General features: G+C 39.0%; 4 protein-coding genes across 4 annotated transcripts; 3 read left to right on the top strand and 1 right to left on the bottom strand.

Moving 5' to 3' along the window:
* The first annotated feature begins 11431 nt into the window (after window positions 1-11431).
* Window positions 11432-27763, top strand: LOC139744931 (probable ATP-dependent RNA helicase DHX35). Its single transcript, XM_071655346.1, has 17 exons — window positions 11432-11465; window positions 12126-12262; window positions 13132-13302; window positions 14355-14459; window positions 15217-15278; window positions 16838-17011; window positions 17828-17896; window positions 18413-18541; window positions 18989-19167; window positions 20631-20832; window positions 21494-21720; window positions 22503-22597; window positions 23482-23559; window positions 24605-24653; window positions 25534-25768; window positions 26439-26550; window positions 27664-27763. The coding sequence occupies exons 1-17, from the start codon at window positions 11432-11434 to the stop codon at window positions 27703-27705; spliced, it is 2100 nt and encodes a 699-aa protein (XP_071511447.1). The 3' UTR covers window positions 27706-27763.
* Window positions 27764-32451: 4688 nt separating this feature from the next.
* LOC139744930 (AFG2-interacting ribosome maturation factor-like) lies at window positions 32452-34867 on the bottom strand. Its single transcript, XM_071655345.1, has 4 exons — window positions 34581-34867; window positions 33784-33963; window positions 33150-33265; window positions 32452-32549 (listed from the first exon to the last, which is right to left on the bottom strand). Exons 1-4 carry the CDS (start codon window positions 34865-34867, stop codon window positions 32509-32511), a joined length of 624 nt encoding a protein of 207 aa, XP_071511446.1. The 3' UTR covers window positions 32452-32508.
* Window positions 34868-34897: 30 nt separating this feature from the next.
* LOC139744913 (uncharacterized) lies at window positions 34898-48302 on the top strand. Its single transcript, XM_071655329.1, has 9 exons — window positions 34898-35155; window positions 40312-40478; window positions 40959-41087; window positions 41678-41886; window positions 42942-42997; window positions 44142-44195; window positions 45582-45665; window positions 46360-46492; window positions 47948-48302. Exons 2-9 carry the CDS (start codon window positions 40343-40345, stop codon window positions 48047-48049), a joined length of 903 nt encoding a protein of 300 aa, XP_071511430.1. The 5' UTR covers window positions 34898-35155; window positions 40312-40342; the 3' UTR covers window positions 48050-48302.
* A 5345-nt stretch (window positions 48303-53647) lies between these two features.
* LOC139744912 (uncharacterized) lies at window positions 53648-70725 on the top strand. The gene is made up of 13 exons (XM_071655328.1): window positions 53648-53719; window positions 55521-55571; window positions 56172-56254; window positions 57663-57814; window positions 58810-58969; window positions 61476-61675; window positions 62825-62916; window positions 64051-64204; window positions 66464-67445; window positions 67829-67942; window positions 69025-69201; window positions 69632-69745; window positions 70619-70725. Exons 1-13 carry the CDS (start codon window positions 53689-53691, stop codon window positions 70709-70711), a joined length of 2403 nt encoding a protein of 800 aa, XP_071511429.1. The 5' UTR covers window positions 53648-53688; the 3' UTR covers window positions 70712-70725.
* The last annotated feature ends 1364 nt before the right edge of the window (window positions 70726-72089 follow it).

Raw genomic sequence — 72089 nt, 5'->3', positions numbered from 1 at the left:
TCGTGTGGTACTGTCCTGTGGTGCTATCCTGTGGTACTGTCCTGTGGTACTGCCCTGTGGTACATCCAAAAATACCACAGGACAAGTCGTGTGGTACTGTCCTGTGGTACTATCCTCTGGTACTTTCATGTGGTACTGTCCTGTGGTACTGTCCTGTGGCACTGCCCTGTGGTACTGTCCTGTGGTATGTCCCAAAATACCACAGGACAAGTCGTGTGGTACTGTCCTGTGGTACTATCCTGTGGTACTGTCCTGTGGTACGGCCCTGTGGTACTGTCCTGTGGTACGTCCCAAAATACCGCAGGACAAGTCGTGTGGTACTGTCCTGTGGTACTATCCTGTGGTACTTTCCTGTGGTACTGTCCTGTGGTACTGCCCTGTGGTACGTCCCAAAATACCACAGGACAAGTCGTGTGGTACTGTCCTGTGGTACTGCCCTGTGGTACGTCCCAAAATACCACAGGACAAGTCGTGTGGTACTGTCCTGTGGTACTATTCTGTGGTACTTTCCTGTGGTACTGTCCTGTGGTACTGCTCTGTGGTACTGTCCTGTGGTACTGTCCTGTGGTATGTCCCAAAATACCACAGGACAAGTCGTGAGGTACTGTCCTGTGGTACAATCCTGTGGTACTGTCCTGTGGTACTGTCCTGTGGTATGTCCCAAAATACCACAGGACAATTCCTGTGGTATTGTCCTGTGGTACTATCCTGTGATACTGTCCTGTGGAAGTGCCCTGTGGTACTGTCCTGTGGTTGGTCCTAAAATACCACAGAACAAGTCGTGTGGTACTGTCCTGTGGTACTATCCTGTGGTACTTTCCTGTTGTACTCTCCTGTGGTACGTCCCAAAATACCACAGGACAATTCATGCAGTACTGTCCTGTGGTACTGTCGTGTGGTATACGTCCTAAAATACCACAGGACAATTTGTGTGTATACTGTCTTGTGGTACTGTCCTGTGGTACTTTCCTGTGGTAATGTCCTGTGGTACTGCCCTGTGGTACATCCCAGAGTACTACACGAGCCTGTGACACAGTACCACACAGTTCCTGTGTTAACATATATTTGTGTGGTACATTGTGTGGTACCAAAAGTACCAACCAGTATCACAGGGAGTACCACATGAGCCTGTAAAACAGTACCACACAGTTCCTGTGGTAACATTTATTTATGTGGTACATTGTGTGGTACTGACAAGTACTACAGGGAGTACCCTACAAGCCTGTGGTACAGTACCACACAGTTCCTGTGGTAACATTACAAGTGTGTGGTACATTGTGTGGTACCGACAAGTACCACAGGGAGTACCACAGGACTTTTTTGTTAGGGAGCAACATAAGGTGAATGGCATAACAATAAAATGCGAGCGAGCGAAGCGAGTGAGCTTGAAAATTTTGATATTCTACAGTTCCAAAACTGGAGTTTTAATTGTAGCTATACTATTTCGCTTTGGAAATAAATGGGGGCGCATCGGACGCAACTGCTGGCAATTATTGCCAGCAACATTAGGAGAATGGCATAAATTAAGATTCAATGCGAGCAAGCGAAGCGAGCAAGCTTGAAAATTTTGACATTCTACAGTCCCAAAACTGGGGTTTGTAGCTATATCTTTCACTTTGGAAATTAATGGGGCGGTGCATCGGGCGCAACTGCTGGCAATTAGTGGCAGCAACATTAGGAGAATGGCATGAGGATTCAATGCGAGCGAGCAAAGCGAGCGAGCTTGAGAATGTTGACATTTTACAGTCCCAAAACTCCCGTTTGTAGCTATATCTTTCGCTTTGGAAATTAAGGGGGGGGGGGGGGGGGCATCGGGCGCAACTGCTGGCAATTACTGGCAGCAACGTTAGGAGAGCGGCATAACGATTCAATGCGAGGGAGCGAAGCGAGCGAGCTTAAAAATTTTGACATGTGACAGTCCCCAAAACTCCCGTTTGTAGCTATATTTATCTTTCGCTTTGGAAATTAAGGGGTGGGGGCATCGGGCGCAACTACTGGCAATTACTGTCAGCAACATTAGGAGAATGGCAAAGCGATTCAATGCGAGCGAGCGAAGCGAGCGAGCTTGAAAATTTTGACATTCTAAAGTCCAACAACTGCCGTCGTAGCTATGTTTTTCGCTTTAGAAATTAAGGGGGAGGCGCACCGGCTCAACTGCTGGATGCGAGCGAGCGAAGCGAGCGAGCTTGAAAATTTTGACATTTTACAGTCCAAAAGCTGCCGTGTGTAGCCATATTTTTTCTCTTTTATTCATATATATACATATTTATTTTATTTTCTTTGTTTATTCATTTATTTTTATAATTATTATTTTTTTTTTTGGAGGGGGGGGGGGGCTTTTTTGGGGGGCAAAAATGCGTTTTGCCCCCCCCACTTTTTGGATTGGGGGGCGGCCGCCCTCCCCCCACTTCCGGCGCCTATGAATTATCAACATTCAATAATAATAATAATCATTATAAAAGCTGACCTAGATGAAGAGAAGAAAATAGAACAAACAGAATGGCGAATCTTTCAATAAAATCCAGCCTTAAATAGAATGTAGACTTTTAAAGTTTCAAATGTTTTCACAAAACAAATTGTATTTGTAGAAACCATACAGAATTAGGCCTACTGTGATATTGTTACTAGCGTCTTCGTGATATTAATGTATGGGCCCACAAGTTTCCATTCAGTACAATTTACCCTTTTTGTGTGTGTCATGCTCTAAGAAAAAATAAAAAAGAATTTGTAGTTTCTTAAATTATTATCGCTATGTTCACGGGCGGATCCAGGAATTCCGTAAAGAGGGGGCACCTTTACTATATTAAAGGGGGGAGCGCATCCTACGCACCCCTCCCCCATTTTTTCTTATTTCTTTTGTTTCAACAAAAATAAGGGGGGGGGGGGGCATGCCTGGTGCGCTCCCACTGGATCCACCACTGATGTTGACATTACTTAGAAAAGATGATGACTTTCAGGGTGAAAAAAGGGTTTTCTATGATGAATTGGGCTATTTACCTTAGTCCCAATTTTGTAAACACTGAAAATGATGATGTTGTTTTGTTTTTCACCTGTGTTTTTCATGCATTTTAGAGACTATAGGTGGCGGAGTTAGTTGCATATTGATGGCATTACCTCCAGAAATCTTGTAATGTTTAACTCCTCCATAAAGAGCATGTTCACAGTTACCGCACATGGAATTGCATTTTGACTCATCCAATTTTATTGACATCTTACCTTTCAAATTCTAGAGATCATATAGGCCTACTGCTGATCTTATCAAAACTGGCATCCTTTCTCATACTAATACATATTCAACTCTTCCATTTTTACTGGTTAGCCGAAGCATTTTCATTCATTTGTGGTATTTTTGTTCTCATTTAGGTCTATTAGTACAAACTTCCATTATGTTTATCAAAAGGGCATTATGAATTTCACTGGATGGTTTAGTGATTTTCTTCAGTCAAAACTCATTAAGAGAAAACTACTAATAACGTTGGATTAACTGGGTAATTATTATTATTATTATTTTTTTTTTTGTCAGCCAGTGCAGTTATAGTCGCCATTGTCATTCTCACTTCAGGCTGACAATGTCTAAAAAGTGTCTGAATTTAGAAGACTATAGAGTTTGGTCAGTCACACAAACTAGCGCAAGCAACACTGCACTCAACGTGCTCCGTCGCCTTTGTGCTGTTCATATTACTGCTGTGTTGTAAAGCAGCTGTCGAGCCGCGGACAGCGGGCCCGCGCCGCCCCGGCGGCGCTGCGCTCCATGGCTAGTATAGTTGTACCGGTGGTGCACGGTGTGGGAGAGAGAGCCGACAGGTTATTCTGGCAGGTATTGTCTATTGAATTACAATAATTCTCAATGATTATACTCTCTTCTTCGATGGCACTTATTACAGTACGAAGGAAAAATCGCGTATTTATAAAAATTTCTAATTTCCCCTTTTTAATGTTCAAAAAGTAATCATGAATTGAAGTAATTAGTAATTTAAATTTAGTAAACATTGACTTATTACAGTCAAACCTGATCCTTAGTCCCATGTACTATAAAGAATGGGTGGAAACGACAGCAGCGCGATCGCCGGCCAGTATTACCTGACCCGCACCTCGTCATAGTTGATGTTTGTACATATTTGAATCACATTTCATCACTGAAATTCTATGAAATCCCACTCACATACAGGAAAAATGCTGAAGATTCCAATGGAATCACAAGTTCACAGTGTCACTGCACTGATCGATATCGAAAATTTGCAGCTATCGAGTATCGTCGTCAAACGTGAACGATGCGGAATGAATTTAATTAAATTACATTGATTACTGTAAAAGTGGGCGCATTTCGCGCAACCAGAAACTAGCGCGAAAATAATAGCACGCGAATATTTTTGCTTGCCATGTGTTCCTTTGCGTGACGTCTTGATTGCGCCAAATTAAAAACACGCGAAACTCTTCTGACCCGGCCAAGCGCGAAAAATTAGTCGTGCAAAAATATCCACTTTTACAGTAGTAGCCGATGACGATGCCAAATTAGTTACATTGATTAGTAGCAGTCATCACTGCAATAAAGACGAAGCATCAGGTTGACATACAGTGGAAACTTGCTGAAAGTGGGAGGGCATTACAAGACTACTGACTGTCTGTCCAGAAGCCCGACAAGACAGGTGAATACAGGTGAATAGTTGTGCACTAAGGCCCCCATCTCAGGCCCGTAGCCGGGGGGGGGGGGGGGGGGGGGGGGGGGTGCGTCGGGTGCGTACGCACCCCCCCAAATTCTGAAAGGTCCACTTTTTCATAATAACGGTTTTTAGCAATTCTCAAGATAACAATCCAAATAAATATAAAGACACATTATATGCTACGTAAATGTGGAAGAGTACGTTTAACAATGTTAAAAATTGTACGAAACCCTTTTGTTGTATGAACCATCGGATCGTCCCCATGCACACAAACACAAATGTTATGTATCAATTTGTGCGAGCTATTATTATATTGGCACTGCATGCCATGGCCCTTGGCGCGTGTGACCGGTTTTTTTTTCCACTGGCCGCCCGAGTACGTGCGATTCGTGGATGACATTGAGGTTGACACTTGCATTTTTTCACAGGAACAGAGGTAAGTGGATGAAAATCTAATAGCCTCAAGTTTACATATATGATAAAAATTAAAGAAATTTCCTCGAAATTACTATAATCGAAAACCTCAGACATTTTATATCTACGTCTCACAAAGATATAGTACATGTATATATAAGTACATGTTGGCATGATAATGCCTGGGGATAGATTATTATATTAAATGGGTTAGTCAAATACCGGTTAGTGATTGGCTAAACAGAGTCACGTGATGGAGGTACATTCGTTATGTTCGCCCATGGGCGAACATTCTGGTAATATTCTCCCATGGGAGAACATTTTCAAATGCAAATGACGAAGGCCTAGGACCGGCCACCCACGTGCGCACAGTGAATTTGGCTCTGCGCGAGCGAGCGAGCGAGTGCGTTGTGCTAGCTCTGCATGCATGCTGGTGGTTGCAAAGATCGTACGCTGTATTATTCTCACTTATAATTTCCAAAGAGTATTATGCAGGCACGCAAACTCATTTTAGTTGTATTTCATTTAAATGTAATGGGTAAAAAGTTTGTCAGATAGTATTACAAAAGCCTGAATATTGCAAGAGCTCCGGAGTAAAAACAGTCAGTGAAAAACCCTATGTATGATAGCATTGTGAGAGCGTTAGACTGCATTGTGACGCATCGTTATTTAATTTACATTCTTTATTGATATATTTTCATAAATATCTCAGGTAATGAGTCGGATTGGATTACAATTCTCACTTACAGCTTTGTAGAAGTCTGAGTCAACAGTATCACACAGTACTTCAAGACGTATTATAGTACAAACGATTTTCTTGAGCCTGCACCGTTCAGGCTCTGTTCTGGATACGGCGGTAGAAACTCATTCTTTTTTGTTGTTTATTTTATCATTATTTACTAATCTCTTTTCTAACTTACAGGTAGGGGATTTCTTTGCAGGCCAAATTCGGAAATGTAGTGTTGATTATTACTTATACATTTTCTCATGTTGTGACAGTTCTATTGGTTCTCATTTTAAAAGTGAGCCAAAACCTAAGAACATTTTCACTTATAATTTCCAAAGAGTATTATGCAGGCACGCAAACTCATTTTAGTTGTATTTCATTTAAATGTAATGGGTAAGAGGGTATGAGAGAGAATGGAAAGTGCTGAGCTATGAAGTAAAATGGTAAAGTAAAAAGTTTGTCAGATAGTATTACAAAAGAAACTCATTCTTTTTTGTTTGTTTATTTTATCATTATTTACTTATCTCTCTTCTAACTTAAAGGTAGTGGATCTCTTTGCAGCCCAAATTCAAAAATGCCTCGAGACAGCTAGTAACCAAATATGCTAAGAAATAACCATTCCAGTATGCATCTTAGTGTGCACAGTAAGACAGATCAAATCAAATAGGAAAACATCTGAGCACTAAGCCTGAGGTCTGAATTTGCACTCAACTTCTTCCAATGGCTAACGGATGTTTAATTTTTGAATTTCACTGACCTCCAAATTTCACAAAGAAAACCTTCTTAGCATGATGGTTAATATGACATTTGACTGATATTGGAGATGTTTGCGAATCGGATCTACTACCTTTAATATCATTAAATCTAAAATGATTATTTGAAAGTTCGGAAATGCTGGAAATATCCTACCACAAGGAGGCAAAATATAAATGGTTCACATTTACAATTCATTTTGTTTTAAATTTTCTTATTTATTTTCGTTTTTGACAAACTCGCATACCAACGGCTGATATACCGTATAGTAAAGTGAATGTTTCATCTTCCAAACAGCATCCAATGGGATGGAAAACTCCAACTGAAAGGTGACACCGTGACCATACTCGCTAAAGAAAACGCGTTAATAGGGGTCATTTTTTCTCACGGATTAGATGGAAAGTGTGATGTACGAGCGTATATAATCAAAGGGTATCAAAAAGGCCGAAATTTGGGAAAATGGTATATTGTTCAATCATGATGAAGTACTTCTTTAGGGTGCAGGAAACATTTAAGGAATACTTGTTTTTAAGGCCCGAAAAAATCATATGATCATTACTCGTTTAGGGGCCATTTTGAAAGTCCATGTATGAGCATGGTGTCCACCTTTTAATTGTCGCTACCCCTCCCGGGACAGTATCAAAGGACCGTTTTGTTAATTAACGCAATCCCCCCTTCCTTTAAAAAATCCTGGCTTCAGGCCTGCTAACGCGGGTATACAATAGAAAAAAATAAAAGTTAAAACAACACCAGGAAAATCACTATTCTCAATTTTGCGGCGCGCTACGCGCGCAGAGTCTCGAACACAATTAAACTTTGCAACTTCCTGGCAAAATGAGTTTTTACTATTTCCTAGATGAAATACCGTAACGCGATTGTATGCAACAGACAAAAGTACAAATTTCCTCGAGACTTTAAAACGTCATTAAAACAGTCAAAATTCACAATTTGCGGCGCGCTTCACGCGCAAATTCTTATACAACTTTTGTAGTTCGGTCGTCCAAAGAATATCAACTTTTGTAGTTCGGTCGTCCAAAGAATATATATATATATATATATATATATATAAGTGTGTGTGTGTGTGTGTGTGTGTGTGTGTGTCATCATTGGTATTGGTACCGAAGGTCCGTTTTTTTAGTGACCGCACCCCCCCCCCCCCCCCCCCCCCCCTTGAAAAATCCTGGCTACGGGCCTGCATCTCGCTAACTACACGCAGCCGCTGTCGCGAAGCGCAGCACAGCGGTCTGGTCAGGCTACCATCTCACCAATCACTAGGAGGGCGACTATGGCAACCATGGCGGATGACCATTTAACAAATCGTGGCGCTATCGCCGTCCGTCTCCATTTTTGGCCTCTGAGGCGATTACACTATGGTTTCTCTACGCTCAAACTTCGCTGTAGGCAATAGTGCCACGATAATGCTACGACGCTGCCACGTTTTTGCCGCATTTCTAAGCCGACAAGACGCGCTGCTTCTGCGATCAAAGCGATTGTATTGCGATATTCGTTTGCTTAAGACCTTGCTACAACAACAACAGTGATACTATCGCAGCAACAATGATACGTTTACACCAGGCTCATGCTACGATCTCAAGCGATCGGGATATAGGTTTCATGATTGAATTTCTTCAGGCAGATGGTCAGTGTCAAACCAACATGGATATGCAGAATATGGTTTTACCGGTGCCCTTACATCTTAGCAATTTAGAACACACCAGTTGCAGCTAGAACCTGATGAAATTACACTACTGTAAAACATGATATATTCGCGGCATGAAATTTTCGCGAATTGGAGCCGGACAGCCTTTTTCGTGGCATGAAATTTTCGCGAATTGCCACTGGCGTTCAATGCATGTAGTGTAGACAAAAACTTTCGCGTGCATTTTAATTTCGCGAATTTTGGCGCTCGCGAAATTCGCAAAATTAAAATGCACGCGAAAATTCCTCGTTTACAGTATTAAGTCATCCATTCAATTAGAAGGTAAAATGTGTATGTATTACGAAACTACAATCATATCCTACAATGAGACAATTCATGAAGATATTTGAAAAGATTACAACTTAATTTACTTTCACTGACTTGCAATGGTTTATATGACAAACAAACAATTTAATAAACAGAGTGGATTTGTACTGAGTGTACATGGAAAAAATGAATTTTATACGCTTTTCTCCATGTCCACTTTTCTGGGCTTGTGCATCACTTTATTTTCATTCATGGTTGGTTCCTGTTACGTAACACTGTAAAAGTGGTAATTTTCATGGGCGATGGGGGCCACTTTTGATGTGCTTGAGTTACGCCTAACGCGTTGCTACCCCGTCAGAGTTATGAATGTGACGCTTTTACTGCGCTCGTGAGACTATTGTGATACGCTCTTAAACAACGGCGACCTCGCTACGGAAGTTTTGGACATGTTCAAAACTTTCGTAGCGAGGTCGCCAACCATGGCGATTTTGACGACCCTCTGCACTTCTGAACCGCTCAAGATACGATGGAGAAGATTTAAAGCGATCAAGCCACGATCCACCGCGCTTTGTTGATTTTTTATGAATCGTCGTCTAGTGAGATGGGGGTATGAGGAAGCGGCCCGCAGCTCGCCACCCGCGCTCCCATAGACAAAGCACGGAAAAGACGTGTGCGGGTGACCGTGATGCTCCCATAGACATACACGTAAAAGATGCATGTAGGTGACCGAGATGATACTTATAACACGTATTCCTTATGTAAATTTCAGATTTTTGCAAAAAACTGTTCGGTTTTCACCACAATTTGCTTGGTTGTGGTAGCCCTGTCAAGTTTGAAGCATACTGAACACAGTCCCAGGCATAAATTTTTGTTTAGCGCGCTTGTAACACTAAAAATTTTAAGTGGGATGACAGTATTCGGGCCCCTAATGAGGTGTGGGCAACTCACTATATAGTTTAATACTGTCAGTAGCGCGTAGCATAGCTAACGCCGTTTTTTAAAGATATTAGGGAGCTTTAGATTTTCGCGACGGGGACGTTCAGAGGAAAAAAACATGTTCTAAACATGCGCAGCGTCAAGTCAATCTATTTAGCTTGCGTCGGCTGAGTTTTTCACTGCGCGTTTATGTTCTTTGGTATTTTTACGTCGGCACAATTTGCGATATAGAGAACTACTTCATGCACCAATCGTATGGGAGCGCCATTTTATTTTTTATACGTTGCGTCCCCGGCATAATTTAAAGCTATTTTTTAGCACGACGCAGGGGAGGGGAGAACGTCCAGCTCAAGAGTGGTCTCAAATGTCCGCGCGTCAAAATCTAAAGCTCTGCCTATTGTATCACCGGCAACCACTTTTTTTACAGCGACTTGGTTGTGTTTAGTTAAGGCGAATTCAAAACGTAATGGTTACAGTGCCCCTGGTTAGATATCGGTTAGATTGTAGCTGCTTTTGGGCAATGCTGCATTTATGCTTTTCCCCGGGTGCATTGCCTGGCATCAGCTGACATAATTTGACTTGCACAATGTTCTAGTTACTTCTACATACATATCTCTGCAGACATGCATTTGAAAGAACAAAAAGATCGCGCAGAAACTGAAAAAAGTAGATCAATCCACAAATTGACTGCCCGACTGATCAACAGACTGATCAGCCGCCCCAAACTGTTTAGTCGGGCTTTTGATGAATCACAGAAAATAAAGAAAAATATTGTCACTTTAGAATGAAATTTTGTTCGGCAGTTCATATCCAGAGCCCAGAGGGTGTTTGGGTAAACTTGGGTCTTTGTTCTGTAGTTACTAGTAATTGTTTGGTGCTAGCTACCTTTTGCAGGCAAAATGTGTTTGCAGATAGACCCCTATAGAATCTATGAAAAATGCTAACCAAAAGTAAAAATAAACAAATTTAAATATTATTTATTACCTGAATTAGAATTGTATCGCCCGAGCCTTGAGTCTTCGACGTGGGCAATACCAATTTCTAGTGACAACCAAAAGTAGCCACATCCTTAAATATCCTTAATCCTACATCTTTAATATTGCTACAAAAATCAGACATCTAGAGCAAACTAGACGTATTGACAATTAATGTGCCAGTAATCACATCTTGGAATGAATTGGGCTACATTTCGGGGGGGGGGGCGAACCAAATAGACTGTAGGGCAGAACAACTTAATCAGCATTTCCTGCTTGCACTATGCACTAGTAGCAAGAGTTTGAGCGCTTGCAGCAAGAGTCTGACACATGGCAAATGTTCACACAGCAGACAAGACAGAATACTGTAAAAGTGGATATTTTCGCGCGACTAATTTTTCACGTTTGGCCGGGTCAGAAGAGTTTCGCGTGTTTTTAATTCCGCGGAATCAAGACGTCATGCACAGGAACATATGGCAAGCAGAAATATTTGCGGGCTTTTATTTTCGCACTAGTTTCTGGTTGCGCGAAATGCGCGAAAATTTCAACACCGCGAAAATTTCCACTGTTAACAGTAGTCCAATTTATTGCCCATTGACTTAGATTGTCAGCATGGGCAATATAAAAACAATTTTTCCCCCACAGTTTTATACTTGTCAAAGTGAGGCAATAATGCAAAAATACATTAATCAGATCACTTGGTCCAGGGGGGCAGGATCACCTCATATATTCCTATAGCACAGTACAAGCTAGATCCATATGTTTTTGTATAGATTAGGACAAGATTTATTGTGAAGTGTAGACAAGTCGTACTCTATCCTATTTCTATGATTATAACTTCTAATTTCTAGAATGAACAAAAACTGTAAAATGCCACTTTATTTCCTTTGTGTTAATATGTCATTTCACAATGACTTGGTGCTTTTATTTTTTGTATATCTTTTCTCTTTGTACAAATAGCATCATTTCATCATTCTTCCAAACTGTGGAGTCAGATAAGATGGCACTACCAACTCCTAAGTTTTGGAAACCAGGTAACCTAATTGCTCCATTACCATGGAATCATGCACACGTCTTCTTCATTCAGTTTAGGCAAAAATGCGGTGTCTGTTTTCTCTTTTTTCCACTGCATGAATGTCTTGAGATCTGATTTCATACAACTCTGTTAACATAAAGAAGTAGCTCTCATTTGTGCATAGATATATCCCAAATTCCTATGAAATGTCCTTAAACTTGGCATTACCATAAAAGTGTATGCATTGAGTACTAGTATCACACAAAACTGTCTGTCATAAGATTATAGATTTTTTTTCAAAGGATTAGAGGATCTTCAAATTATGCTTTAAAAAATCCACTAAGTTATGCGATATTATCACATTCTAATAATACTAATTCCAATTATGTAGCATGTGCCCTAATGCATTCTTTTCATTATCCTTATGTTAGCCAATATTCTTTGGAATATATGCTCCAAATGCTAGATGATGTTATAACTTTGTTTAAAAAAAAAAAAGGAGGAATTGCTGCTACTAACTCTCCATGCATATGATGAAGCATTATCATATTTACATGAAAATGATCCGGTGGAGGGGGGTGGCAGAAGGATATGACGGTCATTGCATTCTATCCAAAGGAAGATTGATGTGTGAGCATGCATGATATGTTTTTTGTTTCTGCCTATTATCTGTCATGAGGAACCGCTGCTCCTGGTGAGGGGCTGAAGGAGGAGAGGACCGGTGGGGAAAGCCAGGGGGAATCCCAGGGTGTGGTCTTCAATCCAAATGTCTCCCTCTCCATTGAGCAGCAGAGGCAGAGGTTACCAGTATTCAAGGTTGGTGTGACACTCTGTGGGGTGTACGTGTACATATTCCACCTTTCGTTTCTTAGTAACTGTACCCATGGCATCTCATTTGAAACTGGAACTCTCACTGGACAAAGTCATGAAATGGTTACATTAATTTCACATTTACTCTGTGATCAAATTACACAAATTATGTTTGAAGAAATGTTGAAATTGATGTTCATCCTCACCAAAATGGATATATATTCATAAAGATCTTCTTCATTTATAGTACTGCACTCTCAATGCTTACAATGAAGGTGTGTTGCCATTTACAACTTGAAGTACTGTTCCAGCATTTGATAGGGATTGTGGTCTTTCCTTCTGCTGTCTCATGATGTATTTCTAGTGGGAATTTTGTTGCTTTATGCTGGAAAATGCATTTATTTTGTTCAGCTGCTGGTGAAAGAGTAAATCATTTGTTTTACAAGACTATACATCACAAAGTCTGATCACACTTGAACCAATGAGAAGGGTATGAAATCACTTTGAAGTTTGTGTAGGGTAATGCATTGTGTGTGTCTAGAATGATAATCAGTGACTGTATCACAACCACACATGTACATTTGACTTCAAAGATGTTGCAGGAAGATAACGATGCTTAACATTGAAGACTAGTCCCATGTATACCTTTGTAAGTGTGCATGGGAAACGTGCGTTTGAGCAAAATCAGTTTATTCTCAACAGGTTAAGAGGAAAAACATGGTCTAACCCAGTATGTAAATTCCAAGGATACCAAGGATGCAGGGATGATGATGATAAGTTAGTAGTGTATGGTTTATGTGAGGCCTCATTAAGCTAACTGTGTTGAATGTCATCATTGCTAGATATTAGTTTTTACCTTTTTATCCCCCCTACAGCACCGCAACCACATTTTGTACCTGTTAGAGAAGTACCGGACACTAGTCGTCGTTGGAGAAACAGGCAGTGGGAAGAGCACACAGCTTCCACAGTATCTTACTGAGGCGGGCTGGGCAGTGGAGGGTCGCGTCATCGGGGTGACGCAACCAAGAAGAGTCGCTGCTGTCACGGTGAGGTGGCCGAGGATCGGAATAGATTCCACTCAATGAAGCTAACAATCCCTCTGTATCAGACTCTTCTGATTCAACAGAGCAAAATAAAAAACTTTGAAATTTGATGGGTTTTCATGACCATTCGAAAGACAAAAACAAAAGCTTATCTTGCATTGTGCTGGAAAGGTAACTGAAATACAGTGCACTCCCGTTACAACGAACACGGTTATAACGAAGTAAATCTTCTGGTCCCAAAATTATCGCCATTAAAGTCTATGATACAAAATTCGCTTAAAACGAACACGGTTATAGCGAAATTTCCGTTACAACGAAGTCTTTTCCGAGCGCCACAGACAAAGAAAAACAAAAGAAATGTGCTCCATTATAACGAAATGCGAATTGCTTTCGAAAAAACGTAGCGCAACAAGCATTTGTAGCGTCTCTGCATAGGCGAACGCTTCACACCACCGTGTGTTCGCTCCTTGTGTCACGCACAGTTTCTGAGGGGAGCTTGCGTTTATTATTGTAATGCAGATATCCCATCACATTTCACATAGCTTTCCAGTGTATGAGGAGTATTCAGCAAAGAGATTAATATGATATATATATACGTGGTTCCTTGTTTTCGTTATATATTGTATTTGTTCGGTTATAACGAAATTTCGTTATAACGAAAGAAAACTGCCGGTCCCGAGCATTTCGTTATAACGGGAGTGCACTGTATTTTTTTTTTCTTATTTGCTCTTGTGCCAAGAGAGATTAAAAAAAAAAGAAAAAAGTGTTTTCTTGATTTTGCAGCAAAGAATCACCTACCTTTTTGGGTTTTTTGTTGTTATGTACTTATAAATGTGTGTGGGTGTTTGTGTGTATCTTCTATGTCTGTTGTATGGTATGTGCACAACATTCTGGCTTTTAGTATGTGAAATGAGTTTTGATGCATTGCTTGATTTCTTTTTGGTGGAGTTTCATTCATAGTGACATGCACGTTCAGAAACTTCCAGCAGTGTTGAAATGTTCCATTTTATATCAACACTCACAAATCATTTCATTGTGGGTAAATGTCAGTGCAGGTTGCACAAAGAGTGGCAGAAGAGAGAGGTGCTCTCCTGGGTCACGAGGTTGGCTATGCCATTCGATTTGAAGACTGCACAGACCCAGAGGCTACAAAGATCAAGGTAATCCATGCATTGCACTTTATGGAAATGAAATCTGTTGTGAGGTTATTATGTGAGTGAGAGCAGGTGACACTGGGCAACTGTGATAAAATGTCTCAGTTTGAATTTAGCATGAATGTACAGGAAAAAATAGGAGCCAGTTAAAAATGACAGTCACTGAGCACCAAACAAACACAAAACACTCAATTGAATTGTTTGACGAAAATATAATCTAGAATCATAGTCTCTCCAAACTTATTGCCAATGCATTGTTTATTTTAGAGTTATTGCTTTTTGATGTAGAGAGGTTTTGAAAGGCTTGATACTCTATTCAAAGATTTGAAAGTTGATTGCAAGATCCAGTGAAGTTGGATATTTTAATGTTTTCAAAATATAAATTTGGCATCAGAGATACAAGCTACCTGTGCCCTATCCCCGTATTATGAACTCCTCCCACCACTTCCAAGCACCAGTACTTAAAAGTTAATGAGTCAAATATTAGATCATTGTTCATGCTCACCCTTGCAGTTGCATCAGATTTGCTGTCATTTTCTGCTCTTTGGAATAGTAACAAGAAACTTGATGTCTCAAGCATTGTTGTTCTGAATGCATATGCTGACATTTTAGGCAGTTAGTGCAAGCACAAGATTAGACAGTTATGTTCTTTTTTCCCTTTAGTGTAGCACTGTAACAAACTGAGTTATGTGGTAATTATTAAAAAAAAAAATTGTGTGTATTTTTTTTCATTTGCGTGATTTTCATATCTGTCTTCTTACAGTTCATGACAGATGGCTTTCTATTACGAGAAATGATGAGGGATCCCCTCCTGTCAAGATACAGGTAATATAATCCAAACTAGAGTTTCTACCCTTTTGAATGTGGCAGGTCTAATTTGCAGAAGAATCACAGATTAAAGTATTTCTGACAGAGATGGGTCACGTGGAATGTTGGTTAAGTAGTACAGCACATCAATATCTATTGTAGTGAAATGGGTGTGGTAGGCTAGGTGCTCATCAATATCTTGTGATAACGGGGGTGTTTTTATTGTCGATGTTGCTATCATTTGTCTGTTGTTGTTGTTGTTTTGTTTTGTTTTTTGGGGGGAGGGAAAGAACTTCCCATTTCAAATTGTCAGACCAAATGCTAGTCTCATCTTACATTCAATAAATGGCAACTGTATGACAAGTCATGTATACAGGTCATACTCCTAGTGGACATAGAGTGTTTTTATCAGTAAAGGCTCAAATAATCAAGTTTTCTGTAGATGGTGAAAGTTTGTGATCTATTCTTCCAAATGAGACCATTTCCATTATTTCAGTTTTGTCTCTACTGCATAGAGAAAGCGGACATACACCTAGGTGTCACTTTTCCATTGGCCTCATCGCTGGCATCCTTAACAATTTGGTGTGCTGTCAATTACTTTCCACAGCTTTGAGTTATAACCATGAAATAGCTACCGAGGTTGTATTACTTAAAGATGATAGTCGAGTGTGAATACGGGTCAGGTCTGACAGTGTCAAGGTCACAAGGTCAGTGAGCTTACTTTGAAAGTCACTATACTCACAATATTTTGGGGTGTACTCATAATAAATTTTGTCAAGTTACTAAACCATATACAAGTGGTGATATGTAGGGCAAGACATTACTTAGTGCATGCCTCTTTTTTTTCTTTTTTTTATTCGTTGTAGGTGGGCATTGCCTAAAGAGAGAGAGAAAATTTTCTCATTGCACATTGCTCCAAGAAGGCTGTGTAGAGGAAATCGAAAGTTTTGCCCCTTTTCAGAGAAATTGGCCATAAACAATGGCAGGAGTTGATTATAACAGACCTCCTCACAGCCAATCAACTTCAGTATTCTAGTAGGAATTTTCCGGGTGTTGTGACTTGTTAAAGTCAGTAAATGCTGGAAGACAACTTACAGCTTTGAGGCAAACAAAACTAGTAAGCCTCACACACTCAAAATAAAACTTTAATTCCTTGAATGAGGAATGTGTTGATCTCGGATGTGGAAATGGAACAATAGGTAATGGCCAACCAGTCATATAGGACAACCTTACTGCAACTTCCTGATGTTTTCAACAACTGTAAAGGAGTGCTGTTTGCCTTATGATTCCAGTAATAATGCCTTAAAAAAAACAAGTACAGTATACTCCACTTATAACGAACATTGTTATAACGAAATTCCGGTTGCAACAAAGTAAAAATTCAGGCGCAACATTATTATCCACTCTATGTATTTCTATTGTTTATTTGTGCAGTTATAACAAAATTTCGATATAACAAAAGAAAACTGCCAGTCGTTATAACATCGTTATAACGGGAGTCCACTGTATATGTAATGTGGCATGTTTGTTTAGCTTGGTGGGAATGTAATTCATTCCTGTGACAATTTTATCCTCAGTGTCCTGATGCTGGATGAAGCTCATGAACGAACACTCTTCACCGACATCATCGTTGGCCTCCTCAAGAAGATACAGAGAAAGAGACCAGAGCTGAGGATCATCGTTGCCTCGGCAACGCTGGATGCGGAATCCTTCAGGGACTTCTTCAATCAGAACAAGAGCAAAGATCCAAAGTTAGTCTGAAAACGATGAAATCAATGACTGAATTAAAGTTATTCACAATAGTGTACTGGAAAGTTTGCTCAGCCAATAGATTCTTCTGAATTCTTCAGAATCTTCAGGAACCTGGTGTGCACTCAGACAGTTGACGAAGGCCCGTCCCCACTGTTGTTTGATCCCCTACACATGCCACAATTGGCCATTGCTAATTGATCGTTGAATATTCACTTTTGTCTATCACAATCTGCGCCACTGTTGAAATTGTGGTCTGAATTGTGCAGTAATCATAGTGATCATATCAGGTCTTATCACATCTTATCTCATCATGAGGTCAGCTGTGGCAATCGTGTTGTCCGTAGACAATTTTTGCACCAGCTGACCTCAAGATGTCATAAGATCTGATAAGATCTGATACGATTACAATGTTAGCTCTATGATTCAGGCCACTATGTCAATTGTGGCACAAATCCTGATACAAATAGACAAAACGTATATGATTGGCTGCTAATGGCCCAATCGTTGCATGTGTAGCTGATAACATGACAGTAGGAACAAACCACGAGAATGATAAGTGTGCGGATGTTGGCAAATTATCTACTTTGAGCTGCTGCACCATCAGCTGGTTATGTGTAGTGATTGCTGTTTCTCTAGCATGGAATTCCAATTTGATTTTGTTTTGTTGTTGTTGAAATCATGTGGATGAGGTATGGATTCCACAAGCATTTGCAATACTATATGCATGTAGTTATGTAGGTTGATGATTATCCTTTGATAATTGAAAGGTACTTATGTATGGAACTTCTTACATTTGCTCCTCAAAATTGATGCAGAAATGACACAGCTGCCATTCTTACCGTGGAGGGAAGGACATACCCAGTGGATATTTTCTATTCAGCCAGGTATGCATTGATGAGAAGATTTCCTATGGTGTTTCGTCTAGACTTACGACAGATGTATCTGAAGGTATTTATTACTTGACGAGAGTAACATGCTGCAAGAAAGTTCGCTGACGCTGAAGCTTTCTGTGTAATCATGACTCATTCAAAGTCTTTGATATGAAGCTGAAATGTAGTAGGTCAGAGGAGTTGAATGTATGTACAGTTACATCAAAGGTATGAGCAGACAAATTTTAACACACACACACACACATACATACATACATACATAAATACATACATATATTTGATACAAACATACATACATATATTTTATACATACATACATACATACAGACAGACAGATAGACAGACAAGCAGACACACTTGTCCCTTCACAACACATGTCACATATGGTGCTAGCATGCATTTTAGTTCTGTGGGTGGTTAGCAACATTCTATATACGTCTTCCATGCTGAGAGAAATGGTTACCGGTGTTTATATTTATTTTCCTCACTGTTATCACCACTATCACCCAGTCCAGTGCCAGACTACTTGAAATCTATGGTAGAGACCATCATGAAGATCCACAAGACTGAGCCATCTGGAGACATTCTGGCCTTTCTGCCTGGACAGGAAGAAGTGGAACGTGTCCTGAGAATGGTCATGTAAGTCTCCTTTCTCACATACAATCTCTCACACACACACAAACATACCTGGTATGCATATACTTGAAAAAATAATTCTTTTGCTTCATTATAACTTTATCTCCCTCTCTCTTTTGTTACCTCTAGTGAGATGTACATTGTACGTGCTTCAGATTATGACTTGAAAAGAGAAACTATGCTCAACTGTGTGAATGTTTCATCGAAAAAAAAACACCAATAAGTTTATAATGCTTAACCTATGTTACAAGATTACCAATACTTTACAAACACAAAGAAAAGATAAAACAGATTATATTGGCATCTGTAAACACAGAACTCAAGGAAAAAATATGGCATCAGTGCCCTTGGTCACTGCTTTTGCTCCAGTTGACTATGTATGGTAAGGAAAAATGTTAATGGATGAAGAGGTGAGTAGATAAAAGTGATTGTGCTATCCTATCTCTGTAGAGATCAGATCAGGGCCCTCCAGGACAGTTCCATGAAGATGCTAGCCTTGCCGATGTACGGCAGCCTTCCCGCTCAGGATCAGATGAGAGTTTTCGACAGGGTGGGGAAGAACACCAGGAAGGTTGTCATAGCAACCAACATTGCAGAGACTTCTATCACCATCAATGGAATCGTGTATGGTGAGTCTCATACCATTCTGTCTTTGTAGAGTGTTTTTGTCCCCGCCGAACGAGTTCGAGCAGGGGACTATGAAACGGGCTCTGTACGTGTGTGTGTCCGTGTGTGTGTCCGTCCGTGTGTCCGTGTGTGCATCCGTGTGTGATCAAAATGTTCAATTTGCTACTTCTCTGTCATTTATGAGCCGATTTTGATTCTGTTTGCTTTATATGAGAGCACTACATGGGAGCTTTGAAACTTCTACACAGAATTTCAGTTGTGACCTTTGACCTTGACCTTTGACCTATATTGTACATTTTGCTACAAAATGCTTCTCCTTCGCCATTTCTAACCCGATTTCGATTCCATTTGCTTTTATGTGATGGCACTAGTTGAGGGCTTCAAAACTTCTACACAGAATTTTGACCTTTGACTTCTTTGACCTTTGACCTTGATTTTTTGACCTGTATTGTACATTTTGCTACAAAATGCTACTCCTTCGCCATTTCTAACCCGATTTCGATTCCGTTTACTTTATGTGATGGCACTAGGTGAGGGCTTCAAAACTTCTTCACAGAATTTTGACATTTGACTTCTTTGACCTTTGACCTTGATTTTTGACCTATATTGTACATTGCATGGCTACAAAATGCTACTCCTTCGCCATTTCTAACCCGATTTCGATTCCGTTTGCTTTATGTGATGGCACTAGGTGAGGGCTTCAAAACTTGTACACAGAATTTTGACCTTTGACTTCTTTGACCTTTGACCTTGATTTTTGACCTGTATTGTACATTTTGCTACAAAATGCTACTCCTTCGCCATTTCTAACCTGATTTCGATTCCGTTTGCTTTATGTATGGCACTAGGTGAGGGCTTCAAAACTTCTACACAGAATTTTGACCTTTGACTTCTTTGAACTTTGACCTTGATTTTTGACCTATATTGTACGTTGCATGGCTACAAAATGCTACTCCTTCGCCATTTCTAACCCGATTTCGATTCCGTTTGCTTTATGTGATGGCACTAGGTGAGGGCTTCAAAACCTGTACACAGAATTTTGACCTTTGGCCTTGATTTTTGACCTGTATTGTACATTTTGCTACAAAATGCTACTTCCGGCGGGGACATATATTACGCACCGCGTAATTTCTACTTTTCCTTGTTTTTTTGGCTGCGGACGAGTGGCTGCTAGATTTATGGCTACTATTCTTTTTCAGTTAAAGCTGGGAGACATAACTCTGAAAGTATGCTTTACACATGCTATTGTTCCCATTTTAACCGATGTCTTATTGTTGCCTTCAAAATAATTCTTTTATTCTTCTTTTACTGAGTATGAGTGTGTTTTTTGATCTGCAGATCAGCCCTGATAATGTAATTTGAGTTCATGTGTAGAGCGTGATCATTGATTTCTGCAGAGCTCTCAATGTAGGGTGAAACATATATTCATGTTTTTTTTTTCCCTTTCATATAACTACCCACATAGTTATTGATGGTGGTTTTGTGAGAATCAAGGCCTTCAACTCCAAGACTGGAATTGAGGGGCTCGTAACTGTTCCGGTCTCGCAGGCATCAGCCCAGCAGAGGTCTGGTAGAGCAGGGCGTGTCCGGTCCGGCAAGGCATACAGGTTGTACACAGAGGAGGCTTTCAGGAAGCTACCAAAGACAACTGTACCGGAGATGCAGAGGTAATGTAATCTGAGCAAGAGTTTCATCTTGGGGTAATGTCAACATTTTAATAGGAAGTCTTAAGATAAAGCATAGTTCTTAGCAGGGCTTAAACTTCATCACAAGAAAATTTGATTAGCCTTTTTGCGTGGTAGTGATACATTTGAATAGAATCAATTAGTTTCTTGTGTTTATCTTACATTCAGTTAGAGCTTTAGAATTAATATTTCATAAGCAGTTGTTTCCCTCTTTACATGGCAATGTATTGCTTGAGAATTTTAAGTCGCCAGATATGGCCTTGTTATAAACTTAATGAAAAGAAAAAAAAAGATGCTCTGACTTTATTCTAAAATTTTAAAAATGCAGCTCAATCTGTGATTCTGAATATTAGATTCAGATGATTGTTTACTAAAAGCAATAACTTTTCAAAATTACTTATGTGTCTTTGTTGAGTATTGGATAATACCAGTTCATTGTTACGCTTGGTGAACAAATGGTAAGTGTAATGTCACAGGACCAAGAGCTTGTACAGTACTCAAACTAACTAAAGTTTTAACAAGATGTTTTTGAAAAGAAGTACAAATGAAATATGTTTTATAAGTAAACTGACCACCAGTGGTGTATTCTCTTGAAATGGTTCACCTGTTGTGTTCATGGTTTAATTTCTTCGTTGAACTCCAGGAGTGATCTAGGGACACCCATCTTGCAGCTGAAATGCCTGGGCATTGACAACGTCCTCCGTTTCCCGTTCCTCTCGCCGCCTTCTTCCAAGGCCATGGTTCGAGGACTGGAGCTACTCTACGCCCTGGGTGCTCTCAATGACCACGCCCGTCTGGCAGAACCACTGGGGGTCCGCATGGCCGAGCTGCCCCTGAGGCCCATGCTGGCCAAGATGCTGCTTGTATCAGGTAACAACATAACTATACCACAGATTTCGGGATATTGTACATCATCAAATAATTGAAATGATGTCATTGAAGCATATAAAAGACTTAGCTGCATCTATTTGGACGAGTTAAAGCAAAGCGATGACAATGACCCTTTTTACACGATGTAACATATTCCTGCATACATTTAAAAAAAAAAAAAAAAATGGTTACTTGCCAAGTAAATGTCCACAAATTTTCTCTTCTAAATGTGCAGGACAGGGTTATAAATAGTCTGTTTAAGTATACAGTAAACAAGTTCAACAAGGACATTGTGTCATATCAACAATGTGTCCAAATTCCAGTGGATTAGGTCAAGATTAAGGTCTTTGTCTTTACAACTCAAGGGATGTGGGTCAGGAATCTAGGTCGTGTGAAAATTATGATAATAATTAAGATAAACAACACTTGTAAGCACTTAATGAATAACACCTATATACCCATGGCTTTACTGTTTGCAGTTTCTGATCAATGTAACAATGTTCAGTCAAACCATAGCCAGAAAAATGAAAAATATGACTTGTCTGATCTGATGTTTTCCATCTTAAATGCCATAGGTGAAAGTTTAGTGGAAGCACTTGGCAGAATTTGCAGTGCTTAGCCATTTGGTAGGTGGATTTAATTGTCAGTGAGGCATTCCATTTGCAACCTCGAAGAATCAAAGTTTGAATTTTTATAAAATAGTTACTGTATTTTGTATGTTCCATGAAATCTTATACACGACACATATTTACACTTTGACCTTATCTCTATATGACTGGCAGGAGACTACAATTGCTCTGAAGAAATCCTAACTATAGCTGCTATGCTTCAGGTCCAGAATGTCTTCCTGAGCCCGTCAAACCAGAAAAATGCAGCGGTGAGTGCCTTGCCTCCTACTTCTCTTCCTGCACTTTCTGTACGAAGTCAAGTGATGCTCTTTCCCCTTCGATGAGAGACCTACGCTACTCTTGCATATTACTCCCAGAAAACTAATTAAGGCATTTCATGATTGTTAAGATTTTTGTCATTGCATTCATCTTGTATTTTGCTGTTTGAATTGCAACTGTCTTCAACCTTTCATACTGTGTTACCAAAAAAGGTAAGAAAGTGTTACTAGTGTGCAAACATAAACTTTTTGCTTCTCTCACCACTTTTTACGTTATCTTATCATATTTTACAATATTATACATTTTGATGCACAAAAATAAGCTTATGCATACTTGTCTTTGATTGTGTCATGTAAAAGAAACCAAAACCATAAATCCTTCAGACTGATGTCACTCTCTGTCTTCCACCCTTCTCATATTGGGGTATGATGATGAAGTACAGTATTAAAGGGACTGTACAGTACTGGTTGAGGTAGGGATTCATATTTTGAACATTCCTAAGTGAGATAATGAAAAGCCTCTTATGAAATATGAAAGAGCATGTAATTTTAGGAAGGATTCAACATTTATTTGATGAAAATTGGTTTTCAAATGGCTGAGATATCCAAAAAGTGCTAATAATAAAAGGCGACATGCCCCAACTTTATTAGGATCTCTTTGTTTCACCTTGTTTTTGGATATCTCAGCCATTTCAAAACCGATTTTCATCGAATAAACTTTTGATACCCCTTAGAACTGCATGCTCTTTGACATCTTATAGAGTGGTTTCTGAATATCTCGCAAAATTTTAAAAGCTAAATCGACACCTCCACCAGAACTGTACACACCCTCTAAATGAAAAATCATCACCCTCCTTGCTGTCTGGTGTACACAGGAGAGAGCCAAGAGGAGATTTGGTGTCAAGGAAGGAGATCACCTGACGCTGCTCAACGTCCATGATGCTTTCCTGAAGGTAAGGACCAATGTAGCTTAGTGGTCTGGCAAATGTGCACACTGCTTTGGTACAATCATACCACAGTCATGGATGACCCAGGTATCAGTGTACACCATTAGGCTAAACACATGTCTATAAATATGCTCCTCGAAGCGGTCAATATTTGTATTGATATACCTTCATGTCAAGAACTATGTGGTTGCAGGAGGCAGTGATAGAAGAAAGGATTATTAAAGTAGGGTCAAGTTTCCATCAAATGTGTTCTATGTGTACACACATGTACTTGTACACATTTGAAAGTACTTTGGTATTATCATTACTGGTTATAAATCAAGTTTAACCCTCACGTTAGGAGTGTATGGCTTTCAACTGCAACAACCTTGGGTCCATTTCAAATAGGGGTCTATGATGGTTGAATATGGCTGTGATTGCAGTTACCATGGTAATGACTGAAATACTGACATATGATTGGTTCATACATGACTGCTGCCATAGTAACTGCAAATTGCTTCACCTTACCTGTGTTGACAAGAGCTTCATGAAGGGGCATCCAAGAGTATAATAATAATAACAATAACATAATATGAATAATATGAATTTATATTGCACAAAATCCACTCTGTAAGAGTGCTTAAAGTGCATACATATTATTATTTCCCTGGTCTCTGGATACATTTTCTCCAACCAGCACTGACATTGCTCACTCTCCACTCCCTGGGGAGCATTCCAGCCAGTCCCTGTTTTACCGGCGTGCACATGCTGATCAACCAACATAAACATTCTCATCTTACCAAGTACCCATTAATACTCCTGGTTGGAGAGCAGCAATAATGTGGATAAAGTACCTTGCTGAAGGGCAAACGTGTCTGACTTTGTGGGGCTCGGACCCACGAACCTAAATCACGCTCATGCGATTCAGAAATGTGTACTCTTATTCACTCAGCCATGACACCACCTCTCTCTTGATCTTTTTTATATACCCGTACCACACATGCCACCGACTATTTTTTCCGATTATGTATGCTCATTGCAATAACAAAACTATTTGTTTGCTTTCAAACAGTACAAAAAGAATTCAAGATGGTGCTGGGAGAACTTTCTCAATTATAAAGGTATGATCAACTCTGCACTCCTGGAAGTATTTATGACTGCTCACTTACATTAATCGTACACACATGTACCTTGTGGCGATGTTTGTTATATATTGTTGTTGTTGGGTTTTTTTTTCTTCTTCTTCTTAAAGATGACTATAGTGTATTACAAAATGTTTACTGGTACCCTATTGTACTCACTGCCCTGCCAAGCAAGTGTCCAAGCATTAGATTTGTCCAACAATTAAGACAGAGTTAATTGTCTCGAGTTATCTGGATTCAACTTTGTAGGTCTTGTGAGTCCAAACTTCATTTGAATTGGAGCTCTCAATGGTGCTATAACAAGTGGAATCAACTGATTAGTAAAATGGGTGGGGGGATGGGGGGGGGGGGAGGGCAGTGTTGTTTTTTAGCAAAACTTTCATCAGGTATTCACATTGTGTATCTTGGCAAATCAATGTACAGCTAGGTAAATAGATTTACATAAATGCCACTTTTGAAAGACATTTAATAGTAGAGATGTTTATCAGTACAATCAGTGCAGTTCTTTCTGATACCCAGTTAAGATTTTCTCTCTTTTTTTCTTTTGTCTGTCAATAAAGAATTTCAGACATTGATGCACACTTCCATGGATCTGCAAGTTCTGTAGTGATTAAGTACCGTGTATTTGAGCTATGTGGGAGATTAATATAGTGTAGAATTCACACAGAATTTACAAGTGCAGCGGCATACCTCAGCAAGGGAATGAGTTATGTTCTTCGTGTGTTAAGTTTGATTACCACATCATCATTGATTATCATATACAGATGAACATGGAATATTTTACAAAGTGCAGCTATCTTTTGATAAAATGCATGTACAGTATGTTGTACCAACACTCTGAAATGTTTAATCCATGCAGGTCTTTGCAGAGCTGTAACCGTCCGAGAGCAACTCAAGAAAATACTCAAGAAGTTCAAGGTGAAGATGACATCAAGTGAGGGGGATGCTGACACCGTTCTTAGGTGCATTGTCTCTGGATTCTTCCCCAACGCAGCCCACTACCATCCCAGCGGCGAGTATCGGACAATCAGAGACAACTACCCCCTCCACATTCACCCCTCATCGGTTCTCTACACGGAACGGCCACCCAAGTGGTTAGTCCACTCGTCTTATCATTCACAAACGGAGACGAGTCGCAGCTTCCTCATTTGCATCAGTTTTCATTGTCTTTTTGGAGTGATGCGGTCTGTAATATTGCGTCTTTCAAACTCATCTTTGTGATGATGGTTATCTATTTTGTTCCTTATTCAGGCTACACAGTTTTAGAGCAAACGATGTATCATCTGACAACTACAGTTCATGATTATATGTTAAACTTTTGTTTTCATGTGATAAATTTTGTCAGTGATTGTAGTTAATGCCTCACAGAAGTTTTGGCCCAAGATATAATGTGAACAAAGAATTCAATCAGTTCATCTTTTCATCAAGTCACCCATCAACTAATAAGTGAATCCATCAATCTACCCAATATCAGATAATGTACTCTAATCGCTAGCTTCTTGGTAGCACACTATATCTGAGGAATTTAATATGCTGTAGTATAGTACAGAAAAAAGTCAAACATAGGTAAAGTCTGCTGTTTATAGGATATTTTGTGTATCTTTGTGAACGTATAGCGAAAAATTAGTTTGTTCTATCGTCGGGTCTTCATGCATATCTGTGAAAAGCTTTTTTTTCGTGTTTTCTGTACCCAATTCACTGAAAGAAGAGACAAAGATTGGATAGTCAGTACTATACTGTACTCTAACTTACGATTCTTTGCAGGGTTGTGTACAACGAGGTGCTACAGACAAGTAAAGACTACATGAGAGATGTGACTGAGATTGACAAGTCCTGGCTGTATGAGATAGCACCACATTACTACCAGTTTGGAACGGTGAGTGGTTTGTGATTTTTGTAAGTACAGTCAAACCTGTCTCAGCAACCACCTGTCTGTAGCGACCACCTGCCTTATACAACCACTGAAAACAATTCCCTCCAAGAGGAAAAGCATGCTAAACAGCCTGCCTATAGCGGCCATCCGTCTATAACAGCCACTTTTTCATCTTCCTTAGGTGGCCTGTGTAGCCGGGTTTGACTGTATTGTTTTTTTGTCACAAGTCAAAACAGATTTCAGTTGCACCATGATAGTGATTTGGGTCAATTCTTTTAGATAGATATGATGGTGCTTTACTGCACTATACTGTTGTCACGTCAGGTGATGTTTATATTCTGGGGATTGAGTCTCCTCACAGCCACTCCTATTATCCTGGGGCCCTGTTGCATGAAAAAGATGCAAGCAAACACGAGTCAGATATCAGCCAATCAGAATTGAGTATTCACAGACCCATATTTGCTTTTCTGACTAATGTTTGATCTCAGCTTTTATGTAACATTATGTATTCATTTCATATCTGGTATAACATGCATTGCCTATGTTTATGTGTATATGAATGATTGTCATTGCATTTCTTTGTAGTTTGCAGTACTTGCTATCTTTGGAAATACCTACCTGTGAGGAGTATTTTTTTTCCTCTTAAAAATTACATTTCAACGACAGTAGTTGCATATTTGTACGACACAACAAATGAGTCTGCATAATTTTTATTGAAGTGAAATTTCAAAAAATCTGAAGTGGGAATCTACTGACAATTGCACAAACTATACGATGGAAGTTGTGGCTAGGCAAGTGGTTGCAATACTCTGAAGTATTAGTCCATTCAAAAATCTGTTAATCTCCATCTGAACTTGGGTATGTTTCAGTGCACTGTGTGCAGCATGTAATTGCACCCTTGCAAGGGTACACGTGGTCACACCAATTTCTTGGAATAAATGCACAAGATCTACTGGTTCATTCTTGAACTGATTTCCTATTTCCAAATTATTGTACTGTATTTCCAATGCATGCCGTGACACCTCGGTTTTCACTCCTCTACTTTGATTGATTGATTGATTGATATGCATCTGCTGTTTGGTTTCACTCTTCATTCCACTTATCATACTTTCGCAGGATAATGAGATAGCAGCAAAGAAACAGAAGACAGAGAGGTGACAAAATGGGACGACAGATCTTTGCTACCAAAGTGACGGGATCGCAGTCATGAAGTTGAAGAAATGAAGGACTTGTGCCACAGAAGTGGTCATACAGCCTTTCTTCATCGATACCATATTGAGGACATTGAAAAGTCAGTCTGTGGCAAGAGATGCTTTCAGTTTCAGAGCTTCAGTTTTATCATCAATATGATGAACACAGTGGAAATACAAAGGCAGACATTGATGAAAAGACATCCAACTGTACTTGTGTGTGTAAAACCTCAGTGTATGTTCATCAATGTTTGAGATATTTCCAACCAAAAGATTCAGAGCTTCAGTTTAAGCATCAATATGGATGAACACAGTGGAAATACAAAGGCAAACATTGATAGAAAGACATCCAACTGTGCATGTGTGTGTAAAATCTCAGTGTATGATAATCAATGTTTGAGACATTCCCAAGCAAAAGAGACCTATTAAGTGCAAAGAGTGTCATTGTGGTGCTTGCATGGCTCTCGATTACTAAGTGGTCAGTCTTTGAGTGTGTTTAGTACTGTACTGAAATGAATTTCAGATATTGACTTGTCAATAATGTGAATGAAAAGAGAAGTTCAGGCACTCTCCTATTTCATGTTCTCCATCCATCTGCTTCACGTACTGCTTGGCACAACAATCTATGCCACTTTTACTGAAATGATACTTCAAAAGGAATGAAAATACGAACATGGCTGCCATGCCAAACTTATGGTAATTCCCCTTTTTTAGTATGTACAACTACAGATTGAAAGTTTAAACATTGGTACCAGTACATTGTATCAGACAATGCATCTGCAGGCGAGAATTTGATTAGAAACTGTAATGACCAGAGTTGAAAATCTTTGATATTTGTATGGTTGTTGTCATGAAGAGAGATTATGGGTGAGGTGATATGATTTCATGTAGAGATTGGGATGTTATACATAGGTTTCACACACACACACAAAAAGAGATAATTAATTTCTATGTTGGTTTGCTTCTCAATATTTGAAATGCATAATGTTTCACATAACATTTTTTTTACCATACAATGCATTTTTGGCAGTACTGTGAGTTCCTTTCTGTGTCTCTCAAACAGACATTGCATACAATATTCATGCTTTTTGTGAGACTTGTTGCCATCTTGATTTTTTTAGGCACAATGCACTCCTGTTATGATGCAAGTCCTCAGGACTGGTGGTGTCCTTTCGTTTAATGAAATTTTGTTACATATCTTGTATCTGAAAAGTAAAGTACCAGTTCATAAATGCATACAGATGATAATCTTTTGACCTGAACTTTTACTTTGTTGTAACAACCATTTCATTATAACCCTGTTTGTTACACATGTAACAGGAGTGTCCTGAAGTCATTTTTGTATTTCAATCCCACCTTGATACTTTATCACCAGTTGGATGTGGAGAAACAAAATGGGAATTCAGCACAAACATTTATAATACTGTGTATTGAAGATTGTGCCTTGTAGGCTTTTGGTTGTACTCAAGTTTCAGAGATCTACTTCCCAAGGTATGGCATTTCATCAAAATCCCAGTCCAAATGTAAGTTAGTCTGATAATAAAGAGTAAAATATTATGAGTTCAAGGGTGTAAACTTGATCAAAGTCGGATGAAAAATAAGGAAGTTATGACGTTTTGAAATCTTGAAGATTTGCTATTTTGGGTGGAAACAGTTCTTGAACAGTCGATATGAATATGCAAATGGCAACATGAGCATGTCATTCCTCACAACTTACCATACAGAAGTTTGTACATAAAATTTTGAAATTTCCAGTTTTTCATTCAAATTCAAGTATGCCAAGGCTCAAATCGTCATATTTAATCTAACTGATCACAATTCTGAAGTTATTCAACCAGGAATAACGTCACATTTCAGACTTCAGTGACAGAAACATTGAATTTGTTTTTTACACAATCAATGGAAAATTGTGAGGGTATGAGGGTAAAGCTCACTAATTTGCATATTCATATCTATTGTACCAGAATTGTTTTTGCCGAAATTAGCAAAAGTTCAGAATGTCATAACTTCCGTATTTTTCATCTGATTTCAGTTAATTTTTACTGTTGAACTCATACGAATTTACTCTTTTTTAATCAGAATAACTTATACAGTAAACCTCGGATAAGTCGACGTCGAGTGAGTCGAAAATCACTTAACTCGAAGCAAAATAAAAAGTCCCGATTTTTCCCTATGTATTTTCTCTAAGAAATATTTGGATAAGCCGAAGTACGAGAGTCGAATTTCGGCTGTGTCGAAGTAAAACATTCAGTCCCTTTTGTACAAAATACACGTAGTTTACATCACTTGAGCCGAAGAAGATTTGTCTGGCATTCTCATTACATTTAGAGGAGAACAAAAAAATCGGCATGTCGCAGAACCCTGTCCCTGGCTTGCTGCAGGCAGGGTGGTGATTTCTCTCACCTCCCTGCTGCAGGTAAGCATGCACACTCACCGTACCGCTCTGCACGCATGTCGAATACATACACATACACACAGCACATCGATCCATATACTTTATCCATACACACAGCACATCCATACTTAATCCATGTCAAGCCAGAACTCCTTGGTCAACCAATCGCTGCTTTAATATTTTAGTGACAGGCCAAGTGGGCGGAGCTTGTTTGTGCGTGCCCGGCTGGCTGTATAGTTTTGTTCAACGGAGGTGGGATGGGCCTGGGAGAGTGTTTATCTCAGGGTAGGTTGACAGAGATGGCTACCTATGTTGCACCATAGACATAGCACATGCACATTGCCACATTAGCGCAGACATTCTCAGAACTACGTTCTACTAGTATTGATACAAATTCCATGTTCAATTTAGAACAAAATAAGAACATTATCTTCAAGAACAGACAAATTTGAATGCAAACACACACACGCACGCACACACACACACACACATGCATGCAAATGTACTATAATACATGTACATAACTGTGAGTCGAAAAAAAATCGACTCTCGCGAGAGTCGAATTTCACTTAAGTCGACGCATTTTTGTCAGTCCCGAGAGCTTCGACTCATGCGAGGTTTACTGTACATGTATTTGGACTGGATATCCTCTTTAATCTTCTTCTTGCTTATGAGGCAGCAGCAGCTAAATAATGTCCCTCAATTGTTGTAGCCAAGTTACAGTCTGTGGAGTAGGGTGTGTCAGGTCCATGTTGTCAGGAGGGCGGAGATCAGGGCACTCACTCAAGATGTGTTGAGCAGTCTGTTCTGGTGCACCACACTGGCAAGCTGCTGACGGGCGTAGCCCCCAACGATGCATGGCTTTAATGTTCTTTAATGAGAACATATGACAGCACATAGGTGTTGTCACATCAGTGAATTCTCAATTTGTAGAATTGAATGGAGATAGCATGGAAATTATGTACATGTAATAAAGTCTATGTTTCCATCACCAAAGCATTTGTTAATGTTCCTCATTATTGTGGATGTTATAGCAAATCATGGTGTCGTTGTAATCCAGTACAGTGGACTCCTGTTATATCGAAGTCTTAGGGACCGGCAGTTTTCCTTTGATATCACAATTTCATTATAACCGAACAAATTAAAGGGGATGGCTAGTAACTGATCAGTGGGAATCAGTGGGAATGCTGAGGGATGATTGTTCCAATCCTTGTGGGATTTATTTAAGAGTACACTATATATCTACTGTTGTGTGAAAATTATTTGCTTCAGAACAGTCTCATATTCAAGTAATGTGCAGATTAATGCCCCGTCACTGACCAGGGACGCTTACCTGGAAACATTAATCTGCACATTACTTGAATATGAGACCATTCTGAAGCAAATAATTTTCACACAAGAATAGATATATAGTGTATTCTTAAATGAATCCCACAAGGATTGGAACAATCATCCTCCAGCATTCCCACTGATTCCCGCTGATCAGTTACTAGCCATCCCCTTTAACACACACACACACACACACACAAAATGTAGAGCGCATAATATTACAGCATGAAGTTTTACTTCGCTGTAACCGAATTTTTTGTTACAGTGTAACAGTTTTCAATATAACAGGAGTGCACGGTATCAATGAAAGTACATGTATGAAAATTAAGACATGCAAGACCAGGAATTAGAACAAGAAATCATTAACAAAGACGACAGAACTCACAAGATATTAAAGGTCCATTTTTAAAATAGATTGAGTACAGTATTTCATTGTTTATTTCACTTTTATCTGAGTGTGGAGAACAAACATCCCATCTATGACATACATTGCACATACATGTACAGTGTACTTATTTCATGAAACATCAAATACCAAGTCAGGGATGTACACTAACTTTTTTCCTTATATTACTGGTCCAAACCTGAAATTAACTAGTCCTGTACCTTTTTTTCAACTGGCACTGACAATGTAATTTTTGCTATTATACCTGTCATGTTGGACCAGTAAATCTAGCCATCCCTGAAAAGTTGCAAGTCCTACAGTGACTTTTACTGGTCTGGGACCATCGGACCAGTGCAAGCGTGCAGTGTTGCCTAAGCGCGTGATACAGACATTAATGCATTGCAAAGTGGTTCTGCAGCTCGACTCAATGCAAAATTCATGTCCACCATGAACTTTCGCTCCACAATGAGGTCTAGGTGAAAGTACATTGATCCACTTCAGTCAACAAAATCCAACCTCACAACATGTCCAAATGGAAGAGCTTATCTAGGCACATCTTGCAAGGAACACCTTTGTGTGGCTGCAGGCATGTCTGATATGTCATCCTGCTCCAGTGCTGAACTGCCTTCTACTGCTTTCTAAGATCCAGTCTCCTTGTCCATTCATCCATCAGCCATGAAAAAAGAAACGTGGGCCAGTACATCTGAGAAGAGAAAGGCAACACTTTTTAAGAGGTTTTGTTGTTGTTTCAGTTGGACAGCACTTACATAGATGAAAACTTCATTAATGTGCACATTACACACTGTATAATGGCTCTCGACAATCTCCACAATAGTCCACAATTTACATGAGAACACATGCCCAAAACCAAATTTGAAAAAAATTTCCACGCTGACAAGCAAGGACTTGGGATTTGTTCGTGTTCTCTCCATATCCCAGCTTCAGTCTGTATCAGGGGCTGTGGGTCACAATACATGTATAAAGTCATTTTCATATAGAAATAACGGCTACACTGTATATGGTACACACTATACCATACAAAATGATGCTTCCGTCTATACAGTAATTACACTGCATGCAAATACAGTGTTAGGCACCTGCAGTCTTCATGAGAGTGATTTATCTTCATTACTGCAACTGGATGTATAAGTACATTTTACAAAATATAAATGTTTGGATTTTTGTTTGCTTTGTTATATCTCTGATATAATGAAGAAAGGGGCTTCCCACATATGATATTGTGGTGCAAACAATCGATCACATGACACATAACAATATTAAAAGGCCCAGTTACAACACATACTTTCTACTGATTCTGCTACTTCACTGTGACCACTTGTCCATCTTGCCAGCAAGCTCTGCATCCTCTCCTCCTGGCTGTAGTCTATGGTATCAAAAACCTCACGCTGGTTCTCATATCTGATAATAAAACATGTTGCTGGTTAAGGATGAATCCAAAACGAAGATTATGTAAAATGCAAATTACATCAACTTTCCAAGGCAAGAGGAGCTTGCCACTGTCCTTGCAAGTAATCATGAAAGTCATACAGAGATTAGTTATAAAATTATCTGCTTTTGGTAGTCTTTTCCTCACTTTAGCATGGAGATATAAATCAACTTAAAAATTGATTACCAAAGACAAATTGACATGAGAGAAATGAAATGTGAACACCAACTGAGAGATACTGAGTAGTACAGTCCCACAGCCAATGGCTACATATGACACTGACAGTTATCTTGAACATAAGGTGAATTCATATGTAATGTTTTCCCTCATTTTATTTTCCTCATTCTTTATTTTTATTATTTATTTATTTATTTATTTATTTGTATTTATTCATTTATCTTTTTTTTTTTTGGGGGGGGGGGGGGGGGGGGGGGAAGGTGTGATAGTCAACACACCTGCTAGTTTTAGACTTGTAATACAACAAGGATACAGGTACTGGAACATATAATCAAGATCCAGAAGCCATTCCAGCATGTCGGCCAAAGCTGGCCATGTTGCGGATCCACAGCAAGCTTCAGGGACTGGCAGATGTTGATTGCATTTCTTGTAGGCCGACATCGCATTGACATACTGCTGGTGTATCTTGTTGCTTATGGTCTGCATTTCTGCTCTGTTGAAATAATAAATATAATATTACAGTTACATAATACATATGTGATGTATTACACAGGTAATTAAAAAAAAAAAAAAGAAGCATGTCAAAGAAATTGCATGTGATGTGTTCATTGGTATTTAGTGAGGTTCTGCAAGATTTGTGGGACATGTAGAAAGAGTATCAATTTTCTCATCCTGGTCTAACCCTGGGGCACTCCTTTATTTCGTTACACTGCTCAAACGAAGCATTCGGGCTGGTCGCAGTTAACCCTGGCCCTTCAAAGTGTGTGACTAACGACAATGACCTACAATTTGTTTTTAATACCGAGCAAGGATACAGTCACATATATTGAAGTAGGAATCAACATTTCCCCATTATCTGATCCTAATTTTCTAGGCAAATGGATAAAATCCCACAAACAAAATTTTATTCTTTATTTAAATAAAATTTAACTCACAATGATGATAACTGCAATGCACACTTGTCACGTGTGTGGTAAATTTAATCAACGACACTGACTGACACCACATAAACTGCAATTTCGTGCATTTAATAATGCAATGAATTAAAAGCTTTATTTAACGACAGGAAACAGGCTTGAACATCAATGTCACATTGTCACATCATCTTACATGTTTTCCACCAATTTATGAACTATCAGTTCGAATTCCTGGATTAGCTTGCATTGCAACTGCTGTAGAATCGACGAGAAACGGTGAACTAACGCACAATTGGACGACTGGGACTGAGAAACGCGCAATACACAGTGAAACTGCTCAGACAAATTTGTGATTGCCTTGATATACTCCTCTCCTTTTTTTAGATTGTCCTTCCAATTCATCCAACAAGACTGAACATTTCTGAATGATTTACGAAGCTGCGTGTGCAACGTTACCGTAAATTTTGCTGAATTTGCCATGCTTTCGAAGCGAGTTACAGCTACATGATTGTACGTCATACGGTAAATCTTATGTTATGTCCACACATGCGTGCTCATTGCGTAATCATGAAACTAAAACGCTTCAACAACAGAGGGCGTAATCTAATTTCTCTTTTCCCATTTGCGATTGGTCAAATGGCTGTGTGTTATTTGTATGGGACCGGTGCCTCACGTATGAATTTGAACGGGAGCGCGGTTTCAACAAAACCAAGATCGAAGAGACCAGTCGGTATACTCGGTGTTTGCCTAGTTTTCTACCGTATATTGGTGAGTTTTATGATTTCGGTAACAAGATATGGACCTTGAGAGACGAAATTACTGTCTAAGCGAGCAAGTATCCATCCACGCGTTGTCAGAACACCCACAAACAAGTGACATTGTCAGTGCTGAGCTCTCCTTGCTTGCCCTTCGCTGCGCTTGCACTTGTTCGAGTTTGAACAGCCTCTAAACGATAAACCTCCCTGCTGCCTCGGCTGCCAGCAGCTGCTGCCGCGCCGCGCCGCGCCGTAGCCGCATCCATACTACTAGTATGCCGTCGTTGCGTTGTCAGTTATGCCATTTCTACATGATTACCGCTATGGTGAGGTAGCGTGAGAAGTTAGGCCTCTGTTCTTTAGAACAAAGTCGATGCTACATGCTACCCGAGTCTAACTAGTATTAGGACCGTAAATTAGGATAATATTAATAGTGAATGTTTTGAAATTCCTCCAGACAGATAACTATACATAGGCCTATAACTACACGCAGCGCTGTCGCTAAGCGACAGCACAGTGTCTGGTCAGGCTAAGGCCTAGTAATACACTTTATAAAGGAGACCTCCGGATGATTTTCAGATTTTGATTTTACATTAAAATAACTAGTCTATAAATTAGTTAAATTTTATACCGAGGGCAGAGTTTCAGAATTTGTGATTATTGGGATGAAGAATAAGAATATTTTCAAAATTTAGAACAAATTGCAATGATGATTGATGACATGGCAGAGAGTAAGCATACCAAGAATGCATGAGTTGGGGCTCAAGGAAGCAGAACAAAAGAAGAAGGCAGGCATAGATTATACACAGGTGAACTCGCAAGCAAGCGGTATTATAATGGAATTACACTGCTGCATTTCTGAAATATTGTGAACCTCCTATGTCATCTTCCTTGTTCAGTGTGTATTGTTTAATGTTTTTCAAAGTATTGTTTCTCTGCTCAAAAACCACAATTAATAAATTGAACAAATGTATACATGGAGTTGTCGATTTATGTAACTACATGATGTGAAATTATGAAAATCATCTGGAATGTCCCTTTAAGTGTAGTTAAAGTATAGCTAGTTAAGTTAGAATAGATGGATTTTTCTGTCAACTAAAATAAAAAAGAAGGTTAATACTTGGGCAGGGGAAATCAATATTTCCCTTTTGACTGTGTCTTTGTTGGCTTTGTTTGACTGGTCAAGTGGGTAATGCACTAATGGTGTATGATGAGGTCCATGGCAATGTAATGTTAAGGTTGATGCCATTATTTCAATTTTTACATGTTCAGATATTGAAAGAGGTAGGCCTAATTTCTAAAAGATGTGCCATTTACAGCTAAACAGGTAATGTTTGATAAGTCCACACAATTCAATGTGCATGTAGAAGGCCTGCTATGGGGCAAGTCCAAGATAAGGTCCCCTCAGAAGGCAAAATTTCATCTTTGCTCAATATTGACATATTTGGTATCATTTTGAAGCTTATGAGTTGAAGTTTTGATTTCCATGGAGGAAAAAATGATATTATGTAAATTTATGCAAATTGCAAGGGCTTCATTTGCATAAATGTAAAACACAGCGTTACGTATGGGACATTTATAAAAATTCATATTTATTCAAAGGAAAGCGAATTCTATTTGATCAATATGTGGACATAAGAAGTTCATCAAATTGTTTAACTTGGTATGAAAATTTAGGGATTATGCAAATGATTATGCAAATTAGCTCGTGTCCTATCATGAGATGTCCCATACGTAACAAAATGAGGTCAATTTTTTAGGTTTTTTCTGAAATTGCTAAGGTTATTTGAATGCCCTTTTGGAAAGTTCTAATTTATTGTTTAGAGAAATTAAATACCATAGAAAAAAGAAAAAACAGTAAAAGAAAATTTTTTTATTAGGCATTGAAATAATGTTACGTATGGGACAAATGCGTTACGTATGGGACATCCTCATATATATTGCATGTGAATGCATGTAGCTAGCTGGGAAGGTCTTCCAGTACACAAATGGTCAATCATCCTGAAGAAAGCATCCCAACTTTGTAGCTACTTTTTGAGTTATAGACACTTGAAACAATACATATACTTGACTGAACAATTTTCAGAAAGGGGGAGGGGAAGATGGCAAAATACACAATGAAAAGCAGCATTAAAGGGATGGTACATTGTATAGTTTTTGTAGAAACGGGGATTCAGTTTTCAACATTTTATGAGATGACTGGAAACCAATCATATGAATGACTATTTAAAGAGCATACAATTCTAAGACTAGAGGAATTCAAAGTTAATTTGATGGAGATCCAATGTGAAACGGTTGTGATATAAAAAAAAATAAAGTAAAATGATTTTTTTTTTAATTGCAAGTGATACACAAATTGTCCTTATTCAGTTTCCAGTAGTAGCCACAACAAAATTCATGGGTATACATACTGAGGTGTGACTTGAATCAATGACCTGACTGATAGACAGACATCATACATCTACTCGATTACTGAAATTCCACGCGGCAGGTATTGCTTATAACCTCTTAAAATTAATATTTCTTGTGTCAAGTTGTTTTTTATTGAAACTAAATGGCAAACTGCCCTTCATCAGTGGAAGTAAACACTTAAAACTATCAAATTTTTTAGTAGTAACTATCCTGATAAAAATAGGGCATACATACTCAGTTTGGTCATAAAAAATATAGAATATGATTGAATATGATTATGATGGTAGATATTTGGGGGATATTGTTCCCTTGAAAATCTGGATCAGTATTTGAGTAATTTCAACTAATTCCACCTCAATAATCATGCAAAAATTTGTTTATGGGTATTTTGCAAAATTATTTTGCAAAATACCCATAAACATGGTTCTCCACACACTAAACGAATGGGGGACAATGGGCATGCATACTCAGGTTGGTCATAAAAATATGAAAATATGATTGAATATGACTATGATGGTGAATATTTGGGGAATATTGTTTCCTTGACAATCTGGATCAGTATTTGAGTAGTTTCAACTGATTTTACTTCAATAATTATGCAAAATACCCATAAACATGGTTCTCCACACACTAAATGAATGGGGGACAAAGTGTCCCATACGTAACTGTCCCATACGTAACACGTCATGTCTGTCTTTAATTAGAACCTGTAATTAGAGCTTTTTGCCTAATGACATGAAACTTACCTGTGATAATCTTGAGTGTTGTGACTTTCATCACAGTGAGTTACAAGTTGTAGAATGAAATACTTTCAGAGAGTTTTGAGGTTGAAAAAAATGTTCAAAAAAACAAAATTTTTCTGGTCCCATACGTAACGGCACATATTTTCTCTTCTAGAATATAATTGTCAAGGTCATTTTTCTCAATTTTTTACATGATTATACTTCTCCTAGATATCAATCACCATGATAAAGTTCAATATGATCAAAGGCCATTAACACTATTTTTCAGGTCATAAAAGTCTCTGAATGTCCCATACGTAACGCGCGTGTTATCTTGGACTTGCCCTATGGACGTATGATCCAAGTTAAGGGTTTAATCAGTAATTGCGGAATATTTCTTTGTTGCCCTATGTGGACCCAACAATTACACTTGGTCCTGCATCGTGCAGTCAGGAGAGGTCTTACTTCTTTTACAGAATCTGCATTGTCGTTAACCCCAGGGCGCTCCTTAACACAGTTAGATATCTATACAGTGCACTCCCGTTATAACGATATGCTCGGGACCGGCAGTTTTCTTTCGTTATAACGAAATTTCGTTATAACCGAACAAATACAATATATAACGAAAACAAAGAACCACGTATATATATCATATGTGACCGTGCACCTCAAAACATAAAGTCGCACACACTGATTTGCGTGAGGACTGAAAATAAGTGAAATGGGTCAACCTAGCGGAACTTGACTTTTTCATATTTTCTGAAAGAGCGGGTCTTCTTTTACATTATGCTAAAATTTGGTATCATAAAACGGGCAGGAAAGTGTGTTTTTTAGCAGTTTATCTCGAACATTTTTGGTAGAATAGTGTGATTAGGTGTATCTTTAGAGTCCCTTTTTCATTTTTGAAAAACCTTGTCCACACTCTTCACTTTCAACTCTAATAAATTTTGAAAGGATAGTGTTGCCGCTTTGAAAGTTGGCATTAATTATGGACAGAATGTATTAACGAGGCATGCTTAATTTCAGTGTAATCTGATAATCCCTTCATTGATGTTACTCTGGTTGTTTACTTCCTGTTTTTTGTCCCATTCATCGCACAGCCAGCACGGTTTGGTAAAGATTAAGCGCTTGAATAGACACTGTACTTCAGAGCCTCTTTTCTCAGTTCACACTTTTCCTGAGTTTGTGCTTTCTTTCCAATATTTAGATAGGTTAGGAGAGTCCATTTGATTTGAGTTCTACATCATTTTAAAGCTTAAAGTCTGCTCTTTCAGAATATGGTCTTAACTAAATATTCATGTCTGGCGACTTTTTGTTTGTTTTGAGGTGCAGGGTCACATATTATGTTTGCTTAATACTCATCAAACACTGGAAAGCTACGTGAAATGTGATGGGATAACTGTATTACAATTATAAACGCTAGTTCCCCTCAGAAACTGTGCGTGACACAAGGAGCGAACACACAGTGTTGTGAAGCGTTCACCCATGCAGAGACGCTATAAATGCATGTTCCGCTACGTATTTTCGAAAGCAATTCGCATTTCGTTATAACGGAGCACATTTCTTTTGTTTTTCTTTGTCTGTGGCGCTCGGAAAAGACTTCGTTATAACGGAAATTTCGCTATAACCGTGTTCGTTATAAGCGAATTTTGTAACATAGACTTTAATGGTGATAATTTTGGGACCAGAAGATTTACTTCGTTATAACGAAATTTCGTTATAACCGTGTTCGTTGTAACGGGAGTGCACTGTACTGTGTACGCTTCTCATTCAGGCTGGTCGCAGTTTACATTGTCATGTGACACTGTCGTGTCACGTTGGGGACAAATTCTCTATAGCAAAATAATCCCAACGAACCAAAACAAAACGAATGAATAAGACTATCATCACAGCGGTCTATTGTATTGTAACTACTTTTTGTATAATCCACAGTTAACTTGAGATATGAATATTATGTGCTACAGTATATCTGTCCGTTGAATTTCCTGTAGACTCTCAGGGAGTCTCATCACAATGTCCTGTTTCTTGACACTAGGAACAATACTGATTTAATACCAGGAACCAAAATGCCGAGGAGACGAAAAACAAAGGTAGCATCCAGAGCAAAGCCAAAGTTGCCTCCAGATGATGAGGAGATTGACATGGCAGAAGAGGAGAGGAAAGCGAAACTGGAAAATTTCTTGAGAGATTTCGACCTATATGGTGAGGTTACGTTCAAGCGTTCCTTGAGAAAAAAGTTTTCATGCATGCACATGTAGCTCATACCATAGTGTTTAGCGTAAGATTTTACAGTCTTATTTGTTTGAAAGTCAAGTTTATTTATGCCTTATACTCTGTTGCCTTTATCATTTTTTTTTTTCTGTACTGTACTTCAACAAGACATCTTCAGTTAGGATAGGATCCTGCACATGGAATGAGTCTAACATTTTGTCCAAGAGTCAGATGTCATAATTTCATTACCTTGGGTTGTCACTTTCGCAGCATTATACACACAACTACTGTAGAGTCTGTAGTAGACCATTTCATGTTGGCATTTCCCGAGATGTGATCGCTGCATTCCCTTTTCTCTAATTTCTGTGCATAGGGATTTGAGTGACAGGTGAGCTGTATTGCTATATAATAGAAGCCTTGTGATTATTGCTCTGTCCATGTCACATGCTCTCCTTTGTTCTGGCTTTGCAGTGGATGCTAAAGTGAAAGAGATGAGAGCCCTGTGCACTGACATGTGTCTTGCTATCAGGCGCACCACCAACATGCATGCCATGAAGCTGTCTAAAGAGACAAAGCGAATGAAACAAGTGGATTACTTTGGTAAGAATGATTCATCTTCTCTCTTTACAATTTGGTAGTGCTCATATTCTTTGTATTTAGCTGACCCATATGTCTCTGTCTGCATCTCAAGAAGGGGTTGCTTCGAAACTTACATTTACCAGTACATTGCCAGTGTCTGGTGTTTTGTTTTGTTTTTTGTTTTGTTTTTTGGGGTTAGTGTTCAATAATGATGTGACACTCACAGGATTTTGGTCCTTCAGACTTTTCTCCCTGTTACAGAGGCATGTATGGCAAGGTCAACAGACGATACTTGAGTAATGGTATAATAGAAATGATAAGATGGGTAAAACAATGTGTAAAGATAACAACAAAGTACAGCATTTCAAATGAAGAGGAAGAAAGGGAAACAAATGAATAATGAAATACTGAAAGATAAGATTGCTTGGATTATATTTAAGTAAACCGCTCAACACAATTTGCATCAACTAGAGCTTGTTCCAAGTGTATGACCTTCCTGTGTTGTTCAGTCTGTGTGTGCATGTTATTCCGGCCCTTTCTGCCCGGAATAGGACTCTGCATTCACCATACCAGGTACATATATTCTCTTATCCGCACTATTGACAATACAGCTATGAACTCTATAGCTCCAGCTGAGATCATCAAGGAGATAACTAAGAGCGTGGACACAATGGTTTCCCAGACTGTAGAAGCAAAAACAAGTTGTAGGGAGATGAGCACCTCATCAAAATTCAAGGACGGAATGGACAGCCAGTCCACCGCAGAATCAGACTCAGACTGTAGCCAGTCATCCACCACAGCACGCAGAACAACGCGCAAGGTGACTACAACAGACTGCCCCCAGAGGGAGCTATATTGATTCGGGGATTTTTATTTCAGAGGTTTTGAATATCAACTAACGAAGTAGGATTAAGTAAGATTAACCTGTTGAAGAGGAGTCCCTTGTTTACTCTGACAAGTGTCTATGGGGAATGCGTTTGTAGTAGAATCAGCCTGTCCTCAACGGGGTTATGAATGGTGCCAACCTGTGAAATTAGTTGCTGTGAGTTGCTTGTAGATAGATACTATAGGACAGTTGTGAAAGAGAGTCATTTTAGTGGAAGACATTCATTGTTTACAGGAAAGGAGAAGGGAATGTAGTTATTGTTGAACTCCTAATAGTGAAAAGATTTTTTTTTTATATGGTTCTAAGAGTTATCCTCTGCTGCTGTCCTTCATGATTTCAAAGGGATGACGAAAACTGTCTTTCAACCAAGTCAAATGTAGAAAGAATACTGATGATAATGTGTGTTCTCATTTATGCTCGATAATCACTTCTGTTTTAAATTCATTTTAATTGATCAACGTTATGGCTAAGATCTGAAGACATTAATGGAATCCTTTGAACCTCATATTCCTTCTCCACACTGGTGAAATTGAAGACTTCAACTTGAAATTGATTTCAATGAATTTGAACCAAAATCCACTGTATAAAATGCAGTGACAATAGCATCTTACTGTAATAATTATGCAATTAAAAATGAGTCAAGTCAGACTGTGAAGAGTCATCGCAGCCTAGAAAAATCAAAGAGGGTAGACACGTGTTAAGCCCTACTATTTTTCATCTTAGGTAGATATTAGCCAGTTAGTATTCAGCTGTTTTTGCCATCAGGAGATATTCTTCTTTTGTTCCACACATGTCTTGAGAAGCTTGGTATAGTTGATACTGTGGCAGGCTATGCTATTTTCTAAGTGTTGAAGGCTTGTAGACACACAAGCTTTCTGACATAGCATGTCTGCATTCTATATGGTAGATGTGATTCAAGATGCATTGGACATCTTTGTAATGTGAAAGCCTTTTGTAAATCTCATCTACTCTGTGTTTGTGTTCAATAGGCAACTGGAGCAAGGAAGAAAAAAACTGCAACAACAGCAACAAGGGTATCTGCGAGGTAATGGTTCTGATGATGCCCTGAAAATATATTGCAGCCCAAATCTCATTGATCACACCTTGGACACTTATTCACATGCAAAACTTCAAATGTGCTGTGTGAAAAAGCTGATGCCTATACAATGTATATATTTTTGTTTTCATATAAAATTAAGTATGAAAGCAATAAAAACAATTGAAGTGAAATATGACATCTCTGACAATCTGTGCAATTGAGCAACCCAATCGATATCATACAATTCATCCCCCCCCCCCCCCCCATGGAAAAAAAATGAATAAATAAAAATGAATAAAAAAATAAAAAATAAAAAATAAAAAAATCCAGGAGTGTTCCAAAACAGCCCTAGGGTTATGGCAGATATCAATGATCTTGAGAGGGAAGTTGTAAAAGAGAGCTCAATAATGTACTTTGCTTTTGATAGTGTCGTCATGACATTTCACTCTCGCTGTGCTGGACACCACAAGCAATTCATCACCAATTGCAAGCCACTCCATAACCTTAGCAAAGATTGCAAGTTTGTCCCAAGTTGCATGAACATGCAGTGCCTCCTTGAGGCTTCCACTTTTACACAATGTGCGAGTCACTAATTACAATAGTTTTATAAAAAATACATTGTAATCATAATCACTACACATCACCCATTGCTCTGTGTACATTTCCAAGCACCAGATCCATTGCCTCCGTCACCACAATTATCATCGTAATCATCAATTTGTCTGAATCATTAGAATGGAATGCTTCAATGATCGTCTGGTGCTCTTTTTCTCTTATTAGTTACTTAAAGTCAAATTGTAGTGGAACTTCACATTTTGCAGTCAACTTTCAGTACAGTTGTACTGATTTTTTTTTTCTTTGATAATTTCTTACCACATGATTCACTGATTCCCCAAAAGTTGCATAAAGATAAAGTGCAAAATGTCAATGCATTATACAGCTGTACATGTATTGCAAGTTATCTTAAATGAATATATTTTCACATTTGTTACTCATTATTTTTTAAGGTATTTTTGTTGCTGTTTTGTTTTAATATATTGAACCTCTAACTGTCTGAAATTTATGGTAACAAACCCCTTACAAAGCACTACCAGTGTGCAACTGTGGTTAGTCTTTGCCATCATTTATGAATATATGTTGGTTTTAACAGGAAGAAAACAAGAGCAGTGCTTGCAGAAACCCCGGCCAACAATGACAACACAAGGTGAGATATCATGATTTCTGTCCGTCTGTTTGTCTGGTTTTTATCTTTCTCTTTCATTCAGGCCTTATTATTAGAACTGTGATATTTTTGTATATGCTGTTGAGTATGGAAAAAAGTGATATATACATGCAGGCAAATCATGATCAGAACTTTGCCCATGCCACAATGTACTTCTTAGAAAGCATTTGCTTTTAATTTCGCTGAAATTGTCACAGAGTGCTGCATATGTGCTGAAACTTGTGTTATTTTCCTGTTCAGATAATGTTGTATCTAGTTATACCCCGTTTATACTAAGGAAAAAGCGGGTTCTGAAACCCCCTGTAGCCGCTTCGAGCAGGCTTTCAGCTCAGTATAAACAGACAGAATTTAGAAAAGGCGATCCGATCGGGTCGGGTCGGGTTCTGAAACCTCCTATTGGGGGAGGTTTCAGAACCCGCTAGAGCAAGCTCGAGTGGGTTCGACTGTAGTATAAACGCAAATGGGGTTCGAGAAGCCGCTCTTTGGCCGACCCGGAGGTAATTGCTGAAGGTCATCACCTGCTTACATAAACAACCCAGCCATCTCAACCAATCCCCGCTGCAGAAAGTCTTTCAACTTGCACACTGTCACTCAAAAGCCCGCGCCATAAATCAGAGGGGAGGAGAAGGTTAAGCCTGCTAGGACCTGCTAGGGTCTGCTTTTGGCGAGCAGTATAAACAGACAAGAGGCTGCTTTTTCAGAGTGGGTTTTCGAACCTCCTCGAGGAGGCTCTGAAACCCGCTAGCACTATAAACGGGGTACTAGTTATAAACTTCACAAGAAAGCATATATTCTACTGTATAAACTAATGCTATTCTATACAAGGCACTATGGTACTATAGTACTACCTGTACAGAGATTTGATAGTTCCTTGGAAGCTGGGAGGCATGACTGCATTCATGCCTACATGTGCAGATTTTGTCTTATCTCAGTTTAGGGCTTGGATGTTTGAAAATGTGTGTGACCAGAAAATCAGATTGTGTGTGACTATATTCTGACTGTAGCAGCAGTTGCTGTGTAGGGTTATTCTGTTTATTGTTTCTTTCACCAAGACCCAATTTTTGTTCAGCACATATCATTGTTCACTGCTTTGAGGAAATTTCATTTTGAGGAGCTGCTGTCTAGGGACTCGCAAAATTAAGGTCCCCAGATCGAATCATACGGCATCAGCAGTAGTGCCCTCAGCCAAGGCACTTTTTCCTCTTGACCAGATCATTTCCAAGGTCATATAAAGCTGTTTGTCTTGCGATTGCATGTTTGTACAAATCAAATTGGTCTGCTCAGTGGCCATGTGACATTCTTGCATCTCACAACTCAATCTTCTATCATTTGAAGTCTCTGATTCGATGTAAATGCTCACTCCCGCAGGCAAAACATCTTCCACACGCCAGCAAATATGGCTGCCTTATCCGCCATGACCACACCATTCATCACACCTAAATTTGATACAAGGTATGATTTTATTTTTCCTTTCATTCTAACTTGTTTCATGTTTACAGCATATCATTTTATATGACAGCAAGTTTCCACCAGGAAGAAGAGTTCTTTGCTCTCACAATCGTCTAATTATTTGTGTTCCACATTTGTGAAGGAATGAAATGTATACAGTTGACTCCCATTATAACTAAGGGCTCGGAACTGGCACTTTTTTTTTCGTAATATCAAAGTCATTGTTATAACAGAACAAATAAACAATACAAGAATATAGAGCTGATAATGTTTGAGCCAAAAATTTTACTTCGTTGTGACCGAAATTTCATTATACTGTAGAGCACATTATTTTCGCAGCATTAAATTTTTGCAAATTGGAGCCAATGGCCGTCTTTGCGGCATGAATTTTTCACAAGTTGCAACATGGTAACATTCAATGCATATAGTGTAGACAAGATAGACTTGAGTTTACAGCATGACATAGTAAAGTGATTTGTGATAATAATGTTAGTAAATGTAATAATTATGAAAATAATAGTAATAAAAATAATGATAATGACAATAGAAATATCATGGTGGTGATTATAATGATGATTTAAATTACAATCCTCTCCGGCATCAGGAGTACATGCTCCCATGAGGATTTCATAACTATGTGATGACAGAGATGTTATATCATCATTCATGCTCTTTGCCTTCCGGACAATCTCCACAGCGTTAAGGTTACTCCAGCCTCAGTACGTCGTGCCAAGGAAGGGGAACTCCTTGTCTCCTTGTCAGGGAGCCCAGTGGAGGCCAAGGTGTCTCCCAAGGACCCAAAGAGTGTCCAGGATATTGTGGAAAATGTGGTAAGTGGTACAGGGTGTACTCATGTTTTGTTTTGTTTAGTTTTGCTTTGTTTTTTTCTATATTCTAAATGTTTCTTTTCATAAAAAGTAAGCAAATGTGTCTTTTTAATAAAGAATGTGCTGTTGTTTCTGAAACTTCAGTTGGAGTGCTTGATGTGTGCAATTTCCCCACGTTAAAACCAAAATATAGTATTTTACCCTCAAAATGTGTCTTTTTCTATGCCTTATGACATTTTTCAATCTACAGAGCTAGGCAACCCTGTTGGTGCAGTATGAGCTGTTGCATACAGGCTGCCTTTTGTTTTTAACAGTGACACACACATAACTCCTGTGAAGAGGTCCTTGCAAGCAGAATATTTTATTCAAAATATTTTGTTATCTGAGTAGCTCAACACAATGAAAAGCACACTGATGTATTCTATCTGAGAGAAATTAAAACAGCTAGACACATTAGGTGTTTCATTCCATCAGATCTCTCTCTCTACTGAGTTTCCTCTGCATCAGTGTCACAAACAGAAGGTTCAGCTGTAAAAAGGCACTTCATAGGCAAGTGATATTTAGAATTCAGACTGACTCCCAAGTATTATGGAGTCTTTCCAGCTGATGGATAATAAAGTATTATCCATGGTTTTGAAAATGTGTACAAATTGCCTTCCCAGTATGATATTTAGATCGACTTAGACATTTGTGTTCAATATTTGCTTGAGTTTTGTAGTGTGCCTATAGAAACATTACTGTAAAAGTGGATATTTTCGCGTGACTAATTTTTCGCGCTTGACCGGGTCGGAAGAGTTTCGCGTGTTTTTAATTCCGCGGAATCAAGACATCACGCACAGGCACATATGGCAAGCAAAAATATTCGCGTGCTTTTATTTTCGCGCTAGTTTCTGGTTGCGCGAAATGCGCGAAAATTTGAACACCGCGAAAATTTCCACTTTTACAGTACCCTATTTCATGCCAAATGAATTTTTTCCCACCTTTTCTTGTTTTATGACTGTGGTTTGAAATTGAAATAAATGTGACCTTCATGAAACAAACTATCAGGCCATTCTGTGGATTTTGCGTAAGTGTTTTATGAAGTTTTTGATTTCTCTCTCTTTCTGTAAGCCACTCTAGCTGCTATACTGAATGTGCCATATCTTTAGCGAGTCTAATTTTTGCGAACGAAACTTACTGAAACTTTTGCAAGTGGTTAAATTTGCGATCGTGGAGTACAGTACTGAACGGAGAAATACATGTGTGCATGCCACAATCGTGACGGGATTAGAGTTAATATTTTCGTGTGTTTTTACATTCATGAATAGCACCCGACTTGCAAAATTCACAAAAATTAGAACCTCACGAAATATTCGGTGTATACAATGCGTGACGTATAAATACTAGTATCAGACCAGGCCTCTTTGTCTGGTATATTGTAAAGTTTGCCTTTGCCTGTTTGTTTTGTGTTGGGTGCAGGAGAATATGTTTTCTGAAGACAAGGAGCTGAATGATGTCGACAAGCGCAACATCCTTATGCTCCAGGAGACCCTGAGTAGAATGCTGAAAGACAGCAGCTAGTTTGCTGGAAGCAGCTAGAGCATGAAAGGCACAGACAGCATGATCGTCTTCCTTTTCCAGTCACCATGGTTACGCATCACTGCATCGTGGACAGCATACTGCATCTAGTGTGAACTGTGAAACCTCATTCTGTCTGTGTACGGTCTACAGGCGGTCTACAGGAAAGATGGAATTTGGACTGTGGCCGGACTTCATCATATCTCAACTTGATATGTTCATAATGTTATGGCATTTAATCTTGTAGTGTGACATCATAAAGTCTTGCAGATTTTAAGATGTAAATTTTAAAAACAAAAGAAAAGAAAGAGAGGTGCACGACTGTAGACCAATATCTGTGATAATCTGGCTTTCAGTTACATGTCGAAACTGATTCTTTCTAGAAAGGCTCTTGAGGCATTGAGTGATTACAGTCTGATCATAGGGTGTACTATTGGAGCAAAGTTGAATATCTTCAATTTGGTGGTGGGGGGGGGGGGGGGGGGTTAAGGTACCATAGCAACAAATAGTGTGAAATGCAAGATTCTTGTTCATTTTAGACTAATAAAACATGTTTGAAGGTAATAATTGTCTTCTGCATTTATGACATATTGGATAGATGATGACTCGTGGAGAAATGTTACTTCTTTTTGTTTATGACCATTTTACATTCAGGTAAATCTGCTTGACTTGACAACTAACACTCTTTGTTCTGAATCCAGATGCTACCATCAGATGAGAAGTATGTGTTGCAATTTTCATTAAAACGTCTTAGAAGATACCAAGATGGGGAAAAAAGGGTATTTGCACTATGGCAAGCTCACCAAGTTTCTCTTTGCAGCAAGTGTAATTGTATTCAGGATTTTATTGCACTATTGGATAGGCCAGGTTCAAGACAAATTGTTTTCAATTAAAAGTTAATCCAGAATTAATCCAGAATTAATCAGAGCTTGCCTGTGATGTTTATTCGTGGATACTTTCCACTGGTCACTTGTGGACTCACATGTGGAAATTGGTGTCTCAACTTATATTTACTCTGACCCCACTTTTAGTCATAGTGACTCACTGAGAGCTATGTAGTTCATGAAGACCTTGCAACAGTACGAGACTGCGGGAACTGCTAATAGCCATGTAATCATGTTAGAGAAGTTGACTGAAGTAATACAGCTTGTTAAGGCTGGAGACCTGATGGATGGTAGCACATCGTCATACCGACCATGGACCTGTAGTATCATACTGCCAGTCGCAAGCGCATGCATCAGCTGACAAACGCTCTCCGTTTGCCAACCTTTGACGTCAAGTGTGGCTGCATGAAGTGTTGGCAGCGAGTTACAGGCAGTGGCAACCTGGTTGTTACAATTAATGCAACAACTGCCTTCTTACTGTGGTAGATATGTGTGTGTCGTACAATTCATCCACTCTGATTGTCACCCTTCACAGCTCTTGTGTGCCTGTTGACTATGAAAAAATTCATTTGTCATGAAAACCAATTCAATGTGCTGTAATTATAGAATATTTCATGGTGTGAAAATTTCTGTGATTTTTTGTGTTGTGCTGAACTAGGGCAATAATAGCAACACAAGAATACAGTGTATTTCTGGAAATAGTCTAGCAATTAGAGAAATGCTGTCATTTGTAAGATTATATGAGCAAGTGAAATTCACAGACATAAGTCCAGTGAGAAAAATTGATCACATGGGAACAACCACTTTTATAGGGGTAAAAAGTCAATTACCTGGGTCTTCTTTTAATCTGAGTTCCTTGCTGTCGAGTCATATTGTCAAATCTACTCTGTCAGTGCTTCCTTGTAAATAGCATTGATGTTGATGTCATGTTTTTAGACTTTTCATATGCATATGTAAATATTAAAACCATATATTATGTGGCAAGTATTTTTGTACAATAATTCTGTGCTGTGGAGGACAAGATTGTTCTTTGCACTTTGTACAGGCTAATCTTTGGTAAAGTCTCCATCTGGTGACCAGTCAGTTGCATTGCCTTACGAAAGGCTTCCTTTTCACCCGTTGAGGATGGACTGATTTTGCTATAACACGCATTTCCCATAGACACCTGCCCGAGTATTCTTGGGGAATCGCCTTCAACGGGTTAGCAGGGTTCCCACAGTCATGGAAAATCCTTGAAAAATTTGTGGTCATGGAAAGTCAGGGAAAAGTCAGGGAATTTGGAAAATTTGTGAAAAGTCATGGAAAAGTCATGGAATTGCATTTACCTCTTGGCTATGGCAGCTTTCCAGTTTGTCGTGTCTCGCAACTCTCATACTCTGTGATCATACTCTGCTGTTATAATTGGTATTCATGATTTCCATTTTTCCCAGTTTTGTGACATCCCAAATTCTACATAACTCCCGGGACATATACATTTTACTAAGATCGTGGGTGGAACGGATGGCTGTGAGGGGAGGTGGAGGCCATCATAACGTGTCTGATTTTGGAAACCGTGCCAGAAAGGAAGTCATGGAAAGCAGCAATTTAGTCATGGAAAAGTCATGGAAAAGTCATGGAATTCTGTTTTCAAATTTCTGTGGGAACCCTGGTTAAGTATGAGCCAAATGCAGTAGTCATATTTGTATGGGATATTGAAGATACCTGAATATACACTGATTCATTCATACATTTTTTTTTGTTTATTTGTATGCTCAAGACATACTCCCACTGTGCCATCAGAAATACAGTATTTTGTAATTATAGTATCTTGACTTTCAATGGACCACTTTTGTATAGATATTGTCTCAAAATATATAGCTGCTCTGTCACTTTGATTACAGCGAATAAAGAAAACGCAGGATTCTCTGAATAGCAGTGTCAATGCATCGACTCTCTCAAATGGGTAGCGTCAATGGATACTTGAGCTTTGTAAGTCATGCCTTCTGTACATGTGATAATAAGGAAGTTCATGCAAATCGATTTGAAATCATTCCATTGATCTTGCAGAGCCAACATTTCATTCATAAATCAGTGGAGACCCAGTCGAGGTGAAGCATCACCGTAAGTGTGAGTTGATTCTACATTCTTATGTGTTAAAGATGGTGTACATGTCTCAAAACTTCACTGGATTTCCACCTTTTACCTCTTTCAAAATAATGTACAGAAAAAAAAGTTATGTCCTTCACCTAAAATTATTGTTGTGTTGTACTAACCATGCATAATTATTTTACAAGGAGGACATGGCAGTGGCTATAAATCATCAACCAAAAAAATTTTTTTTCATAGTACAGTCAATTGCACACAACTTGATCATGACGGGACTGTGGAAAACACAACTTTAACCCATTGAGGATGGACTGATATTGCTACAACACGCATTTCCCGTAGACACCTGCCCGAGTATACTCAGGACTCGTTCTCAACAGGTTAAATGAGCGACATTGTTCTTCTGCGCCTACAGAGGAATTACACATGCAAGGTTATGGTCTTTTTAATTTCAGCTAAGTCTATTATTCGACGTATATGCACCCTCACCTCACACCAAGTGGACTGTATTTTTGTGTTTAACCCATTGAGGACGGTTTGATTTTGCTGCTTGCCTGAGTATACTTAGGACTCGTCCTCAATGGGTTAAACTAGTTGGAGATTGGTGAGGTGATGACATCATCATTGCTGTATGTGATACGGGAATGTGGTCACAACCACTACAGTGTTGAGCAGAGACAGGTTCTTTTAATGAAACTTGTACCATTCTGAATTTGTGATTGAGTCTATTTTGTAAAGTCAATATAAAAATGGGATGGCATTTTTTTCTATTTATCCCCTTGTTTTGGGAGATGGTCTCTTGTGTTCACAACCAATAAGGAATGTGTATGATACTGTACGCATGTACACATACTGTGTTAATGTTAGATGAAATTATAGCCAAGGTAGTAAATATATAATGTTGTACATTGCAGTTGCAAAATATATGACCTTTTTACTTGAGTTACTGTGAATTTTTACATGTCTGCATTCATTTCAATGCTTTTATTGAGAACAAGTTTACTTTCTTGTTTTGTGCTTTTCGTTTATTGAGGAGGATACTGCTTTGAAAAGTGAGTTTCCATCAAGATAAAATTTTGATGTCAGGTCTAAAGTTTATTATGTACATGTACATGTATTTAGAAGGACAGTTGAAACTTGTGAGAAATGAGGTGTGAGAAATCAGGTTCATACTAAGGATGTGAATGTTTGAAGCTAAAAAAAAAACTATGCACTGTTAGGTACAGTCCTTGGTTTATAGAATCACACTACAGTTGATGATGGCCTGTTTTCTCTCCCTGCACAAAAAAAAAAAACAAACAAACAAACATTGGCCTACATTGTACATACATATTTATATTTATTCACACCAGTAAATTACATTTTATGTTTAATAGGTAATTCAATCAAAGCAAATACATAGTGTCATGAAAGGCAAGTCAAATGCATGTATATGGCCTCCTGGTTGAAAGGGAATGTATGCTACACTAATTTTCTTCTTTAATATTTATGTATGTATGTATGTATATACACGTATGTCTGTATCAATCTCTGTATCTACATGTCTCTCTCTCTCTCTCTCTGTCTGATATATTATATGTATAATAGTATATATGATATATATATTGAATATGTAATTATAATCATATACAATATACATTGTATATATATATATATATATAGGCCCCTATTAATATAACAAATGTGTGTGTGTGTGTGGGGGGGGGGGGTGATCATTGATGACAAAGGATCTTGCAGGAGACCGTATTCATTATCATTTAAAAAAAAAAAAAAATCTGTGTTCCATACCAAAGATGACAAATTATAAAAGCAAATGGTTCAGCATCATACTACATGTACTATAATATAGATAGATAGATAGATAGTATTTTTTGGAAAATGAAACTCAAAGATCCAAACAGCAAGCTACTGTGTGTGCATGTGGTTTGTTGCTTCTTTTTTTTTTAAAAGATATACTAGACTGTATGTATATACAGGTACAAGCTGTATAGCGTGGGTAGACAGATTTCTGGAACATAAAAGAGTCCTTGCTTGGCTCCTTCAAAAGGTATGGAAAATTACTAAAAGCACAAACGTGTAATAAATACGTTGAGAAAATAAAACATCTTTTACTTTTATGTACAGGTGCCTACTGCACTATAATGGGATATCAAAAATTGCTCCAGTTCTCATCTGGAAATGGCGGCACATCTAAACCTTATCCTTTGCCACACTTGTGACAGCACAATCTATTGTACGGTATATTAGCGACAGCTAAAGAAAATCAAAGTTTTGATTGAAATTCTGATACATTGCACATGACGTTCCACGTAACATACTGTAACTGAATTGCGCGCAAACAATGGTGACATTCCTGCTATGCTCTGCGCTCTCGGGTTCATATGTCGGGAAACCAGGGTAGGATGCCTAACCTTTGACACGGGGGAAACCCCCATGCCATATGAATCTGTTCCCGCCGCCGCGCGACGTATGCAAATTGCTATAGGGCCTTACACAGTGTAATACCAGTGGACAGTACATTTCGCACACCAGCATCCCATCATACAGGCTTAAGGCAGAGCCGTCGATACATGTGATACTTCGTCAGGTAGTCGTGTTCAATCTGTGGTATTCCTGTAGATCTAACCGTTACTCTTATTTTTGAGGAGAGCACAGAATGCAACCAGACTGAGAATGTGGACCCTGGACAGTTTGAGAGATGAAGGTGAGAGTTAACCTTCCATTTATACGACTGTAGCAATGATTAACGTTAGATAAATTTTTACTGTTGTTGATTTAAACGGATCGAGCTAAAAACGACCGTATTAACTACACTGTTTAAAACGCCTAACGTTAAACGATCGTTAGGTCTATCCACATGGTCGGTGTATAACCCCCGTGGCGCTCATTGCACAGATTGTAATGTCTTGCAAATACACGTAGTTAAATGTGCACTACCATCAGCTGACCAGTCTAGTGTCTAGGGAGGCAGCTCTTCCACCGCCCTGTTGGGCTAGTCGCAGTTTTTGGTAGTGCCAGTACACATAAATTACAAATATACTTTGGCATTTGCCTTGAGAGTTTCTTGTTAAAACTATGGCCAATATGGGCAGAGGTGACTCCAAAAGAACTACCGTATTCACTGAGGGGCGCAGCCCCGAAGTGGATAGTTCTTTTTGAGGCACCGAGGCCTAGATCTATAGTTTTAACAAGAAACTTGAAATTAGGCAAAGTATATTTGTTATACATTTTGGATCAAAACTTTAAACAAAAGGAGGGGAAATGGGAATGGGGGGAAATGCAAAGCGAGAAGTCGTATGGGTATAATCGTGATGTAAGTTATAGTCTCCACCGCAGTGCGCGTGCACCCGTGCGTTAGGGTTAGGGTATAGGGTTAGGTAGGGTTTTATTTAGTATGGACACGCAGCGGTGGGGATTCTATATCACGATATGCCGTCGTATGATAGATGCAATGTTGTGAAGGGATCCTACATTGCATTAAGAAGCATGTCGCTGCACACGATGTTGGACCTGCTTTGTGATGTTTGTTAAAAATGTTACATTTACAAATGTGGAAGCAATGCGCAATGTCAGAATTGTTTTTATGACGTCACGATTGTTTTGTTAGAAATTGATAAATTTCACAGAGTGACGGTACTAGCAGTGCGCAATGTCAAAAAAGCTGCGCACAATTTCAGAATTGCTTTGTGACATCATTTTGCAAATAGTATACTATTTGCAAAATGTCGTCATAGAAGTGATGTTATTTTGCAAATAGTACTTTATGGAGTGTCAACTTTCTGAAATAGCTGAAAATACCTATAATCACGTGAAGCTCTTTCAACCAATCACCAGAGGATAAATTTTTGATCCAAAATATAATAATGACTAACGTTAGATTTTGGCAGAGAACTAGTTAGACTCAGAGTAGAATCTAGGGTAAATTACCTTCTAGCAATGTCTAACGTTAATAGACCTACACGTTTGTAGATCTATAGATCTATATCGAGTAAATTTGACACAAATTCTTCTTGTAGAGTTGTATGGCTGCGGGCTCACTTGTAGTTGTACCTTCATGCGAACAGTTTCACTTCTTGAAATATTTGTTAATGTAGAGTTGGTAATCATGTGTGTGTAACAAACGCTGCCGGTAAAATAATTTGACCACAACGCCATCCAAAATGTGACCACCCGCTATATGTAGAAACCTATATCAATGTGCACTGTGAACCTTGGCACGGGAGGTCGAACCTTGGTGCTGATGCCCATAAAATATGTATTCATGATCCAACTTCTAAGTTCCAATTGAATTTATAGTTTCTGCAATGTTTTTCTTTTAGAATCCAGAGAAACTGAGAGGTAGATTTAGACCTGAAAAGTTAGAAGTAAATCAGTTTAATGATTTAATGAGTTCCAGATTATTAAGTGAGCACTGTAAAGCAGTACTTCTCATATTATTAGTATTTCATTTCTCCCTATAGTAACATTGTTGCTTTGTTTTTCGTTATTCTTCTTATCCAATAAAGGGAGCAAGTTTGATTTTCTGGTCGGTGAAGATCAGATTGTTGGCAGGAAAGGTGAGTACCAGCGGCTCAATCATCACAGCTGTTTTAGTCTGTACATTTATTAGCTGATGTTTGAAGTTATCACATTCAATCACAAATATTGGTTCCAGAACTGCTATCAGGCAGTGAGAAATAGAGCAGTGATGTACCCATACATGTGATGTGCAGGCACCTTGAAAATATAGATGATAGAGAAACAGATCAGAACAGGCATTGTGCATTTGCAGAATTTGATTTTTTGTTTTACAGATGGATGTAAATTCTGAGTGTTTCTTTTTTTTTTTTTTTTTTTATCAGCCATTGGGCAAATATATAGCCTTTTCAGTTTGCAAATTACTATTTGTCTGTGCCTTGAGACCTGTGCATGAAGTGTTAGTGATCAAGCAGTTCTGGTTCAGTAACATACAGTTGAATAATGATGAATAATATATGTCCTGACCTGGTTATGAATGTAAATATCTAGTTTGCTAGTAAGTAAACTGAATCTTGTATGGTCATGTTAGTCATGAATTGACTATGATAAACTCATCTTCCAGGGAGCTTGTAGAGTAACAGTCAAAGAGGAAGTCATGGACTTGGTGATAATTATATCTTTTCCCTTTTTTTTTTCAGATTGCCAAATCTTGATAAGTGGAGATGCATCAATCAGCCGCAAGCATGCCACTCTGACTGTCAAGCACCCAGAAATGAATTTGGTGAGGAATGTGTCATTTTCATATTGTGACCGTTGACTTTTGCAAGTTCCCTCACATTCAGTTGAATTTTGTTTGTTTACCAGGAACATACCATTAAGTTAAATTTGTGCTTAACCATAATATTTTGCCTGATCTGACCATGAGACTCGACACAAAACTAAAAAAATACAAATAAAAAATAAATAAAAGTATACGGGATAAGAAAAATTGGCAACCTTTTTTTTTTGTATTTGATGATTTTATATTTATCTATTTATTTTTTTTTTTTTTGCTTGTTTGTTTCTGGGGCTTTTTTTATTTCTCAGGTCTGTAACAGTCGTATGGATTATGGGTGCCATCTGAATTTGCATGTCTATTAATTTATGTCCCTGTTATATAATGGTAAAAAAAATCAGTGTAAGCAGAAAGATTTTTATTCTATTTATTTGCTGGTGTGTTATCAAACTGATTAGATATTTGTACTGTTTTATCATTCAAGCCGGTGAAGACAGACTGATTTTCCTATGACAATCATTTCCCATTCGCTCCAGCCCAAGAATACTTGGGACTCGTCTTCAATGGGTGAATGATATTTTGCAATATACATAGGACTATCAACATTATGCCACTGACTTGCCTTCCTACCTGGTGATATCCTGTAAATTTTTAATCCCAACCTCACTTTTTTTATAGAATTTCTATCAATTTTTTTATTGTCTGCTGCCACATAATTGACAGGGCGAGAGGTTTTCTAAAGCAGCCTAGTTTTAGCAGAGATCAAGTACAATTTGTAGGTAGAGTTTAATTATAAGCCACCAAATTATTAGCTGGAAACACTCATTTTGGTGTCCAAAATCATCATCAGCTAGTCACTCAGACACTCCGCAAACTGGGCAATATTTAGTCAATCTCCAACAAACATTCAGGGCTAAAAGGAAGAGGCAGAGGAAGAGGCAGAGGAAGGAGGTCCTCTCTCAGTGAGTTCCAGTGGTTGACTGATTATTTATTCAGAACCCACTGGTTTTTTTTTTTTTTTGGTTTTTTTTTTTTCATTTAGATATTTAAATCATAGAATACACAAAACAATCAAAATGTAATAAAGAAAAGAGTGTGACCTGAGGTCAAAGAAAGAGCCAATAGAAAGTAAAGATGAGGTTATCATGAGGTGAACTTAAACATGAATGGGAACAGAACAAAGGATTCACAAAGTGTGGAGGTGAGTGGAAAGTAAAGAAGGTACTGGAAAGTATGAGCACAAGAAAGGGGAGAGGAATTGGGATGTATAGGAGGCTAAGTGTGAGAAGAAATGGTGAGGGGCATGTATGGAAAATAAACTATGGCAAGCTAAAAAGGGAATTGAATTCGGTACAAATATATCTTTGGATCAGTTTCATACTCTTACTCTCTGTTACTCATCACTCCTACACAGAATCATCCTCGCAGTCCTTCAAGTTTGCTCATCACCGAGTTTTCCAAATATGGCACCTTCCTGAATGGACAGAAATTGGCCTCGGGGAGCGAGACAAAGTTGAAGGATGGAGATATTATCACCTTTGGGACATTCAAGTCCAATAAGTGGAGGTATGAGTGTAAGATTTGGGGCCTACTGATTGTAAATCGTATTATAAAAAACAACAAAAAACAAAACAAAACAAACAGTGTGTGCCAGCTATAATGTATTGCCACTCTCGCTGACTGCATTTTCAAATTAAAGTAGCCATATCATGGAACAGTTCCCTGTGTTCAAACATTGTGAATGGATTGTTGAGAGGGACTCAACAGCTTCTGATGTATTGTACTTGTCAATTCAACTCTATGTTCTCATTTGGCTTTATTTAGAGATATCAATATATCAAACCAATAGACAGGTTGCATCAAAATCGATCAAGAAATAGGAGTTATAAATGGAATATTTAATTTTGGTATGTTTTCATGGCATAGATCAGTCACATGTACTGCAATAAGATGAGATGAGGATGTCATCGCATCACAATCATCCTGTTGACCTAGGCACAAATAATTTTTACCAAATTTCCTGATTTTTGTACACTGTGTGAATATGGACTGCAATGCTATGTTCAAATCAAGCATGTCACCCCATCCAACCCGTCAAAGTTCATATCTCATGATCATACCTATTCCTGATAGTTATATAAAGAAAAACCATTGACCTCATGACGGCTTCAGAAAATGTTTAGCCCACAAAACGTATTTAGTAGTCACCCAAGCACTAGTACATGGTGAGTGTGGTATAAAGCCCTGATTATCACCAAGATTGTTAGCGGAATATACTGAAGTACAGGTATAAATGTGCTTCCTTTATGGCCTGCATATATGTGCAATGATGTAGTCAAGAAGCTAAGAGATTAGCCTTGGTGATGCTGCAACTACAAGTAGGGGTGAAGGCGTTATGGCGCTCAAAATAGTTTTTTTGTTTGGTAGTTTGCTTGAGTGTTACAACATTTTTGCAGGTTCTGGAGTCTGCCTAAATGACTAAGAAACAATATGAATGGGAAGTGTTGTTTCCAGACTTTACAAATTCCATGATTTGTATTTCCACACGACACGATGTGCAGAGTGAAGTTTTGTCCCCTCATTGCCGCCGCCTCCGCCTTGCCAACAGAAGAGAAGAGGAACCTCAAGAGAGCCATCCATAAGCTTGGGGGACACTTGGTGTCGGAGTGGTCTTACGAATGCACCCACCTGGTGATGTCACAGCTGAACGTCACAGTTAAGGTTAGGAGACTGCCGCATACCAGTTACTATTTTTCCATTTTACTCTTTCCAGTATTTAGGGTTTATGACTGAAATGCATGTGTGTGTGTATGTGTCTGTGTTTGGGGGGGGGGGGGGGGGGTAAAAGAAGGAGAAAGAGTCACAATTTTTTACAAGACTCGGAAGTACTGTTTGATGAGTTGTGATGCTAGAATTTCTCTCCTGTCCTTTTTCTGTATTATGTATCTGTGTCTCAATTACTGCAGTAGCATCCTTATGTGTATGTGTTTATTTTGAGAGTCATCTGTATAGGCTATTGTCTTTTCTACTGTCCTCATCCTTTTTCAGTGTTTTATTAAGAGAGGAGGGGCAGAAATGATGCATTTGCTGTTAAGTTGTAATAATGATGTCAAGCAAAAGAGATTCTTTCTGAACCTACTCCTGAAGTCAATGAATTCAGTGAGACACTGGTTTATTTCAAAGGAACAAGTCCAAAAGACTTTGCAATACTGAGAGGAAGCTATGTCGCTCCATTGCTTGTTTCATCTTTCAGCTGATCAGCGCTCTGGTGGCCTGTAGACCTGTCGTGACCCCCAATTTCTGGCACCATACCAGGGAAGCAATTGCAAAGAAGGAAAGCTTGCCAGAACCACACGCGTAAGGTTCCTGTCTCAGTAATTTTTGCATTAAAATTCAAGAGCCCTCATATCAACCCATGAAGCTCATTACATCTAATAAACTGTCTTAATGATTTTCATTTCACAAGTGAAAGGACTGCCAATCATCAATTTGAAAAAGTAAAAATTGTATGTAAGAAAATTGATAATACAGTGCACTCCTGTTACAATGAACACGGTTATAACGAAATTTCGTTATAATGAAGTAAATCTTCTGGTCCCAAAATTATCACCATTAAAGTCTATGGTACAAAATTCGCTTATAACGAACACGGTTATAGCGAAACTTCCGTTATAACAAAGTCTTTTTCGAGCGCCACAGACAAAGAAAACCAAAAGAAATGTGCTCCGTTATAACGAAATGCGAATTTCTTTCGAAAATACGTAGCAGAGCAAGCATATAATAGCGTCTCTGCGTGGGTGAATGCTTCTCACCACTGTGTGTTCGCTCCTTGTGTCACACACAGTTTCTGAGGGGAACTTCTGTTTATTATTGTGATACAGTTATCCCATCACATTTCACATAGCTTTCCAGTGTATGATGAGTATTCAGCAAACAGAATATGATATATGTACGTGGTTTCCTTGTTTTTGTTATATATTGTATTTGTTCGGTTATAACGAAATTTCGTTATAACGAAAGAAAACTGCCGGTCCCGAGCATTTCGTTATAACGGGAGTGCACTGTACTCAACAACCATGATGCTAGTGATCTAATAACTGATACAATTTATTCTTATTATATTGGTTTTTTTATAAAAAATGTCATGGGTAGAACATTGTGTCATCAGAGTATATTTGCTTGTAGTTTTTAGGCATGAATGCTACATTGTCTGTGGCAAGCCTGTTGAATCTGTTAAGTCTTGGCCACACAGTGAAATGTGGTAATATATACATGATGAACTGTAACTGCCATGTTAACCATGTACATCACAGACAGTTTGATATTTCCTTTGCCAATATATTGAATCACTGTTTAGTTACTGTGGCACAAGTTTTCCTATTAGGAATTTCTGTCCACTTTCTGAGGGATACAGCTTCCCACTTTGGGATATGTGTTGCTAGGTTTATCTGTGTGTGTCTTTGTGTATTTGTGTTGTTTTCTCTCCAGTATAAATAAATGAATAAGGTGTCAGTAAGAATTATTTTTTACACTCATGCTAATGACCTGATGAGTTCATTCATGGATTACATTTCAGATACCTTCCTCCCCTTGCCGAGGAATCCATCAATGAGAACGAGGTGTCTTTTGGTCCAGATGAAAGGAGAAAGACCATTTTCCAGGGCATGACATTCTACTTCCTGACTCAGAAACAGGTCTGTTGCATCGTACAGTACTTTCTCTCTCTCTCTCCTACCTCATGTAGAGAAGGACACATTGTTCCCTTACCCCTCTGTCAATCATTATTGGAGTGTAGAAGAGATGATAAGATTGTAGTTCGATAATGATTTATTCACATGTGGCTTGCAATGGGTGAATGGATCCCATAACCTGATTGTATCCACCTTTCATTGTGACTCCCATGCAGAGGCAAGAAATTTGCTGTGAGGTTAGTCATACAGATTCACTGGCTCTGCAGTGCGTCTTATTTTGTTCAGCGGAGACAAACACAAATCTGGAAGAAAAAAAAATAAAAGTATTGCAAGCCCGTTGCCCATAAACATGTCTGGATTGTGAATGAATTTCAAAAAAAAATCATAGTGACAAAAAAATTTTCATATTTTGCAGAGGGCATGTCCCAAGTGTATTCTACAAATATAGCAAACATAATACTCAGGGTATTAGTGCACTTAAAATGCTTATGAATGCTTTTACCTCAACTTTGATGTGTTTCTTCTCATTGATGCAGTACAAGCGCCTGCACATCGCCATTGGCATGGCTGGCGGACAGTCCCAGTTGATTGAAGAAGACAATGACGTCAAGGACCTACGTCGACCTTTGACCTCCAAGGGTGCATGTGTGCTGTACACAGAGCACAAAGACAGCTCGCAGGAGATGAGCCAGTTGGGACAGGATGTGACTGGCAGAGTACTGAAGCTTCTCAAACAGTAAGACCAGTCATCCAATCAGCCTTCTAGGGTAGATCTGGGCACCATTTTATGAAAGCTGTCACCCCCTGACAAGTTATCAGATTCTGACAATTTATACCATGATAACAGTCAGTGACCAGAGCTTCTCAACCAGTCAAAACCAATGACTTACTGAAATTGTCAGAGACTGACAACTTGTCAGGGCTGACAAATTTCATGAAATAGTGCCCAGGTGAAACTTGGGTCTATTCATGTATCAAGTCAAACCTTGTTTACATCTGTCAACGTCCATAAATTATCACGAGTTACTAACAAAACTCCAGTCTTCATGGAAGTCATTTCTTTCTCAGACTTCGTGACCTGCTAAGAGAATGCAAGCATTGACTGAACGCTCAGTCACCAGTGACTTGGTGCCCAGTATGAATATCACATTGGGGATTTAAAGTCAGTCATTGTTAACCCATTCCATACTGCATTCTAAGATCCCCATAGACTTAATACACATTTCACCAGGTTCCCGTAGAGAATGGGTTAATGGTGATTTCTTCAAAGATAGTGCTCACTTGCCTCTTCCTGTGGACTCCCTGCCAGAGAAAGCAGGTGTCTGGATGCTGTGCTCCATCGCAACTGATTCCTGTCTGAAACCAGTCTTACCACAGCCCTGTAGCAAGGACTGAAGGGGCATGCATGTATTCCTCAAATTATTGTCCTCTTAATGTTCATAGCCTGTGTATTCTCAGCATGTGACGACATTTATTTTCTGACTTATGTCAGATGTAATATGTTTAAACAATGTGAAAATTACCCAGATGTTCTGTTGACTCCGGCATGATAAGTCTATCGTGTTACACGTCTGGTAGTAAGATTTTTACACATGCAGCTATGGCAAGTTTAACATATATGCAATCCCATTATTTCTTTGAAATTTATGTTACCTGATATTAAAGACATATTTTCCTTTTGGTTGACTGGTGTGTTTAGGATCAATGTTTAATATTCTCTGCTTTTTCATGTGGATGCTGTGATGATAGATAAGTAGCAATGCTCTGTAAAGCCACTTTCTTGCTCCAAAGGGGGGAGGGAGTATCAATCTTGAAAGCTTTTAGAATATTTGTAGATCGTAAGCAAAATGATCTATCACTCAACTCATTCATTCCTTTCTTCCAGACATGGACTCCGCCCCATTCCAGAGTCTGAGCTTGGCCTTGCTGTGCTGTATGTTTCCACAGAACTTCACTGCAATCCCAAGGTAGCCCAAGGTATGCTATCCTATGAATATTCCCGAAAAGCACATCTCTCTGTCAAGGAGAACTGTAATCCATCTTAACCCGTTGAGGATAAGTCCTGAGTGTACTCTATGGGAAATGCATGTTGTAGCAAAATCAAACCGTCCTCAACGGGTTAAACCATTCACATTTCTTCCCTAGGAAACTTTTTAAATTTTTGAATAGGACAAAGCCTGAGATGAAACGATGAACATAGAACTTCACCTACTAAAAAGACATTTGGTGCAATGTTGTTATATAGCTGTGGTTCAGAAATCAGCACACTTTGACTGGTCAAAAAACCAGTGAATATTGCCACACTTACACTGGAGTATACCCAACAAGTCGATATCACCAATTTGAACAATTCAAAAAATGGAGAATCTCATTGATTATAAGAAATGCATCTTTGTAGGCAGCAATTCTCTCTTTCCAGTTGTCACTGTGTTCAATGATAACAATTATTTCCATTCTTTGTGGTACGGTCAATCTTTCTTCTGTGAGGTGCTTTGCTGAGTTTTACTGTGAGATTAGCATCTACAGGGGGCATTTACGGTGCTCCAGGAGTACTCCTGAAGTGCTTTAAATTATTTATGCATGAACAAACTGGTTCTGAAGCACTCCAGAGTATATGTTCCTCTCAAGGATAGGTTCATGTGTGCTCCTCAAGTGCTCTAACTCCTGTATAAATGGTCCCCAGCATTTAGAGTGCTCCAGAAGTGGTATGCAGTGCATGCTGTGCATGTGTGTGAAGTTCCCAGGTTTGTGGAGTTTATCATGATAGTTATGCCTCTCTCAGCCACTGTATATTCTCTGCGGCCGATGGCTCTCTACATGAACAAACTCAAAGGGGCATCAGTCAGAATGCTTCAAGAGCGCTCCAGTGCCCAAATCTGTGTATGAATGGGGTATCACTTGGTCACCCTGCTCCCTGCAAGAAGCAATGTTGTGTCTTTTGTGAGTAATGGTTCGTTTACACGCAGTTTGCTTTGTGTCGAGAGAATGTAAAGTGGACATTTTTTTTTGTCACATCCATAACCTCCAGAATCCCAACACTGACACTGTAACCACCGAGCCCATAACACTCCAGGTCTGTGATCTCCTCTTGTTCTTCTCTGTCCCCTCCAGCCGGTCTAAACCTCCTCAACGTAGCACCCTCGGTAACCTTGCCGACTGAAGACGTGCTAGCATCGGACACTCAGACTCTGACCCAGCGAATCCAGAAAGGCAAGATGAAGGCTGAGCCTGTCTCAAATAGTGTAGCCTCAACAAATCAGCTGAGGTGAGGGAAGATTGCCTTTTGTAGTGTTTATCTGCCAGTTATACAGAGTTATGCTCTCATTTTATTCTCTTCAGACTCTCTCAAGCTAATTATTATGCCCCAGTCACATAGACATCCCGGATCCCCCCGGACCACCCCGGATCTGATCTGGGGAAAGATCCGTGTTGACACCGGGAGGCCAACATGGCAACTTTTGGAGGTCAAAAACATCCGGCGTCATCCGGGGATTGCCGTGTTGGCAGAGCAATCCGGGGTGGTCCGTGTGGCTGCCGTGTAGATGCCATGTTGATCCGTGTAGCTGCCATGTTGATCCGTGTAGATGCCATGTTTGTCCGTGTAGACGCCGCGCTCTTCCGGCCTTATCCGTGTAGCTGCCGTGTTGATACCGTGTGTACAAATCCCGGATCTCCCCGGATCACCGTGTAAATCCTTGAGCATCCATGTTTACATGTGACTGGAGCATTAGGCATGCCAGCACTCATATATTCTTCTGTGGCTTAACATGGACATTTTCCAAAACTTTAGCTTTTGGTACCGTGTCTTTCATTGTCATTCATTTTAAATTTCGTATAAGAATTGCAAAGTCCAGTGTTAAGCAGCTGTATTACTCTTTGTTATTGTTGTTTTGTGTGTGTTTTCTTGTATAGATTTCATCTTGCTTAAGTCCTTGCAATATTAATGATGTGTTAAACTTCAAATCAAACTATAAGGCAGTCAACTTCAGCTAAAAGAAAATGAAGTTATCAACCTGATACTTCACACTTCTTTCAGCTGCCTTAAAAAAAAAAAAGGATCTGCACTATCATGTGACTGTAGCCTGATGAGTGAATTCTGTAATACGTCTTTTGCAACAGATGATTTTGTGCGCCAAAATTAGTTAGGTGTCATATGTGTTTGATTAGTTAGTTTTGCTTTCTTAAGTCAAGTGATGCTGCAAAAATCATATCTATTTAATGTCAGAAACTGAACTTGAAACAAAAGGAGATGTATATTGTACTTTGTGATTATGAGCTAGAAAAGAAACCTAGCTTCGGAGCGAAGTGTTGTGCAAACGTACAGATGGCAGTGGATGATTTTAATTTGATACAGCATGATTCTGTCAAGTGTTCTGCCACTGTTCTGCCACATCCCGATCTGCCTTTGTAAGATAGATGGGAAGATGAATTTTACTCAGTGGCGATAGTGATTTTTTTTATGCCTCTGCAACGAAGTGGCCGGAGGCATTATGTTTTCGGGTCGTCCGTCCGTCCGTCCGTACGTACGTCCGTACGTCCGTACGTCCGTCCGTACGTCTGTCCGTCCCGTTTTGTTTTTGTCGATATCTCAAGAACCGTGTGGTGGTTTTACATCAAACTTGGTATGAGGGTATATCCTTGGGGGATTTTAGGGTCACTGGGTCAAAGGTCAAAGGTCACAGGTTATTTTGTGAAAAAAAATTGAAATTTCATGTTTTTCTCCATATCTTGCAAATGGTTCAAGGTATCTTCATGGAACTTAGTATATATGCTTGTACCGATGGGCAGTGATTATCTAGGGAAGTTGGGGGTCATGGGTCAAAGGTCAGGGGGTCAAAGGTCAAGGTCAACTCCTCAAAATATCACTACTTTCCTTAAAATGCAATATGCCTGAAGGTTGTTTCTTTTTAACTTAATGTATGGCATGTATTACCCAATATATATTTTTGGGGAAGCCAAAAGGTCAAAGGTCAAAAGGTAAAAGGTCAAGTGAAAGTGCTAAATTGCACTTTTTCCTCCATATCTAGAAAGTAACTCAAGGTATCATCATGAAACTTACATATTTATGCATGTTCAACCTAACAGTGATTCTCTTTGGAACTGTGAGGTCAAAGGTCAAAGGCCAGGTCTAGATAATGCTATTTTCCCATTTGATACTGAAATTATACTTTTTCTCAATACCTTGAAAATTACTCAATGCATAAACTTATAAAAGGGTCAAAAGTCAAGTAAAAATCATCAGTTCCCCAAATACCTGCACTCTGATATTTTAATTATTCATCCAATTGAACCTAGTTCTAGGAAAGTGAACATTCAGCACATTTGTGTCAAACCTGTCATTTTAATATTTTGCCACTAGTGTGAAACTGTCATCACACATTGTCAAGACATTGTACTATAGACCTATTGGGAGAACCATGCATTATGGCGGAGGCATATCAGTAGCCGTAGCGATATATCTAGTTTTCCTATGCAACAAAAACAGAAATATACCTGTACTTTGCCTTGTGGATGTTGATTGCAGGAAAAATGTGACATCAACACCAAAAATCTCCAAGATCGATGAGAGCATTGTTGGAAAGGCCTCTACAAGTGTACAATCAACCTCAGCACATCAAGCAGACACATCCCCAGAGTTCCCCCTTCAGCTGAAGACTGAAATGAGAGCAGACAAATCTGCGGGTATTAAATCAGAACCTGAGGAGGATCAAGGTGAGGGAGATGTCAGACAGTCTACGGAAATGGATGTTGGCGAGGAACACAAAAATGTGCAGGACAGACGCACCAGGGGTGCAATCCATATCAAAGTAGAGAAGATGAGTCCCGTGGTTGTGAAATCTGAGAAGGCAAGACGCCGAGAAGAATCATTGCATCATGGAAGGGAGGTGGAGAGTTCACTTGCTCAGGCTAGGGAGACAGGTAGGAGCAGTCTGCCTATGAAACCAGAGAGGAGTGAACGTGAGGAGGATGGGTCCAGTGGGAGCAGTGTTCAGATGAAGACAGAAACCCAGTCTGATGACAAGAGTGTAACTAATCTGGGTTCGACAGTGAGACAGAAATGGGAAAACCAGTCCAGCACAGCAAAAGGGAAGAGAGAGGTGCACGAGAGGACGGAAAGGGTGGGGCCCGCTGAGGTGAAAAATACCGCGGAGACGGTTGTCAGAGTGAAGGAAGAGCCAATGGATGAATCAGGTGATGGAGAGATGCAGATGGAGACTGGAGGAAGACAGGATGACAAACGGACAGTGAGAAGAGCTCTGGGTATAGGAGGGACGACAGAGGCGACCAGGGAGCAGGAGGAGGAGGAGGAGGAGGAGGAAGATCTGTGGGGAGACAGAAGCAGGAAGAGGAGTGCCAAGCGTAAAGCACACTGGAGCAGTGAGGGTGACGATGATAGTAGGGATGAGAGGAAGAGAGATCAGGCTGTAAGAATCAAGACGAGTTCCAAGGATGATGCTGGTAGCAGCATGTGGAAGAAGAAAGCCAGGATCGATATCTTCTCCCAGGTGATTGCACTCTTTAACTCGTGTCCCTTGAAAGATGTGGAAATGTTGATAAGTCATGGATGGGTCTACCCACAAAATATTAATACTCAAGATTTGTTTTACCAGCTTGCATTAGTTTTGTGGTAACTATCAGGCAGTGTAAGGACAAGATGTGCATTGGATTTATTAAGAAGAGAAAAGTCAAGTAGAAAAAGCATGTTCACACATCACAACTGACTCTCTTGATAATATGAGAACCAACAGGTTTTTGTCATATTCTTACACTGCGTATACACACATGGGATTTTTTGAGGATATGCAGCCTTGATTTTAGGATTCTGAAAGGAGAGCAGTACCTAATAACTCATCTTTTTGTATTGATATCATATGCTTACATGATATAGGAAGAAGAGACTTCTGATTCCCAGTCTGTGGGGAATGGACACGCCCCAACTACATCTTTGGAGGAAGATGAAAACCTTCCTCGAGGATTTATTTCCGCGCGTGTGCCAATCGAGGTAGGTCTTGCTTGGGTATCTCTACTTTTTAAACAGCCCTATCGAATATATCATTGCATCAAATTTTGGTAATTTATAATTTGTGGAATGTATTTGTATAAACAGGTATAAACTTAAATGTTTATAAGGACAGAGGAATTGATGGATGGATAGAAGACATAGAGATTCAGAGTTGGCTTTTGCGAAATTAACCAGATATGATTTCATCTTTTTATTGACAGAGTGCAGTTTTAACCCTAACTAGGCCGGGGGGGGGCCTCCGAGGCCCCCCCCCCCCCTCGACGTTTCGCGCGATGTATTGCTATCGCAAGAAGCTATCGCCGCGACGTTTCATGACTTTTTTTTTTCGAGTCTCCCGCATCTTTTGACACCAAATTTGCGATGCCCGGCCGCACAGTACGAAGTTGCACATAAATATGCACGTGCATGTCAGACCAAAAATTGCTCAAAAACGTGAATTTGTGTACAATTTCTATGCAAACTGTGTTTACAAGCAAATTTCATAAAAGCATGATTATTTTGGGGTTTTATTGATTTAGATCAATTAATAACATATTTTCTTGTTCGGAACAATGTCGCAGACAAATTTCATCGAAAAAACAATGAAAAACATAAAGTCGAAAAAATAGAGAAATACATAAGAAATTCAAAAAAAAAATAAAATACTTAGGAAATTTTTTCTGATTGCGCAATTTTTTTCTCTTACATTTGCTAAGGACACTAAAAAGAATATTTACACAAAAAATGTGCCTGTTTTGAGCTTTATTTAGTGATTTATACCAAATTGTCTGATTTCATGCATCATTATGCATAAATTAGCATAATTTAGTGTAAATGATAATTTTTGAAAAAATTAACTTCATGGTACTTTAGATTACATCATAGGCAATGTGTGTGCCAATTTTCGTCGTGATCATGTGGTCGACGGCTGAGATCTGGAGGGGGGGCCTGGGAGGCCCCCCCCCCCCCCCCCCCCCCCAGCTCTATCATCTCCCTAAATAGCCCGGCCTAGTTAGGGTTGATACTTCTGTGTAAGGAATGCCATTTTGTGACTTTACTTTACTTGTACTTTGCTGAACTAGGACCAAATCAGCGTAAAAGTGGACAAAGAGTATGTGGCAGATGAGCAGCTGCCCAGCAAGCTGGTGCAGGTCAAAAGCATTAATCTCATCGTCCAGCGAGACCGTAAACCTAGGCAAAGGGCAGTCCAAGTGGCTCAGAATGGAAGACCTGTGAAAAACTTCAAGAGATTCCGCAAGGTATGTCTGCCTTACCATGAAAATCCAGTTGTCATTCAATGTGGACCTTCCAAGATATTGAAATCGATACTTTTCAGCTGTCTGTCTGAAGGTAGATTTAAAGTTTGTTTTGTTTTGTTTCTTGTTCTGTAATGAATATGTTTTAGTAATAATTGAATGAATAGTGGTTGCAGAAGCGAGAAACAAAGAAGTAAAACGATGAGGCCAGACTGAAGGACAAAATGCAGAAATGAAAACTGGATATGATGATTCAAGAACTTGAGAAAGGAAAATTGCAAAACTGCATTTTGTAACATGATCACTTGTAAGAAGGATGTGTTCAAAGTAAAGATTGGATATGATTCTTTTGTGCTTTTTGTTGTTTGGTCTTTGTGTTTGATCTCTCTATCTCTCTCTCTCTCTCTCTTTCTGCATTCCTTTTTGTATTCAGGCTGGTTATGCAGGTCAATGCACTGTCCCTCGTATCATTGGTGGTCGAGACCTCTTCAAACACTGCAACAATCCCAGCAAGGACATTGAAGAGATGTTCAACGAAGAAGTTAGGGTAAGGAACCCACAGAGCTGCTTCCTGTGCGCTGTCTCATAGCTGCTTTCTCTGCCCTACCTACCCACAATCATCCTGAGCATATTCCTCTACGTGTTCATGTTCTTGTAGTTCTCTCTTGTGCAGAGCAGTTATGAAAAAAAGTTCCTGAAGACCAAATACCGCGGAAGAAAACACTTCAAATTTTCCTGAAAAGGGATAAATACTTATTTCTCATTTTGTGTATGGTTCTCGATCGAAAGTGCAAAATGCAGTCAATCCTGCCTATAGCGGCTATCCAAGGGAAACGACAAAAGTGACCACTATAAACTGGTCCGAGACCGTTTTGAATTTCAACACTTGCATTGTATAATAGCATGAAAAACCGCATGTTTTTCTTTTAAAAAAAAAGCAAATAAGATTACATGGGCAGCTATGATATGGGATTTTTTTTTCACAGTTTACATCATTTTTAATTTTCTTTTAGCCTACTTTTGTTATTTTGATAGGACTCAGTAGAATTCACTCAATGAACATAAAAGCTAAAGTGTTCATGGCTGATTTAATGTTCAGCTAAAATATTTGTGGCCACTATACACAGTTAGATATTCACCATGGGATACAAAATGAGTGGCCACTGGCCGTGTTAGGCAGGTGACAACTTTATAAAGGACCGTCTATAATATAGCAATTTTGCGACTGTCTATAATACAACAATTTTGCGCAGGGGAATTTCCAGTGGCCGCTATAAGCAGGTGGCTGCTATAGATAGGTGGCGGCCAAGACAGGTTTGACTGTATCACAGTCGCGAAAAATATGGCGTAGACGTTATTATGGCGACTGCTGTTAGCATGGCTATTAAAGATATAATCACCTTTCTTCATCTCCAAACAGGCTGAGCGGAGGAGGAACAAGCAGGAAGAAAAAGCTGACAAACTATTTGCCTACGAATCACGAAAAGGGCCAACTGCAAAGCGCAAAAGATGATGGTGAGAAAAGTGATCAGATGGTGCCTTGTGTTACAGTGGGGCAAGTGGTGTCTTAATGTGTGTATGGTATATACATGCATGTTTGTCTTGTGTTATATCTGATGTGTGTTTGTGTGTGTGTGTGAGTGTGTGTTCCTGTACATGCGTCTAGTATGTGTATTGCTTCTTTTGAGTTGCTTCTTAGTGTATAAGTAAAGATTCTGGAGATTGCAAGAGATTTTTGTACCAAAGTGAGGATGTTACAGTCTCTTGTTATAGTTTGGATGGAACCAGGTGTGCACATAAACACTCGGACCAGATGAGGTTGTATGGAACCAGTTTCCATGGCAATGAATGACTATGACATCACATTTTGGTACTTGTTACCTCACTTTCATCCTTTGTGTGCCCAGGCACCTACCTTAACCTGCCAAGCTTTGTCATCAGCATTTGGTAATTCATCCAGCATTTACTAGTACAATGTACCTAATTGTAAAGTTGGCAAGCCTACTTTGGTGTAGCAACGTTCCTCAGTTATACAGTAAGGCCATGGGAAGAGTTAGACAACAGGGATTATGGAGATTAAGAACTTACTGTATTAGATGTTATTGGTTTAATTTTTGTTAATTTCACAAATCACTGTTAGACCACGAAGACACAAAAGTATCTTGAACTGACAGGCATTAGCGCACTCGTGATGCATCGGTTTCAAAATCTGGAAAACAACATCCCGTGAAAATATCTGTGACCTCATTCGCAAAACTAATAGCTTGTAGAGTAATCTCTGTTATTTCACAAATAGTTTCCAGACAGCTGTGAAAACTGTTGAACAAAGTACAGTAAGGGTTTGAAGAAAAGTACAGAAAATAAGAGAAGTCAGTCAAAAGATGCTGAAATATGTTGAGTCTGCAAGGGTTATACCATAGCAAAAATCATTTGTAGAACAAAATCTTCATGAGTGAACACTGGTAGCTGTTGATGCCATTTTTTAATGCAAAATGCGTGGTGTATTGCTCTGAATATTGCTATATTGCTACCGATTTTCATTAGACCATCCAGCGGTTTACAGTGCATGTTTGTTTTTCCTTTTTGCATGATTAAACTTTAGAACACAGTGTCACAGTGTTATGAGTTTTAGTTCATTGTTCATAGTTTGTAATCGACACTACATCAGAAGGAAGGGTATCAGTGAAGCTTGTATTTGATATCTAGGTTATTATTGTGAGCTACGGTTTCATAGCTACGAACAACTGCAAATATGAAAAGAACGTAAGACTCCTACCTGCTATGTAGTGGAGTTCAAAAGTTTACATTCTGTACATAAATACACAAATGCTGGTGTGCAGTGTACCGTACTGTATGTAATGTGGTACACTGCTTTTAGAAAAGAAAAGTTT

Source organism: Diadema antillarum, unplaced genomic scaffold, assembly GCF_040938485.1.
Source record: "Diadema antillarum isolate AM-2024a unplaced genomic scaffold, OU_Dant_1.0 seq00001221_RagTag, whole genome shotgun sequence".
NCBI lineage: Eukaryota > Metazoa > Echinodermata > Echinoidea > Diadematoida > Diadematidae > Diadema > Diadema antillarum.
The sequence above is the reverse complement of the archived record's forward strand: the minus strand, read 5'-3'. Positions and strand labels throughout refer to the sequence as shown.

Excerpts from the sequence above, each read along its gene's own strand:
- LOC139744931 (XM_071655346.1), top strand. The coding sequence starts at position 11,432 with ATGGCACTACCAACTCCTAAGTTTTGGAAACCAG. Across the intron at positions 22,598-23,481 it reads CAAACCAGAAAAATGCAGCG|GAGAGAGCCAAGAGGAGATT; the intron begins GTGAGTGCCTTG and ends TGGTGTACACAG. Across the intron at positions 25,769-26,438 it reads ACGGAACGGCCACCCAAGTG|GGTTGTGTACAACGAGGTGC; the intron begins GTTAGTCCACTC and ends GATTCTTTGCAG.
- LOC139744930 (XM_071655345.1), bottom strand. The coding sequence starts at position 34,867 with ATGGCAAATTCAGCAAAATTTACGGTAACGTTGCACACGCAGCTTCGT. Across the intron at positions 33,266-33,783 it reads GATTATATGTTCCAGTACCT|ATATGAGAACCAGCGTGAGG; the intron begins GTATCCTTGTTG and ends TTTTATTATCAG. Across the intron at positions 32,550-33,149 it reads AGTAGCAGAATCAGTAGAAA|ATGTACTGGCCCACGTTTCT; the intron begins GTATGTGTTGTA and ends TTCTCTTCTCAG.
- LOC139744913 (XM_071655329.1), top strand. The coding sequence starts at position 40,343 with ATGCCGAGGAGACGAAAAACAAAGGTAGCATCCAGAGCAAAGCCAAAG. Across the intron at positions 41,088-41,677 it reads GAAACAAGTGGATTACTTTG|CTATGAACTCTATAGCTCCA; the intron begins GTAAGAATGATT and ends TTGACAATACAG. Across the intron at positions 45,666-46,359 it reads ACACCTAAATTTGATACAAG|CGTTAAGGTTACTCCAGCCT; the intron begins GTATGATTTTAT and ends CAATCTCCACAG.
- LOC139744912 (XM_071655328.1), top strand. The coding sequence starts at position 53,689 with ATGTGGACCCTGGACAGTTTGAGAGATGAAG. Across the intron at positions 55,572-56,171 it reads TCAGATTGTTGGCAGGAAAG|ATTGCCAAATCTTGATAAGT; the intron begins GTGAGTACCAGC and ends TTTTTTTTTCAG. Across the intron at positions 69,746-70,618 it reads TGTTCAACGAAGAAGTTAGG|GCTGAGCGGAGGAGGAACAA; the intron begins GTAAGGAACCCA and ends ATCTCCAAACAG.